General features: G+C 36.1%; 1 protein-coding gene across 1 annotated transcript; it reads right to left on the bottom strand.

Moving 5' to 3' along the window:
* Positions 1-29309: 29309 nt before the first annotated feature.
* On the bottom strand, positions 29310-30515 carry LOC139874249 (uncharacterized). Its single transcript, XM_071861704.1, has 2 exons — positions 30164-30515; positions 29310-30089 (listed from the first exon to the last, which is right to left on the bottom strand). The coding sequence occupies exon 2, from the start codon at positions 29712-29714 to the stop codon at positions 29370-29372; it is 345 nt and encodes a 114-aa protein (XP_071717805.1). The 5' UTR covers positions 29715-30089; positions 30164-30515; the 3' UTR covers positions 29310-29369.
* Positions 30516-72089: the final 41574 nt, after the last annotated feature.

The raw sequence follows: 72089 nt of genomic DNA on the forward strand, positions 1-72089 counted from the left end.
TCCCCCACTTGAACCGGATTGCGACCTCGCGATCCAAGCCGCATGACAAGCAGGAAGATATACCAAAACAAACTCTTCGGGCTCCCAAGTAAACTCGGAACCTTTACTACGACGCCATTGAACTTTAAAAGTCCTAACCACTTTATTTCTCAATCTTTTGACCTTCTCGTCGAGTATAGCAATCGGCTCCTCAAAATACTCTAACTTATTATTTAGGTCAATCTCGTCTAATGGTACCCATGATGAATCATCCGCAAGACACTTACAGAGATGGGAAGCATGGAATGTATTTGGATCCCCGCAAGTTCTTCGGGTAATTCCAAACGATACGCAACTTCGCCAACCCGAGCTAAAACTTTAAATGGGCCAATAAACCGAGGAGCTAACTTTCCCCGTTTTTGAAACCGAATAATACCTTTCCATGGTGAAACCTTAAGCATCACCATGTCACCTTCTTAGAATTCGATCATTCGCCTATGTTTGTCGGCATACGACTTTTGTCTATCTTGCGCCTTTTTCAAATGAGCCCGAATCATCTCAATCTTGCTATTCGTCTCCAAAACCAAATCAGTACTCCCAATTTCCTTTTGACCCACTTCACCCCCAACAAATTGGCGTTCGACATCTTCGCCCATAAAGCATCTCATACGGTGGCATCCCGATACTAGTATGATAACTATTATTGTACGAGAATTCCACCAAAGGCAAGTGCTCGTCCCAACTACCACCGAAATCAATAATACACGCCTGTAACATATCCTCTAATGTTTGATTCGTACGTTCGGTTTGGCCGTCCGTTTGAGGATGATAGTGCTCAATTTTAATTGTGTACCCATATCATCATGAAACTTTTCCCAAAACCGAGATGTAAAACGGATATCTCGATCCAAAATAATAGATATAGGAACCCCATGTCGAGTGACTACTTCCTTGATAAACAATTTAGCCAAGGTCCCCGACGATATCACTTCCCGAATGGGAAGAAACAAAGCACTTTTTGTCAATCGGTCAATTATCACCCAAATTGAATCAAATTGGGTTCTCGCTGTCTTTGGTAACTTTGTGATAAAATCCATGGTAATGTGCTCCCATTTCCACATCGGTATTTCTAACGGTTGTAACTTACCATACGGCTTTTGGTGTTCGGCTTTAACTTGCAAACACGTGACGCATTGCTCAACATACTTAACAACATCACGTTTCATGCCCGGCCACCAATACTCCTTCCTTAAATCAAGATACATTTTTGTTGCGCCCGGATGAATAGAATACTTTGACTTATGTGCTTCATCAAGTAGCACTTGTCAATAATCCCCCATCTTAGGCACCCACACTCTTCTTTGAAAAGACAACAACCCACACGAGCCCATAGTAATGAACTCTGATTGTCCCACTATTCGTTCCGCATGCTTGTTGTGAACGTAAGCCTCTATTTGAATCACACCAAGTTTTTCAAGAAAATCGTTAGTAATAATCATACGTAACAATCCCAATCGTAACGCCGGGTGATGAATCTTTCGACTTAACGCATCCACGACCACATTCGCCTTGCCCGGATGATAAAGTATTTCACAATCATAGTCTTTTACCACATCCATCCACCTACGTTGACGATAATTCAAATCTCTTTGGTTAAAAAGATGTTTCAAACTCTTATGATCCGAATAAATCGTACTCTTGACACCATACAAGTAATGGCGCCAAATTTTCAATGCATGCACAATCGCCGCCAACTCAAGATCATGAGTTGGATATCTCATCTCGTGTTTCGTTAATTGTCGAGAGGCGTAAGCGATGACTTTACCTCTTTGCATTAGAACACACCCGAGCCCATTTAGCGAACCATCACAATAAACCGTCATGTCTTCCGCACCTTCCGGCAACACCAACACCGGAGCTTGACACAACTTTTCTTTTAACAATTGAAAAGTAATTTCTTGCTCGTTCTCCCAAATAAATCTCGCGTTCTTCCTTGTCAATTTCGTCAACGAAGAAGCAATCTTAGAAAAGTCTTGGATAAACCGACGATAATAACCGTCCAATCCGAGAAAACTTCAGATTTCCGTAGGCGTAGTCGGTCGTCTCCAACTCTTCACCGTCTCTATCTTCCCCGGATCTACTTGAATACCGTCTTTGTTCACAATGTGACCAAGGAATTGAACTTCCCTTAGCCAAAATTCACATTTGGAGAATTTAGCATACAACTTCTCCTTACGCAACGTCTTTAACACACACCGCAAATGATGTTCATGTTCCTTCATACTCTTCGAATAGACAAGTATGTCGTCAATGAACACAATTACCGACTTGTCCAACATAGGTTGGCACACTCGGTTCATAAGATCCATGAATGCCGCTGGTGCATTCGTAAGACCGAAAGGCATAACTACAAACTCAAAATTCCCATAACGCGTACGAAAAGCCGTTTTCTCGATATCTTCCTCACGGACCCGCATTTGGTGATAGCCGGACCGTAGGTCGATTTTGGAGAAATACGTTGCACCTTGGAGTTGGTCAAACAAATCGTAAATTCGAGGCAATGGATAACGATTCTTGATCGTCACTTTATTCAACTCCCGGTAATCGATGCACATCCGCATACTAACATTCTTCTTTTTCACAAATAAAACCGGAGCGCCCCATGGCGAAGCACTCGGTCGGATAAAACCCTTTTCAAGCAACTCTTGGGTTTGATTCAACAACTCTTGCATTTCCGTTGGCGCTAAACGATAAGGAGTTTTAGCAATGGGAGTAGCTCCCGAAACCAACTCAATGCGAAATTCAACTTGTCTTTCCGTCAGAACACCCGGTAACTCGTCCGGAAAAATGTCTTCGAATACACTAACCACCGAAATTTCACGAATGGGTGGTGGCTCATCACGAGTATCAACAACATGGGCAAGAAAAGTCATGCCACCATTAACAAGGAAACGACGTGCCCGTGCAAAAGTGCATATTGGTGCAAGTCTTCTACGCTTATCACCGTGAATAATTAACTCTCCCCCACTTGGGGTCTTCACACGAATAAATTTTTCATGGCATGCAATATCGGCTCTATTATGATCGAGCCAATCCATACCAACAACGATATTAAAATCACCCAAAGTGATCGGGATAAGATCAATCTTAAACTTTTCGACACCAAAAACGATATCACAATTCTTACACACATCAACCACTAACACCGTCTTGCCATCCACTATTTCGACTTCTACCGGATGACTTAACTTAGCTAACGGTCTATTAAGTCTAGGCACAAATTTTGGAGACACAAATGACAAATTTTCACCGCTATCAAATAGAATCCTTGCCGGATTAGAATTAACCATGAAAGTACCTGAGACAACTTCGTTAGATTGCTTGGATTCCTCATTAGTCATCAAATAATTGCGACCCCTAGCCGTACCCGCCCCCTTCTCTAGCTGCTTAACATTATCATTGCGCAACTCGGGACATTCGTGCCTTTTGTGCCCTTCTTTACCACAATTGTAACATGTAACTTAGTTCGGCGCATTTGGACAATCACGAGCCATGTGTCCTTTTTGCCCACAAGTATAGCAAGTGACCACATGACCATCGGAACCACCCTTCTTCACGCTATTAACACTTTCGGAACCCTTCTTGTTCTTCTTGTTTGAAAAGTTCGATTGACTCGAATTCTCGAACTTCCTCTTACCAAAAGTAAAACCACCCTTTCTTATCACAAGCGCCTCAAAACCCTTAGCCATATTGAACAATTCATCAAAACTTTTTACCACGTTCACACTAATCTTTTCTTGATAACTATCATTCAAGATTCGATAGAAATCTTCTTTCAACATTTTATCATTCCCGACATACTCCGGGCAAAATTGGGTCTTAGACAAAAACACGGATTTGAGAGTGTTCAAATCTATCGACCCTTGCCTCAAAGAACGTAACTCGTCTTTAAGCCTAGTAAGATCGGTCGAAGTTCGGTATTCGTCGAAAAACTCCTTCTTGAATTCATCCCAAGTGAATTCCATGCATTGTTCTTAGCCATAAAGTTGGATCTTTGCGTCCAACCACAACTTAGCATCGCCCCTCAACATACCACACCCCACCTTGTCTTCTTATCGGGAGGACATTCACAAGTACGGAAGGCCCCCTCCATATCGGAGATCCAACGGGCACTCTTAAGAGGGTCTCGTTCACCTTCAAAGGTGGGAGGTTGAGAATCCTTGAAGTTCTTATAGAGAAAGTCCCATCTTCCCACATTATCTTCATGAAGAATGGCCTTAACTTGCTCCTTTACTACATTGACTAGTTTCTTCGTCAATCGTGTTTAGGAACATCTTCTTAACATCTTCAAGAAACTCCGCCTTTTGACGTTTAAAGATAGCCTCAACTTTGGCCGTGAACTCAACGTCCTCACTCATACTTCCGTCATTGGTTTCGTGTCCATTTCTCATCTTCATTCTATAAAACGGAAAAGATTAAACAACGAAACGAAAGGACTTAACACATATGTATATACATATACACCACACTACCCCATTTCGCTTAACATTCATCGTACATCGCTTGTTTGACACGATTTGAAACCCGTAACAATGGTAGCTAATCATTGTTACGTGAGCACGTCGCATTAACTTGCTAGTACAACGTCTATCTCGCTTGATGATTGCCAATACAACACAAAAACAATTCGCGCAAGGTTAGTTCACATAAACCTAAGCACTAACAATTTCCGATTCGACCCAAAGTCCTACAAGTCCCGCATAAAGCGTACACACAATAAAGTCTAAGTCTAGGCACCTATCTCAAGTCGCCTAAATCCCTTAGACCATGCTCTGATACCACTTGTAACAACCCAACTTCGCTTAACCAAAAACACACTACAAAAAAAAAAAAAATTCTGGTGCAGCACATCTGGACAGCGTCCAGATTATTGGACGGCATCCAGCAAAGAAAGCTTGGACGGCGTCCAGCAGATCTGGACGGCGTCCAAATGGCCTGCCAGATTCTGCTCACGGGTCCAACTCACATGAGCGGAAAACCCGTTTCCCGACACTTTTAAACGAAAACCTTTTTACAACATAACAATATAAGTAAAACTAATAGATTTCCAACATCAAAACAAGTTTTACATCATCGGGCCCACAATCGTCCATTTTACGAGTTTCGTTTAAAAATACAAGTTTTGACCATTAGAGTTTAAGTTCCAAGCGACACCTAGAGAACGGTGTTTGGGGTTAAACTACCCAATCTCTGTCAAACTTCAAAAAGCTAAAACACCCAAAAGCATCCCCTATCAGTACAAGCGGGAGAACACTAATCCAACCGAATACCTTTGCATTTGTCCACGCCGGAGCCTAAAGAGGTAAACAACGAGAGGGTAAGCTTAAGCTTAGTGAGTGCAATTGTTATACATATGCATATATAATCTATCTACTTGCATTCACTTACATAATACCGGATTCAAGCTAGCAATTCGACAACTATGCAACCATCATGCACAAACCAATATCCGCAATACATAATGAGCTAGCGACAACAATAGCATATAGTTCACAATTAAATATGCTAATACCCAAATCACACAATCATGGTTAACCAATCGTAAGAGGAATGGTACTCAAATTTCCCACCGGAGTTCATAACAACCGTTAGTGTACAACACATATATCACTAACCCTTGGACAACACATATCCGTTTATAAAATCGTTAGTGTACAACAGATATATCACTAAATTGGACAACACATATCCATTTATACAATCGTTAGTGTACAACACATATATCACTAAATTTGGACAATACATATCCATCTATAAAACCGTTAGTGTACAACGCATATATCACTAACTTGGACAACACATATCCACTCATACAAATAAACACATCATATGCGTACATGTATACTTATTCCACTCACCTCAAAGTCTTTTGTGAAAGATAACCGAACTTGTGAACCTTCAATGTAAAGTACCTATTACATTTAGCACATAATCAATCACAACTCAAGTTGGTCAACCAACTCATTCAACATTCTAGAGTCTTTTTTTTTTTTTTACCCAAGGTGCAATTTCGACCCATTTGCACACTTAACCCTAATTATGGGTCAACTTCACCAAAAACCCTAACTCTAGCCATTTATGGTCTTAATACACATTAAATCACAATGTTATCTCATTTTCACACTAACAAGACAACTTAGGTCATCAAAAGACCCATTTTACACAATAGAGGTTTCCACACCCATTCGGGTCACCACATACCCAAATAACATCCATTTACATAACATCTAGGTGTGCTAGTGGTTAACTAACCAATTTAAAACTCATTAACACATTTAACATTTCAAAACCCTAGGTTAGTCATCCTTGAGCCCTCATGACTCAAACTTACCCAAAAATCCCCAAATTACTAACAAATGGGTTTTATGTTCATCACTAGCCCAAACCCTAACCCTTAAACACATTAAACTAAGGAAATCAAGTTTAGGACTTACCACCACAATCAAAACGTAGCTAGTGAGGAGATGAACAACTTTAATGCTCGAGCTCTAACCCGAAACAAGCTTCTTCCTCTTCTATTTGAGCTTTCTCACACTTGAATCACACCCTCTCTCTAGAATTGAAGTGGATGAAGTTTGGTGGTTGTAAATGAAGTAAATGAAGCTCCAAAAACTGATCTAGGGCTTTAAATTCGGCCCCCAAGTGAAATTACCAAATTACCCACTTTAAATATCTAAAAACAAGGCAGCTGGCCTGCCAGCTATTCTGGACGGCATCCAGATTTCTGGACAGCGTCCAGCCCTTTACAACGGGATGGCATCCCATTTATTTGGACGGCGTCCAACATAACTTGGAAAAACTGGATCTTACAAGTCGCACAATCAACGTGTGAAGCTGAATATATTGCAGCTGCAAGTTGTACATCTCAAGTTGTCTTAATTCAACAACAGCTTCGGGATTACAGCTTGCAAATTTATAATACTCCTATATATGCTGGTTCATCTTCGGTTACTGGTTGGCCAGCAGGAACAACAAAAGTAGGCTCAGCATTGAGGCAGCTAGAAGGTTTAACTGATTTTAGATTTCTCTTGTTATTCTCAGTTATATCCTTCTTGATTTGTCTTTCCTTGGGAGTCATATAGTAAATGCTTGAGGGATAAGTAGTTTCATCAATTGAAACACTGATTTCCTTAGCTTTAACTTCACTCTCCAATATTTCTTTCATGGATGGTGGTGGGGTCTCTGTAGGTCTGATAAACTTATTCGTTAAGACCTTTTTACCCTTGACTATCTTAGCAAATGTATTTAGCAAGATAGCTTCAGGATCAGTTTCAACAATGGGATCCATAAAAGCAACTTCTGCAAGAGCAGCAGCAGCAGCATAGTCACCAGCAAATAAAGCTTCAACATATATTTAGCTGTGCGTTGAACAGATGTACACCATGTAGCAACAACCTTTTTGAGATCGTTTAGCTGGTTCTTGACATCTGCTGCCTCAACGTGAAGAGACTTTAAAGCAAAATTTTGTTTTTCAAGTTTTAAAATTTCATCTTTCAAGATTTTAATTTCATTGTTTTTGCCTTTAAGTTTATCATTTAAAGATTTGTTATCAGTTTTCAAAACATCTTCACGTTTACTGCCTCTACACAAATCAACTCTTAAGTAGTCAAACATTTCAGCCTTTTCATCATCAGTATAAGTTCGAAAATTATCAACCTTATACAACATTTCAGATTTCTATTGAGGTGAATCCCTTTTCAGATCAGCTTCCCTTATATCAGCCATAAACGTACTACCATTATCATCCTCATCAGACTTATCGACCTCCTTGGCCATTAAACACATCTTTTTACCAGAAGCATAACCAGCACCATCATCATCAGTATCACTATCAGAAGATGAAGAAGAGCTGGTTTCATCCCAATCATGATGCTCAACAACTAGAACCTTTTCTGGCTTCTTTCCCTTTTTATCAGCCTTTGCACTTTCCTTCATCTGAGCCTTCATAGCTTTGTATTTGTTCTTGTACTTATTAGCTTTTGAAAAGGAGTTAGCATGTGATGTTGAAGGTTTCCTGGACATGCATTCAGCAGCAAAATGTCCAACCTTCTTACAATTGTAACACTCAGATTTAGGACCCTTGACTGATTTGCTGCTATGCCTAGCACTTGGTTTCTTACTCCCTTGGTATGACTTGCCGGTTCTATTACGATTGAACCTTTTGAACTGCCTAGCTAGCAAAAACATACTTTCAGCAAACCCTTCCACATCATCTTCATCATCACTGCTTTCCTCAGACCCAGTACCACTATCCACCTCATCTCCAGCTGACTCTTCTTCTGCCATCAACTTTTGAACCAGTAGAGCTTTCTGAGCTTTCTTTTTAGCAGCAGCAATAAGAGCAGTATCATCTGATTTAGAAGATTTTGAAGTGGTGGGGGCAGACTTAAAATTTTCTTTCAGGTTAAGTTCAAACTTTGCTTCTGCCTTCTCATGGTTCCAAAGTATACTATAGAGAGAAAACATGTTAAAATTCTTTAAAGTCTGGGTGGTTCTTAATGGGTCAGTAACAGGTTTCCATTTAGCAGGCAGTGAGTCAATGAATTTACTTACTTGTTCAAAATTAGTATATGTGATTTTTAAAGTAATCAGGTCAGTAATTAAGGAGTTAAACCTAATGAAGATTTGCTTAAGGGTTTCACTCTTGTAGGCAAAGAATATTTCATACTCTCTTTTTAAAGCAATCATCTTGTTCTGCCTTACCTCACCCATACCCTCATAGGTGACATCTAGATAGTCTATCATAAGCTTAGCATTCAGCTTTCCCTTAATCAGTTTAAACAATGGGTTAGGCAATGTTATAGCTAACATGGTTCTGATCTTAGGGTCAAGTCCAACACAACGTTTGTCCTCAGCATCCCATTCAGATGTGGGGAGAACAACCTCTCTGCCAGGAACAGCAGGAGCATTAGCAGTAGCTGGAACACTTGCAATACTCTCAGTTGAGACATATGGACCATCTGTGGCAATGCCAGGCATGAGTGGGTCAATAGACTCAAGATGAAGCATGAACCTTTCCTTCCAAGTTTCATACTCCTCTTCATCAAATTTAGGTGGTCTATTGGTTGAGCCATTTTCAAGGTAAGCTGTATTTGAGTATGTAGCCATGTGAGAATTTAGATCTAAGATATTAAATTATCAAGACTGAAGCTCTGATACCAGTTGTTGGTCCCTTGATAAACAACATGAGTATTATATAGAGGGGGGGGGGTTGAATACAATTCTTTTTAATTAACTTAATAGTTAAACACGATTAGTATTCAAGTAAGTAAATTAAGTAGAGTCACAGGTAATTTTCAACAGTTTATTCTTTATTGATTAAATCACAAAGAATTACAACTATCCTTGGCAGAATGATAGTTGGTTGATACAGATTTACCTAGATTATAGCTATGAGGATAAACTTAAAGCTATTACATGTTTTGGACTCTAAATAATAAAACCCACACCACTAGTTGTTACAATAGTGGATACATCAATTTATAGTAGTCCTATTATCCATGTAATTGTTTCATTGTCCACTGGTACATAGGATGTCTGTACTTGTGGGGACAATTGTGTCAGAGAGCGTGCTCCATTCTTTTCTCTTTGGTAGCTATTTATAGGAACACCCCAATTCAGTTTGGCACCACTATTAGTTTAAATAAATAGAATGTTGTGTTCCCTATGCGTTGACAAAGGATAACCCATGTCTGCATATGCATTAAACTTCTGCATTCCTACGTGGTCTTGTAAGGTTACTTGTCAGCCGCCGACGCGTCTCCTTTTCTGTTCAACTTTGTCTTTGACTTCTATTGAATAGTATAATTGATGTAGACCACTCAGGAAACCACTATGCTTGTAATGGAGCATAGATGTCTTGTGTTGTATGCTGCTTCCAGGTATACTGGTTCTTCTTATGCCGAGTCACTTGATATTCTTGAATTGCTGAGTACACATCATGTGCTAATTCGAAGAATACTCTCTACCTTGTGCTTGTAGACTAGGCAGCATACTAAACACTTGACATAGCAATATTTGCTGTCTATACATAAACAAACTTGTGCTGGCTGCACATTACATTTTAGTGTAAATAAATTCTGTTTTGTCATAATTAAATCCTTAATTACATTGGGGACTCAACAATCTCCCCCTATTTTGATGACAAAACCTATGACATATAGAGAAAACATTAAAGCCAGCACTAAGGGACCTAATGGAAAATAGGCAGTAAATTTGTCCCCTTTTAGGTTTGTTTTGGGATCTTTTGCCGAGTTATCTATATCTTATAAATTGATATGATTTTGAAGATAAACTCATTTCATTTTCATTACAGCAGAATATATACAAATATTTACAAGACAGTATAATGAAAAATGAAATAACAAAAGATATAATTAAATCACTAGAAGGCTATCTGTCTTTATCTTTATCTTTCTCTTGTTCATCACCAAATAGCTCTTCTTCTTTCACTTTCACTGATGCCCAGACTTCAGGAAACAAGTAAAGCAACTCAGCAGGGTCGAATACTAGAATGTGAGAAGGTAGAATGATGAGATCTCTCCTTTGTGGACCTGTACCAACAGACTTCTTCCTTTTAGGCTTTTGAGAAAGAATCTCTTCTACATTTACTGCTGGTGCATTCCCATATCTGACAGCTTTATTGAAAAGTTCTTGAAGATCACGTTTCAGTGTGTCTTTAAGAGCACTTTTACCTTTATCAATGAAGTACTACAGAATCTCCATCCATTCACTATACCCAAAAGATATGAGTTCAGTGTAGTCTACCCTCTCATAAACATTGTTTTCCCTGCTGACAGAGAAAGCCCTTTTTGTGCCTTTGTGTACCTTGATGATCTTGCTAGGATTTGATCTTCTGGTTAGCACATTACCATATTTGCTCCTATAGTAATGATCAGATAACTCAATTGTTCGTTCAGTTTCTATAGGGGCAGTAGCAGGTGCTTTCTCAGCAGCTTCTAGTTCATCGAATGCCTTATCCTGTTCCTTAACAATGGCTTTAGCTAACTTGAGGGACTCAGCCTCTTGCTTTCTATCAGCAGCCAACTTAGCTTCTTCTTCCCGAAGCCTCAGCCTCTCAGCATATTCAACATCAGTATCCTCCCTTCTTTGCCTTTCAATTTGAAGACCCAAAAGATAGTCATTGACAGTAATATTCAGGGACTTTGCTGTTGCAATCAATTGCCTGCCCTCATAAGTTTTAAGGGCATCACAATATTGCTTTAGATCCATATCCAGTTGCAGAGCCTCATAAAAGAGAGCTTTCTCTTCATCAGTATGTAGCCTTTCACCACTGTTGTATAGATACACGCCAACCTCAATGCCATAGGTCAAGGCATTAATATAGAATTGCTGATCAAGTGGATGATACAGAAATCTAATTTGGCGTATCCTTTCAGGAATAGCTGCTTGTCTTTGTTCAAGCAGTTCAGGTACAGTGATCTCCAGCCTGTAAGCCTCTCTTTCGTCTGGATTCATCTTTCTTAAATCTGGCTCACCTTGTGCAACTGGATTATCTTCCCAAGTAGTTTGTTTGCCATTACGTTTTGGGGAAGATTCAGCATAATTGAAGAGTGATTCTGCTGTGCCAGAAGGACCCACTCTTTCAAAGTCAGGCTCCTCCCTTATCCTATCAAAATAATCAAAGGTCCGGGCAGGGATTGGTGATTGAATGAAAGTTGAACTCCCTCTGCCCCAGACTGTAAAATCAGCAGGATCAACAAAATCAGCATCTTGGTTAGCACCAGCTCATCCACCTTTGCTGGATCTTCAACACTTATTACACCCAGCAGCACACTACTGGCTGGGTCTTCAATCCTAGCACTCCTTGCTGTATCTTCAGTACCAGCTGACTGATTAGTATCAGCTGGCACAACTGCCACTGTATCTTCACCAGCTGCCTCAAATAAGGGCTCTTTCCTTAGGTGCTGATTATCCCTAGGGGCAGATTTTACCCTTTGTTTATCGATAAGATTGGGTTCAGCTGGTGGTTCTTGTATTGATACTTGTTCTTTAGGAGGCAGATAGGGAGTAATAGCAAGATACTCTCCCTGAACATCATCATCATCATCATCAAGGTTGATTATTTCTGCTGGCTGTTGATGTGTAGCTGGCTAAGTAGAAGATGCTGGTCGAGAGGATTGGCTATTTTCTAACATTACATCTAGCCATTTCATGAACACATCAGCTCTAACTCCTCCTGACTCAGTAGTTTGCAAATAATCTTTCATCTCTTCAGGAGTCATTCTTTTAATCCTGTCTGCTCGCTCAGCATACAGCTTTGCCCTTTTCTTGTCATATTTCACCATGAACTTAGCATTTCTTTTTCGAGCATCTCTTTTGTATTTGTTAATGCTGAGCAGTTCATCATGAATATCTATCTTTTCAGGGACTAGGCTTCTCCTATTCTCAATTCTATGTTGTTTACGAGTAGCATAGGCCTCCCATTTAGCATTAAAGGCATCATTCAAACCCTGCTGTCTCTTCTGATGTCTCTCTAATTTTCTTTTCATTTTTCTTTCGATAGTTTGAGAGACAACAAAAGATTCAGCAACAGCTAGTTCAGAAACATCACTAGGCTTACTGTAAGACCCGAATATTTATTTTGTATACTTGTTTATAAAAGACATACGCGAACGGGCTTCGTTTAATATTTATATGGAATTAATATGCAAAGGAATTTGGTTCAGCTGTGTTGCGCGCCGCGCAGGATTGGGGCGCGCCGCGCCGATTGCTGCTGACAGAACCCTCTTTATTTTTAATTGCTTTAATGAGGGGTAAAAGGGTAAAATCACATGGGGCCGGATTTGTGAGGCTTATGAGCTAGTTTGGATCAGTTTTGGATCCCATTCACATCCATTCATCATCTTCATCCATTCTTAGAGAGAGAGAGAGAGGTCTAGAGAGAGATTTGAGGTTTTGGTGAAGAAGAAGCTCGAATCGTTCAAAGTCTCGGGTTTTAAAGTTGTTCCTTTCGTTCCTAGCTACGTTGTGGTGGTATTGGTAAGCTCAAACTCCGAATTTCATCTATTTAATTTGATATTCAAGTTAGGGTTTGAGTTAGTTTGATGAAAAACCCTTTTAGGTGATGAAATGGGTTTAGTGAAGCTAGTAATTGGGTTTATTGTTAATTGTTGGTGGATTTTGGGTTGGTGAACTAATTGGCCATGTTTAGGACTTGAAATTGAGTTTAATCACTTAAGTTAGTGATTATGGAAGTATTGAAACCCATTTAAGGTTATTTTGTTGACTAACTTTGACTTTGGGTCAAATTAGGGTTTGGTGGTGATTATGACCCAATTGGCGATTTAATGCGGTTTATAAACTTGAAATGGATTAAGTTGAAGTATAAAACCAAGTTAAATGTGTTTTGGTGTCAAAACTTGTAAATGGTGAGATATTGACTTAATGGGTCAAAATTAGGGTTTAAGTGTCAAAATGGGTATGACACGTGTTTGACACTTGAGTTCGGGTTTAATTGGCGTATTAGGACCATTCTCACTTGTGTTAGTGATTATTGGTTAGTTTTGGGCACGGTTTGTGCTTGGAAGTGCATTTGGGTCAAATTTGCACTAAGTGTCGAATTGGGTTGATTTGTGAATCCACTCTATGTGTATTGTTGTAATGGTGATAATGGAATAGGTATTTTACATTGGCGAGTTGCGGTTTACTTGGAAGCATTCTTCAAGACTTCAAGGTGAGTGATATTATCCTATGTACGTATGTATGTGTAGGATGGGTGCGGGTCGGGTGGAGTGATTCTCGGCTATAGAGCTCACTTCACATGTAGGTGGACTTGATGGACTTTTGTATAAGCCCAATTGGCACGGTTGTACGTTTGGTTGACCATCTTTGGCGAAGTACACGTTCGTGTGTACATTATCACACGTGATTGTGATTTGGATGTTGTAGCCCCGATGTGGTGGATTTTATAATCCCGTGACCGTGGGTTTGAGTTGGAGATGTGAATCGCGTGTGGTTTCGAATTCACGATGACGCGTGTGGTTTCGGTCATCTTATCAAATGAATCTCGTGTAGTTCGGATTCATGGTGACTCGTGTAGTTCGGTCATCTCATTGAGGTAGTAATCTCGTGTGGTTTCGGATTACTAAGGCTCGTGTAGTTCGGCCAACCTCGATGTTGTGAAGATAGTAATCTCGTGTGGTTTCGGATTACTAAGGCTCATGTAGTTCGGCCAATCTTCATTGTGGTATTTGGTTCTCGGTATTGGGTTAAGGTGTTAACCTTGTTCGTTTATATTGTTATATATTAATGTATTGTTGTGTTGTAGCTAACCCTCCGGGTGTAGCTATTTGGCGTTGTTCACATCGTTGTTGGTGAACTTATATTGTTGTTGTATCTTTAGCTCGTTGCTTAGAGATCGTATGGTATGCTTAGTGTAGTGCCTTATATGGATGCTTCGGTATGCGGTATTTGATATTTGTGTGGCGTGTCCATTTTATACATATATATGTATGTAGTATATTATCATTCACTAAACGTTAGCTTACCCTCTCGTTGTTGACTCTTTTTATAGATTGCATGCGGATGGTGGCTCGGGTAAGCGTGAGGATTAGAGGACTTGCATAGTTTGCGTAGAAGGCTTGCTTTTGGATTTATTAGGATTGGGTAGCGTATCCCCAATCGCCATGCTCGGCTTTGTTTTGTATTAAAAGTCTTATGGTCGAAAATTGTATTTTGGTACTTAAGGGGTAATTTGGGTCAATGTGGGCCCCGCTTCATAAACATAATTTTATTAATAGAACGTGCTAGTTTTTATATATAGAACATGGGGTTAAAAGCGTTACGCCTAAATATGTCAGGAACTAGTCAAACATTTTCGCATTTAAAGACTTTCCGAACAGTCAGGTTTGGCGCGCCGCGCAGCGTATATGGCGCGCCGCGCCAGGTGGCAGTTCAGCAATTTTTTTTTTATTTTGTATTTTCACGTGGTTTGTTCGAGGGTTGGTTTGGGTTGTTACAAGTGGTATCAGAGCATGGTCTAAGGGATTTAGGTGACTTGAGATAGGTGCCTAGACTTAGACTTGTGTGTGCTTAAATTGTTGCGGGACTTGTAGGATTACGGGTTGGAATGAGTTTGGTTAGTGCCTTGGCTATAGGTTGACTAACGTTTATATTAGTAATGCGGATATTATTAATATGTTGTTGTGTTGTGATAATAATTCTCGCGTGTGTTTGTACCGCGTAGAATTTTGGTTGTGTTTGTGTATATCATCGAGCTAGACGGTCGTTGTACTAACGAGTCGATGCGGCATGTGTGCGTAATAAGAACTTGCAAACCTTATTACGGGTGAAAATCGTGTCTAACAAGTGATGTACGATGAATGTTTAGCAAGATGGGACTGTGTCGTGCGTACGGTTTTACACGTTCGTGGACTAATCTTTTTGCATTCTTTAGAATGACGACACGAAACGAGACCGAGGCGAATGACGTGGAGTTTAACGCTAGGGTTGCGGCCGCCGTTGCGGAGCAAATGGGTGCGTTAGAAGAAAGAATGGAAAGGAGGTATTCCGAACTTCAAAGTAGTGGTGAAATGGAGCGTTATCTTAAGAGCTTCATGAGGACTAAACCCCCGATGTATGACGGAAAGCCGGATCCTTTGGTAAGCACAACTTGGATTTCGGACATCGAAGGGTGTTTCCGTACTATTGATTGCCCTCCCGAGAGAAAGACGAGACTCGCTACGAGTTTGTTGCGGGGTAGGGCAAGGGATTGGTTGGATGGTAAGATTGATCTTGTCGGTGGCGAGACGTTTATGGCTTTATCGTGGGACGACTTTAAGGAGGAATTCTTCGAGGAGTTCCGGACTTCGGCCGATTTGTGGGAATTGCGTAATGAGTTGCGAAATTTGCAACAAGGATCTATGGATTTGAGTACTCTCAAGACGACCTTTATGGCGAAGGCTCGTTTTTGTCCGGAGTATTTGGGGAAGGATCGTTTGTTGATGGGAGATTTCTATCGGACCTTGAATGATGACTTGAAAAGTAAAATTAGTCGGGGTCAAGCAAAATCGTTTTCGGAATTATTCGACTTGGCTAGAGGTTTCGAGTCGTATTCACGATCAAAAAAGGGTGAACCTTCAAGTGAGCGAAGGGTCGTTTCTTATGGTGCTCCGAGTAAGAGGGCTAAGGGCCCGAGTGTGAGCACGGGTGGTACGCGAACGGGTATGTCGGATTCTAGTGCGGCTAGATGTTACAATTGTGGCGTGAGGGGTCACAAGTCTTGGGAATGTTCGGTACCAAAGGGTGATGGTATGGTGTGCTTCAATTGCCAAAAAGAAGGACATCGTAAGTCGGAATGTCCCAAGTTAGCGGGGACGGGTGCGGCCAGGAGACGTTAAGGTACGTTTAATTTTGATAAATATGTCTTTTGATTATTTATTAAATGTTGTTTGAGTTTGAGTTGCATGCCTTTGTTGTGCATGTTATGCTATGGGTGACGTTCCTAATGGAAGTACCCTATGTTGATGTTTGATTGACGGGCGAAGGGCGTAAGACTTGGTGCAACCAAGCATTCCTTAGTATTTGGGAAACGTTTCTACCAAGCCACGGAAATGGTTTTGGTGTTTGGTTGTTAAGCGCGTGTTCGCTTTGATGTTGAAGTGACGAATCATGAGGTTCGTCGGTTGGTTGGAACCCTTGAGATCGAGTGTTTTAAATCTCGATGTGTGTTGGTAATGGAGTCTTTATGACGCGACATTGGGTGCCTCTTTTATACCTACTAGCGTGGTGTTCGACTCCGATTGTGTTGCGGTACACTTTTTGTACAAAGTGTTTAAGGGTTGGTTAAAATCCTTCGTGTGCTCAAGGTTGGAGCAAGATGTGGTAATGGGTCGTGTGAGCCCAATTGTTGGTAAAGTCTACCTGTGGTAGCATTGTGCGGTTGTACGAGTTGTGGATATGGAACGTGGTTCTAAGTGGGGGAGTTACACTCCCGCACGAGGAAGTTTTAGTGTGAGATTTCGGATGATGCTATTGGTAGATCCGGAAAATGTTGTCGAGACCTGGTTGGGTCGATTTGCGGTAGAGTACAATCTCGGATAAATTGTACTTATGGTTTGGATTTGAATCATCACCGAGGTGGTAACGTGGTAAATCTCGTTGAGAGATAATGGACGTGTTTGGCAAGCAAGGTGAAATCCTCCGGTTAAGGGAGGTGTATGTCGGGTTCTCTTGTGGAGAATTATTATTTGGTACCTATGTTTGGTATAGGTGTTTCTTGCTCGATTATGGTATGGTTGTTTGATGAAGCATGATCTTTAGGGTCCGCTGACTTCATCATGGGAATACGTGATTGGTGGAGCATGACTTTCGGGGTCCGCTGACTTCATCATGAGCGTGGTGTTATATCGGTGAAGCATGATCTTCGGGTCCGCTGACTTCATCCGGTGTTGTGATCGGTGAAGCATGATATTCGGGTCCGCTGACTTCATCCGGTGTTGTGATTGGTGAAGCATGATCTTCGGGTCCGCTGACTTCATTCGGTGTTGTGATTGGTGGAGCATGACCTTCGGGGTCCGCTGACTTCATCAAGGGAGTAGTGTTATGTCGGTATGGTGTAACACTATCGGGAAATGCAAGTACCGGTGGGAAATGCGAGTACCATTCCTGTGTTGAGATTGTGGATCGCGTGTGTTTTCGGATTCACGATGACGCGTGTAGTTCGGTCATCTTATTGGAATGAATCTCGTGTAGTTCGGATTCATGGTGACTCGTGTAGTTCGGTCATCTTATTGAGGTAGTAATCTCGTGTGGTTTCGGATTACTAAGGCTCGTGTAGTTCGGCCAACCTCGATGTTGTGGAAGTGAATCTCGTGTAGTTCGGATTCACAAATGACTCGTGTGGTTTCGGTCATTGTATTGAGGAGTGAGTCTCGTGTAGTTCGGATTCACAATTGACTCGTGTAGTTCGGTCATTCCTCCGGGATAGTGACTCTCGTGTAGTTCGGATTCACTATGGTGCGTGTAGTTCGGCCATTCCCGATTGTTGTTGTGGTGAAGGTAGTGAGTCGCGTGTAGTTCGGATTCACTAGGGCGCGTGTGTTTTCGGCCAGCCTTCGTGTCGTGTGATCTATTGGTTGTTTGATACACCAATGGTAGGGTCGTAAGGACCATGTTGCGGGAACTGTCGGTCGTTTTATACGTCGATGGTGGAGTCGTGAGGACCATGTTGTGGGATTAGTGAGGCGATAGCCGTGTTTCGCTCACATGTTTGTTACGGGTGTGACGATGGTTGATTTTGTACACCTTGGGTTTTGCGTTTCCATAGTCGTTTTGGGCGCTATCGGTTCTAGCCGTTGGATTATGATGTTACGGTAGTTGCGTATTGGTCGTATTGCGCACTACAAGGGATGTCTATTGAGTGGTGTTATCCGTAAGGATTCGTTTGGATCGGTCTTCATCGGTTCGGGTTGTTGACCTTAGGTTGGGACTTGGGTGATTTTAGCGTTGTACTCGGTAATAGTACACTAAGGGATTTATATCTCGGTACGAGATTGGTTGAGTTTTCCCGATGTTAGGGAAGGAGCATGGTTTTAGTGCTCGGATTGTGGATTTGAGAAAATCGCGGATGACGATTTTAGTGTTAAAGGTGCTTCAATGAGAATAGTTGCCTAGGAAAGTCGGGTTGGAACTTATGTTTAGGACCGTAAGTGGGGTCCGTTTGGTTAAGTGACGAGGATCACGAGGACGTGATCGAGTTTAAGTGGGGGAGAGTTATAAGACCCGAATATTTATTTTGTATACTTGTTTATAAAAGACATACGAGAACGGGCTTCGTTTAATATTTATATGGAATTAATATGCAAAGGAATCTGGTTCAGCTGTGTTGCGCGCCGTGCAGGGTTGGGGCGCGCCGCGCCGATTGCTGCTGACAGAACCCTCTTTATTTTTAATTGCTTTAATGAGGGGTAAAAGGGTAAAATCACATGGGGCCGGATTTGTGAGGCTTATGAGCTAGTTTGGATCAGTTTTGGATCCCATTCACATCCATTCATCATCTTCATCCATTCTTAGAGAGAGAGAGAGAGGTCTAGAGAGAGATTTGAGGTTTTGGTGAAGAAGAAGCTCGAATCGTTCAAAGTCTCGGGTTTTAAAGTTGTTCCTTTCGTTCCTAGCTACGTTGTGGTGGTATTGGTAAGCTCAAACTCCGAATTTCATCTATTTAATTTGATATTCAAGTTAGGGTTTGAGTTAGTTTGATGAAAAACCCTTTTAGGTGATGAAATGGGTTTAGTGAAGCTAGTAATTGGGTTTATTGTTAATTGTTGGTGGATTTTGGGTTGGTGAACTAATTGGCCATGTTTAGGACTTGAAATTGAGTTTAATCACTTAAGTTAGTGATTATGGAAGTATTGAAACCCATTTAAGGTTATTTTGTTGACTAACTTTGACTTTGGGTCAAATTAGGGTTTGGTGGTGATTATGACCCAATTGGCGATTTAATGCGGTTTATAAACTTGAAATGGATTAAGTTGAAGTATAAAACCAAGTTAAATGTGTTTTGGTGTCAAAACTTGTAAATGGTGAGATTTTGACTTAATGGGTCAAAATTAGGGTTTAAGTGTCAAAATGGGTATGACACGTGTTTGACACTTGAGTTCGGGTTTAATTGGCGTATTAGGACCATTCTCACTTGTGTTAGTGATTATTGGTTAGTTTTGGGCACGGTTTGTGCTTGGAAGTGCATTTGGGTCAAATTTGCACTAAGTGTCGAATTGGGTTGATTTGTGAATCCACTTTAAGTGTATTGTTGTAATGGTGATAATGGAATAGGTATTTTCCATTGGCGAGTTGCGGTTTACTTGGAAGCATTCTTCAAGACTTCAAGGTGAGTGATATTATCCTATGTACGTATGTATGTGTAGGATGGGTGCGGGTCGGGTGGAGTGATTCTCGGCTATAGAGCTCACTTCACATGTAGGTGGACTTGATGGACTTTTGTATAAGCCCAATTGGCACGGTTGTACGTTTGGTTGACCATCTTTGGCGAAGTACACGTTCGTGTGTACATTATCACACGTGATTGTGATTTGGATGTTGTAGCCCCGATGTGGTGGATTTTATAATCCCGTGACCGTGGGTTTGAGTTGGAGATGTGAATCGCGTGTGGTTTCGGATTCACGATGACGCGTGTGGTTTCGGTCATCTTATCAAATGAATCTCGTGTAGTTTGGATTCATGGTGACTCGTGTAGTTCGGTCATCTCATTGAGGTAGTAATCTCGTGTGGTTTCGGATTACTAAGGCTCGTGTAGTTCGGCCAACCTCGATGTTGTGAAGATAGTAATCTCGTGTGGTTTTGGATTACTAAGGCTCGTGTAGTTCGGCCAATCTTCATTGTGGTATTTGGTTCTCGGTATTGGGTTAAGGTGTTAACCTTGTTCGTTTATATTGTTATATATTAATGTATTGTTGTGTTGTAGCTAACCCTCCGGGTGTAGCTATTTGGCGTTGTTCACATCGTCGTTGGTGAACTTATATTGTTGTTGTATCTTTAGCTCGTTGCTTAGAGATCGTATGGTATGCTCAGTGTAGTGCCTTATATGGATGCTTGGGTATGCGGTATTTGATATTTGTGTGGCGTGTCCATTTTATACATATATATGTATGTAGTATATTATCATTCACTAAGCGTTAGCTTACCCTCTCGTTGTTGACTCTTTTTATAGATTGCATGCGGATGGTGGCTCGGGTAAGCGTGAGGATTAGAGGACTTGCATAGTTTGCGTAGAAGGCTTGCTTTTGGATTTATTAGGATTGGGTAGCGTATCCCCAATCGCCATGCTCGGCTTTGTTTTGTATTAAAAGTCTTATGGTCGAAAATTGTATTTTGGTACTTAAGGGGTAATTTGGGTCAATGTGGGCCCCGCTTCGTAAACATAATTTTATTAATAGAACGTGCTAGTTTTTATATATAGAACATGGGGTTAAAAGCGTTACGCCTAAATATGTCGGGAACTAGTCAAACATTTTCGCATTTAAAGACTTTCCGGACAGTCAGGTTTGGCGCGCCGCGCAGCCTATATGGCGCGCCGCGCCAGGTGGCAGTTCAGCAATTTTTTTTTATTTTGTATTTTCACGTGGTTTGTTCGAGGGTTGGTTTGGGTTGTTACACTTACTGCCATAACCAATATCATCCACAGATGTGGCAGACACACTAGGTTGAGATTCACCAGCTGTCTGGACACCTGCTTCAGTATGAGTGTTGCTGAGCTTAGTGCCAGTACCTTGACCAGTACCATCACCACCATCATCACCATCTCTCATTTGCTGCTTTGGAGCCTTCTCATGCTCATGGTCCCCCTCAGATTGTTTTCTCTTTTTAGATTTCTTTTTAGATTTCTTCTCCCCCTTTTTGTCATCAGCAGGGGCAGAAGGATGGTCTGGGGAAACTTGGGCATCAAGATCACTATCTGACTCAGGAACAGAATAAGCAAAGTTGTTCCAGTCAACATCAGCAGGAGATAGATGGGCACCAGGATCCACGCCATATTATCTGAGACATAGGTTTGAAGATCTGACTTCATTCCTTGCAACACCCATGGCCATCTGATCAACAGTTGCCCTAACATCAGCCTGTAGGGCAGCCATTCGTTGCATAGTCTCCACCATTTGAACATAGGCAGAGGTAGGAACCATTGTAGCCATTTGTTGTTCCTGCGAATCCAACCTCTCTTCTAATACCCTATTCTCCTCATTAAGAAAAAGAATCCTTCTATTAGCAGCATCATGATCAGCTTGTAGACGGGCAATATGATCAGCATATTCATTGTGAGAGATGATTCGCCTTTTGAGGTCCTCCTCTTCTTCATGGTGTTTGATAATGGCATCCACCGCAAGATCTGCAAAAGCACATACTTGTTTGAGCTGGGCTTCAATAGTGGAGGTTCTAACTTCCCCAGCTTTGCGTATGGCTTCAGTCATTCGATCAAAAAGAGTAGTGCGGATGGTTCTTTGGATGTCTGGTGTAATTCTGGCTATTGTACGATAAACAGCCAGAGTGGAAATGGCAGCCACCCCAGTAGGATCAAAACTACTGGTTGAGGGGCGATCACTAGCAGTGACAACAGGAGTACCTCCGTGGGGTGGCGGAGGTGGAAGGTCAGAATCTGACTCATTACCATGATCACCATCATTTTTACCTTCACCCGAAGGTTTAGAACCACTTGTATCCTTGTCAGCATCATTATCAGCATCATCAGTAAGATCCACTGGTGTGTCTTTGGAACCAGTCACATTATCATGAGTGACTGGCTCGCCCTTACCAGCACCTTTATCAGCATCACCATCAGATGAAGAAGATGATGAGGAAGAAGCTGATGAATCAAAAGGTATGGGGGAATCAGGGACATTTTGCATCACACACTTCTTAGTGACAGGATCTATGATGAACTTGAGAGGCCTCCAAGTACCAGGCCATGGTGAAGCAGCTGGAGCCATGCCAAACATATGATAATAAGGTTGTTCATTGATTTGCTCCAGTGTGGCCAGCCTCTCATACATTTCTTCACGTGCTGGTCGATCTAGCTGAGATAGCAGTTCAGTCAGCTCCTCTTCAGGCAATTTGCTGGCTGAGACAAGTGCACTTTGAGGATCAATGGTCAGCTGATCCACCAGCAATGCAATCTTAGGGGTGATAGAAGCTCCCCTGTAGATGAAGTTAGGCACAACTTCATCTGGATCTGGTACCTTGCAAACATATGGTTTCTTCTCAGCAGAAACAGAAGCCTGAGTAGAATCAGTAGTAGTAGTAGTAGTAGTAGTAGCAGAGGTACCAGCATCCACATCAACACCCTGTTCACCAGAGTCTGAACCAGGGATGACAATAATATTAGCTGCATTAGGTGGAATAGTTTGAAATTCCACATCAGAAGAATCAGCAGTATCAGCAGCTTTGTCAGTTGTGAGCACGATGTCACCCTTGGGTTCAGTGACAGAATCATCAAGTAGAACCTCCTTAACAATATTATCGATAACCTGTTCAAGCATAGGAGGATCAACTATCATCTCATCTTCCACTTCTTGGACAGTAGTGGATGCAGCAATACTGGGAATTGGAGGAGAAATAGCAGCAGCATTAACATCAGAAACCATCTCCTCATCACCAATAGGAATAGTTGAACCAGCATCAACTAGATCCCCAGTATTACCAGCAGCAGCAGAAACAACAGTACTAGTATCAACACCACCAGTTTGAGAATCAGTAGCACCAACACCAGTAGCGAAAGCAGAGAGCTCATCAGTAGAAACAATAACATCTTTTTCTTGCTCCCCCTCTGCCTGTTCATCTACCCTACTAAGAACTGAAACAAAAGAACATTTTATGTTAACAACTGTAGAACCAAATAAGTTTGACTCAACAATTGCATCTGGTGTTGGTCTCTGGGAACAGACTGGTGATTTAGTCAGCCCTTTGATTGAGACAGAGTAAGGTGTCTGTAAGTGCAGCTGTGACTCTGCTGACTCATTGGCAACACATGTTGACCCAGATAGTGTAAGAGTTCTGACTGGTAATGATGTAGGAGTGTGACTCTTATCATAATCCAAGTAACATTTAGGCTGTACAGTAGCCTGAGCTGGTTCAACACGATGAGGAGCCAGCTCAAGTCTGCTTTGGGGGTCAGTTATGTACTCTGCTGGTTGTACTGTCAGCAGAGGATATTTCATGAAGTATAATTTAGAAAAATGTGGAAGTGCCTGGTTAGAAGAGTATGGGTTGCTACTCTTCTTAACACTAGTTTTAAAACCAGACAGCGTGGGAGCCAAGGTTATGCCTTTAACTCCACTTTCATTTTTCAAGTCAGCAGTTAAAATATTTTGAATTAAGTTAGAAATTTCTGCTGTTTAGTCTAGAAACGCACTAGGTTCCATAGCTACATCCTTTGCAGGAGTAGCAGTTGAGACTGGTGTAACTCCCCTGTGGTTTGCTTGGAGCTAGATTTGGCACGTTTGGATTTGCCTGTTACCAAGAAATAGATGAGCAACGGATTCCAATACTAGAATTGGGTAGTCAGTATATAAGACTAGGGCTGTTCTTTATTATCAGAGAGCACTAGATTCTAATACAACTAATGCTTTACCAGTATGTGAGACGGTGGTTGTTCTAGTTGAGGTAGCTGGCTGCTTCCTACGAGTAGCTAGCTTTCGCTGAGATCCCTCCCCCTCATCTGGTGCAGAACTAGAGGTAGTCGTTTGGTGAACTCCACCCCGAGCAGCAAGATACTCGAGCATGCCTGATGGTAAACCAGTATATGGAGCAGCAGGAGCATCTTTTGTCATTCCCCCTTGTTTCATAGGCAGGTCAAACGATTCATCAATAATCTGCTGGTAGGCATCACCCAGCTCATTTTCAAACACCAGGCTCAAGAACCTTGGAAAGGGGATTAAGTGTGTTCTTTTGGGTGCAAGCACCTTTCCCTTAGCCTCAAGTAAATTTCACCGACATAATCAATATTACGGTTGAACAGTAACCCGTGACCAATCTTAAGCTCAAAATCTGAGCACTGGTCAAAACTACCTGACTTCTGGCTGATGCATTGAGTCAGCAATCCAAAGAAGTAGTACCATAGAGGTGGCATATGCTTCCTTAAGGGCGTATGAGCCACTGGTTGATTAAATCCAATAGTTTCAAGTACCTCCCTTCAAAATTCATCACTCATTGATGAATCAACAAATGGTCCACCTGGCAGTTGAAGGGCACGTCGAATGGCATCAATGATGATTGAGCAGTTTAGGGTTTCAGTAACCATGCCACGAATACATGGAGTATTCTGTTGAGTGGTGGCCATGGTGGCAGTATACCAGAATCTGGCTAAGCAGGCTGGATATAGACGAGAGTATCATAGTCCATGTTGGCTTTGGGTTGTGGAATGGAAAGGGCATGAGCATCATTGCCTTTCGATAAGCGAATAAGAGTGTGATCTGGTGCATTAGCAGCCCTGACCAGATTTGGGTGAAGATTAAACAGTGGTGCCTGAACAATCGGTTCCTCCGGTGCCGGTTGTGGTTGTTGTTCTAGTTGTTTTGGTTCCTCTGGTTGTTGTTGCTGTTGTTGTTCCTCTGGTTGTTGTTGCTGTTGTTGGTTCTCAAATGGTGGTGATTGTTGTTGCTCTGCCATTGATGATTTGAAAATATGAAGATTTGAAGATATGAAGGATTGAAGATTTTGGAGAGAAAGAATGTGTTTTTTTGAAGAATGAATAACCGAAGGTTATTATGGAAAATAAATCACTCTTTTATCCGTTCTGATTGGTGAAAAAGTGCAGGAGAGAGAAGATTGGCAACTGTCATCTGCAGGCGCGTGGGCAGATGTGACAGACTGGCATGTTTTCGAGGGGACACAGACTATTGACATAAAGTATAATCGTCTTGAACACTCATACCTCCCATTAAGCATTAAATGCAGCAGGTTTCAATTCAAAATTGAGTTAAAAACCACAAAATAAAGTTTGTATTAACTACAAAAATACTTTGTCACATTTAATATTTCATGAATTTAATTTAAATCATTGGAAGTAAATGAGTTTCAGTTTTAAGGTATCATTTAAGTTTAGTGAGCTATTTATTATTTTGTTTTAGACATTGAATAACCATTATATATAAAAGACCTTGTTATGCTGATTGTTTGACATGTAGGCAGTAAGTAAATGGTTCCGACTTACTGGTTTGCCCTACATGTTGTAGAGCCAGCACGCCAACAAAATTATCTTTTATTTAGAGTTCAAGCATACCCAGCTCAGAGATGAGATAGTTAAAACGTTTCTCATCTAAGAGCTTTGTGAAGAGATCTGCTAACTGCTGGTCTGTTGAAATAAAATGTAGCTCTACATCTCCTTTTTAGACATGATCCCTTATGAAATGATATCGAACATCAATGTGCTTAGTTCTTGAATGCATCACAGGATTGTTGATGATGGCAATTGCACTGGTGTTGTCACAGTAAATTGGAGTTTTTGTAACATGAACACCACGGTCCTTCAGCTGGCTTTGCATCCATAGTACTTGAGCAGTACAACTACCAGCAGAGACATATTCTGCCTCAGCAGTAGATGTGGACACAATATTTTGCTTTTTGCTCATCCAACTGACTAGCCTACAACCCAGTAACTGGCAACCACCAGTAGTACTTTTCTTGTCTATTTTACATCCTGTAAAATCAGCATCTGAATACCCAAGTAGTTCAAAATCCTGGTCTTTGGGATACCAAAGACCACGTTTAGCAGTACCTTTTAGGTACCTAAATATTCTTTTTACTTCTAGCAAGTGTGACTCTTTAGGATCAACTTGATATCTGGCACAGAGACATGTGGCAAACATAATATCTGGTGTGTTGGCTGTGAGATAAAGTAGGGATCCAATCATACCTCTATATTCAGTGATATTGACTGGTTCACTATTGGGATCAGCATCTATTTTAATGGATGTTGCCATTGAGGTCCCTATATCTTTTAAACAGGTCAGACCAAATTTCTTTACCATATCTTTGATATATTTATCTTGACTTATAAAAATCTCATCATCAAGTTATTTGATCTGCAATCCTAGAAAGTATTGCAGATCTTTTTGTAAACTCATTTCATATGTCTTTGACATAAATTTTGAAAATTCTTGACAATGTGTTTCATTTTTAGAACCATAAATAATATCATCCACATATATCTGTACCAACAAGAGATCACCACCTATCTCTTTTGAGAACAGAGTGGTATCAATTGTTCTAACTTTAAAACCTAAACCAGTGAGATACACATGAAGTGTCTCATACCATGCTCTTGGAGCCTGTTTGAGGCCATAAAGAGCTTTGTCTAACTTGTAAACATGGTCTGGATATTTACTGCTTACAAAACCAGGAGGCTGTTTGACAAAAACTTCTTCTTGCAGCTTCCCATTTAGAAATGCAGATTTAACATCCATCTAGAATACCCTAAAGTTCATCTTAGCAGCATATGCCAAGAATAATCTGATAGCTTCCATCCTAGCCACTGGTGCATATGTTTCCCCATTATTCAATCCTTCTTCCTGTCTAAAACCTTGAGTAACCAATCTGGCTTTGTTTCTGATCACAATCCCATCTTCATCCATCTTGTTCTTAAACACCCACTTGGTACCAATGATTTTCTTTGTCTTATCCTCTGGTTCAGGTACCAATTTTCATACTTTATTCCTATCAAACTGAGTGAGTTCATCTTGCATTGCTCCTACCCAGCTAGGATCTTTAAGTGCTTCTTCAGGACATGTGGGTTCAATGGTAGACACAAAATTTACATGCATACAGAAATTGCTGGTTGCATGCCTTCTAGTTTTAACACCACTAGCCAAATTACCAATGACTTGCTTAATTGGATGCTCCTTTGTCCATCTAGTGTTATGAACATGTGAGCTTGTTGTGGAACACACAACATCTTGATCATTAGTTGGTTCAGCAGTATGAGCAGCAATAGGAGACAGCTGTTCAATATTAGTGGAACCAGTACCAACTTGTGATCTTTCAGAACCAGCAGACCTATGCTCAAGTTGTAGAACTTCAGTAGAGCCGGTAAGTCCACATGGTTTGGACACAGATGGAACAGAGTGTTCCATCTCATCATCAGAGAACCCAGCAACATGGATTGGTGAGAGATTTGTTGCTGGTTCTTCTTCATCATCTAGAGCTGGCTGAGTAGGCTCTTCAAACAGTAACTCCTCTTCTTCATGACCAGAAGATGAAGTAGCGGCAGTTTCATCAAATGTAACATTAATGGATTCTTCAAAACAACCCCTTCTTTTATTGTAGACCCTATATGCCTTTGACATGTTGGAATATCCAAAAAATATACCTTCATCAGCCTTAGCATCAAACTTGCTCAGCTGATCCCTATTGTTTAGAATGTTACAGGGAGTGCCAAATATATGAAGAAAAGATATTGAGAGTCTTCTGCCTTTAAGAACTTCATAAGCAGTTTGATGTCTTTTCACAATTAAAAATCTATTCTGGGTAAAACAGGCAGTATTCATAGCTTCTGCCCAATATGAATTTTTCAACCCAGACTCAGCCAACATAGATCTTGCTGCTTTAATGAGAGTTCTGTTTCTTCTTTCTGCAACACCAATCTGTTGAGGTGTTCTCACAGTAGAAAAGTTATATGAAATACCTTTGTCAGCACAAAATTCTTCTAATGTAGCAGCATTGGGGTTCATAACATTGGTACAATGATGGGACAAGTGAGTTTTGCTGCCACATTTGTAGCATTTTCTCAGTTTTGGTCTCGGTAGCTGGTTGGCAGTAGATGTACTGGGTGACTGGTTCTGCTGGTGGCTTTGAGTAACAGCCAGTAGCAGCTGGTCGAGCTTCACAGTCAGTATCTCAGCAATAGATGTTTCAGTGTTTGACTCTACTGCTTTATCTTTTCCCTTATGGGTAGCTTTTGGCTTGGAACCAGTACCATTCATGTGGTTTGCTGCCTTGCCTTTGGGTTTTGACTTACCAGTGTAGGAAGTTACTGGTTTGTCTGATGTTGCTGGTTTACCAGCTGAAGTCACTTTAGACTTACCAGCATCAGGATTTGCTGGTTCGTCTTCAGTTACTGGTTGGCCAGCAGGAACAACAACAGTAGGCTCAGCATTGAGGCAGCTAGAAGGTTTAACTGATTTTAGATTTCTCTTGTTATTCTCAGTTATCTCCTTATTGATTTGTCTTTCCTTGGGAGTCATATAGTAAATGCTTGAGGGATCAGTAGTTTCATCAATTAAAACACTGATTTCCTTAGCTTTAACTTCACTCTCCAAGATTTCTTTCATGGACGGTGGTGGGGTCTTTGTAGGTCTGACAAACTTATTCGTTAAGACCTTTTTACCCTTGACTATCTTAGCAAAAGTATTTGGAAAAATAGATTCAGGATCAGTTTCAAGAATAGGGTCCATAAAAGCAACTTCTGCAAGAGGAGCAGCAGCAGCATAGTTACCAGCAAATAAAGCTTCAACTTGGGTAGGCACCTGCTCATTTACATATTTAGCTGTGCGTTGAATAGATGTACACCATGAAACAACAACCTTTTTTAGATCGTTTAGTTGGTTCTTGACATCTGCTGCCTCAACGTGAAGAGACTTTAAAGCAAAATTTTGTTTTTCAAGTTTTGAAATTTCATCTTTCAAGATTTTAATTTCATTATTTTTGCCTTTAAGTTTATCATTTAAAGATTTGTTATCAGTTTTCAAAACATCTTCACGTTTACTGCCTCTACACAAATCAACTCTTAAGTAGTCAAACATTTCAGCCTTTTCATCATCAGTATAAGTTCGAAAATTATCAACCTTATACAACATTTCAGATTTCTATTGAGGTGAATCCCTTTTCAGATCAGCTTCCCTCATATCAGCCATAAACGTACTACCATTATCTTCCTCATCAGACTCCTCGACCTCCTTGGCCATTAAACACATCTTTTTACCAGAAGCATAACCAGCACCATCATCATCAGTATCACTATCAGAAGATGAAGAAGAGCTGGTTTCATCCCAATCATGATGCTCAGCAACTAGAACCTTTTCTGGCTTCTTTCCCTTCTTATCAGCCTTTGCACTTTCCTTCATCCGAGCCTTCATAGCTTTGTATTTGTTCTTGTACTTATCAACTTTTGAGAAGGAGTTAGCATGTGATGTTGAAGGTTTCCTGGACATGCATTCAGCAGCAAAATGTCCAAACCTTCCCACAATTGTAACACTCAGATTTAGGACCCTTAACTGATTTGCTGCTATGCCTAGCACTTGGTTTCTTACTCCTTTGGTATGACTTGCTGGTTCTATTACGATTGAACCTTTTGAACTGCCTAGCCACCTGTCTTTAAAGCACCCACAGCGGACCCTCTTTTCTTTGTCGCTCCACCTGGAGGCAGATTACAGACTTAATCTGTTTTACAACCTACGTATATTACCTATTTCAACGACCGAAGAAACAAATGTGTCTTTCTTGGGACCCTTTTTCCTTGCATTATCTTGTTGTTTTCTTCTAAATTCTTCACCTTTAGCATCCAGTTTGTCTTGTACCTCACACAACTAAAAATAACTCAAAACTTGAGAAAACCCCAAAACAACAACAGCTACTTTACCAAAAAAAAAACTGAACATACATCGAGTTGCTTATCAAGAGCATCAACATCTCACAACCATAAACAGTTAAAAGGAGTCATTGTAAGATCATCAACCTCAGCCTTCTTTTTATCCCTTTCTTCCCATAATTGTTTTATCTATTCACAAGTCAACAAGTAATCATATTCCGTTCCAGTTTCCAAATTTTCTTCTACAAGTTTCTTTTTTCCACGCCATCCTCTTCGGTTTTATCATTTTCAACCTGATCAAATGGCTCCTGCAACAGATCTGCTTTCTTTTGGTTGCTTACAACGTATGTTCTGTCCACAACCTCACCGATAAACCTCACTTTGTTTTCTGGTTGTAATAACACGTTTGCAAGCTCACGAAGTAGACCTGTCTGAAACACGTAATCACAATTCGATAGGTTATCAGATTTATTCATGAAACATGGTTTATCTCTACTAGAAAATGTTTAATATACTGAAACTATTCATATAATTTTTAAAGTTTTGATGGTCTACACAGTTTAGTTTCTTGCAAGGTTACAAATCTTGCAACTTGGGAAGTACTCGGGATGTTGACCAAGTTTGACTTTGACATACTTTGACCGAGTTTTGACTGGTTTCGTGTAATCCTGAGTTTTGAAAGAGTTATGACCAATTTTCCGAGTAATCCTGAGTTCTGATCGAGTTTGACCATGTTTGATAACTCGGAAAGTACTTCTGAGTTCTGCAACCATGGTTTCTTGAAATGTGTTCTTGAAGGTTGTTTGAGTGGAAATTATTTTAAAAGCTTATTAGCTTTTTTCTTTGAAAATAAGCTAAAGTTATAGTGTCTCAATAAGCTATATTATTCATTGAATAAGTGTAGGGTTGGCCTTGGATTCACGAACCTATATTATTCATATATATGTTAACACATATAATTGAAGTCGAATAACTTTATATATTATTATTAATATAACTCTTAGTTTTAGTAATTCATGTGTTACATTATTAACTAGAATATATTTACTTTATATATTTTAAATAAATAATTTAAAAAAATGTAGTTTTATTAAATATAACTAACTTTTATAGTAATAATATTAATATTAATATTGATAATAGAAAAATAATATAGTTGTAATAATAATAGTAGTAAAAGTAATAATAATGATAGTAGTAATACTAAAAAAAATAATAAAGATATTAATAATAATGTTAATACTAATAATAATAATGATAAAATAATAATAATGATCCTAAAAATATTAATTTTAATAATAATGATAATAATGATAACAATAATAATAAAAAAATAAGACTACCTTAATAGAATAAGCTCCTTAAAAAAAATAATGTCATGGCCCAGGTTTGAACTCGAGGCCTCTCGTTAAACACAAAACCTCTAAACCACTCCTCCATCTGTGATCTTTCTTACTTGAGTTATAAACTAATTCCTATAAACCATTGACATAGTCGAACTCTTTGGCCCAACAGCAAATGCTAGACCTCGGCCCAATTAATCAGTCCACCATCTATTAGACCTATATAATTCGGCCCAGCATACTAATTTAAGGATTGCTGCCCAACAGGAAAACATCAGCCCAACATGTTTAAATACTTTCATGGCCCGAAATAACTGGCCCAATATCCCTTCAGCCCACGATGTATTAGGTTTTAAATGTCCAGATTAAATCATGAAGTCGCAGATCATAAAAAAAAATATATAGAAGGGTTTCGGTTTAACACAAAAAGGAACAGAGGTGAGCTATCGCAACAGAAGTAATTTTCATCATCATACGTCTAATATTTTCAGGCTACTGTTCATCTTCTTCTCCATTTAACAACATCGTCATCTTCAAGATCGATCACTATCATCCTCACTTTAATAACATCATCACCATCGTGAGTCTCATCATCATTATCGTAACATAACAACAATCAACAATATCAAATTATAAAATCATCATCGATCTCGCTATCACTTTTCTTCATCAAATCGTTTCTTTATCGTTCACTCATCTTCTCATCAACCTCCCTTCGTTCGTTATTGGTTTGAAGACAGAAAGTGTCGCAGCATAGTAGCATCGAATAAAAAAAATTAATAAATGGGTTTAGGGTGGTTGTCAAATTTAAACAGAGATAGTATCTGAGCAAAAGCAAGAAAGTTTATAGGGTTTGTAGTGGTGTTGATGTTCACGGTTTTAAACAGAAATAGCTGAGGTGGTTCCAAAAAAAAAAAAGTCGAGCAAGGTGATTTGACGGGTTTCGGTTTTTAAGAGTAGAGAGAGATAGATGAGACAGAGAGTAATGGCGAAGGTGGTTGTAGACGGTTGTACATGGTGACCAGAGATGGTGGTCATAGGGTAGTGGAAACTGGTGGTGGTCGATTGAACATGGTTGATCCGGTTGTAACCAGAAAGAAAGAGAGAAGGCGAGATATAGAGAGAGATGGTGTTTGCAATGGTGAAGTTGGCGGTGGTAGTTTTAGATGACGGTGGTGGTGATGGGGAACGGTGAAAGGTTCATGATGATTCGATGGTTGTTCACAGAAATAAGAAAAGAAGAGTAAAATACATGTATGGGATATTGGGGGGTTTGGTTGGTTTGAGTACACAGAACAAGAAGAAAAGTTTACGTATCTTATTTCATGTTGTTTTTAATGGTGACGATAGATGGTGGATTTTGATTGAAGAAGATGATGGAGAAGATGTCTCAATATATGTTCTGTATATGTATAATATATCTTTGTATATATATTAGATTAGATAGTTGATAAATGATGGAATTTGAAAAGAGCCCACAAACACAGTACAAGATGATTAAACAATCCATCTTTAACTTAAACGTATGATTGAAACTTTTAACAAACAGTAATCTTAAATAATACATTCAATTATCACGGGTTATACTGCCGACAGTTTTCACGGGGTATGTCCATTGCTAAATAGTTAACGTATAAAAGTGTTCCTAAAAATCCCAAATTTTTAGATTAAATATATTTAATTATTTCACTCATTAACTGTTTGAAACCTGATCAAAAAGATTCGATAATTGTTTATTTTCTGTTCCGATTTATAGGTATGGAGTACTAATAGTTAAACTTAAAGATGTAAAAATATCTTTAACAAATCTAAAATCTTCGTAATCAATTTACATTTCAACTTTTATCTTAATCAATCATGAACATGTATTATATCTATATTAAAACTAATGAAACGTCAATCGAGTATCACTGACGTTTACTAATTAGGTTCGAAATCAAATATATTTTTTTAATATATTCACATTCTATATATAAACAGTTTTTTTTAAAAAAACAAGTTTAATTACTAAAACAAATATATTATATATTTTTATGCAAATAGATTTAATATAACTTTATATATTTACATGTAATATTTATATACATAATTATATATATCTATATATTTATAAATATAGTTTCCATTACATCGCATATTATTTTACATATTTAATTCTAATAGTTTAATCATATATTATTTCAATAATTTCTATATGCATCTATTTATGTAGTTGTTCGTGAATCGTCGGGAATAGTCGAAGAGTAATTGATTACATGAACACAATTCAAAGTTTTTGAAAACATCAACATTACAGACTTTGCTTATCGTGTCAAAACTATATAAAGATTAAGTTTAAATTTGGTCGGAAATTTCCGGGTCATCACAGTACCTACCCGTTAAAGAAATTTCGTCCCGAAATTTGAGTGAGGTGGTCATGGCTAACTATAAAAATGTTTTCATGACGAATATGAGTTGATAAATAGAGTTTTATCATCATTGAGTAATATGGATAAAACAATTTGATTATTCGGAGAGCACGAGTGAAGCTATTCACAAAAGAATGAAATGAGAAACAAAGATTTTTTTATTTTTTTTAACGTTTGACGTAGTCAGGTTTGAATTCCGGAATTCAAGGGATTTAAAAGAAAATCTTGAAGATTTATAAGATCTGATTCTTCGGAATTTATGGAAACTAAGATCTCTTTAATTAAATACGGTGATCTGCCCCGATTACTATGTCTGATATTTCCTTTATAAATTCACCTTTTCCGTTCCATTTGTTTTCACCACTTCTATACTCAATTCCCAAATTCAAAAGATTTTATGAAAATGCTTAACCCTGTTCTGATCCTTGTTCTTATTCTAACTATCGCAATGATCGTTCTTCTTTTCCAACTCCCACCTGGAGAATCTGTTTATTTCTATTATGCTCTAGGGATTATTGTATTTATAATCCTCCCGTGTCTTTATATTGCTATACGCACTGATATCCACAGTTTGTAATTTTGGTGTTGTTGTTGGGTTTTATATTCTCCCTTATATTTTGGATCTCTTTGCCTTTTTATTATCCTCTCGACCTCTAGTAAAGCGAGCAACGGTCCAGAATTCAAAGATATGAACTTCGAAATGAACATAGTTAATGTTCTAAGAAAGAAATGGTAATAGCACGATCTTGATTCATCAAATTACCAGAATATCCAGAAAAGATAGAACTATCAAGAAAATATGTTCTTGATATGTTTATATATCAGATAAAATGTAAGGGTCGTGTAACATGGCACATGATGACGTTATAATCTGTGAATCATCATATCCCATTTAGAAACTCATCATGACTTACTGTAATATAATCACGTTGATCAAGTGTCATTATATTATACTAACTCATGCATCAGTTCCCAACATTACATCAATAACATTCATATTTTAAGCTCAAAATTTTACAGAATATAGAAACTAACAGTTTCTATATGATGTAACACTGATATCATGATGAGATTAATGATTTCAGATAAGAATAGTTATGTAAATATCTTCAGAAATATGGATGATATTTATAATGAAAGATACGATGATATCTTGGAATTTCTAATATCGAAGGATGGTGAAAAAAAATCTGTCCGCAAGAGTTTGGAGTCAGAAGCAAGGTATTCGCTAAAAATTTCAGCAGACATTGAATCATTTAGATTCTTTGAAGTCAAACTTATTCTTTGTGATTTGTCCACGGCTTCCTTCATAGTTTCGCATAATCCGCTTTTCGGTACTAAATTTTCTATTGAATGTTTCCAATATAATGATACACAGGAAGCACGAAGAGGTATATAATTTCGGACGAGAATATTTATGAAAATATCCTCAGAAATATCGAAGATATTGATGATGATATTTTAGAATTTCTAAGTTCGATGGTTGATGGAGAAAGATTTTCCGCAAGATTTTAACATGACTTCGGAGCAAGATATTCTCTAAAGATTTCAATGGATCCAGAATTATCTGGATTCTTTGAATATAGGGTATGGTCCTTGTATTTGTCCTTGGTCTCCTTCATGGTTAACTCTATCCGTTTTCCAGTTCCAACGTTTCTGAGCTTTTCCAACATATTATTCTTTATCATCAAACTTTTGACGACTAAGGTCGTTTACGGTTGCGTACAGTTTCTGCTGCTTCATTCAGCTTTTTCAACGTTCAGAGTATCGATTCGTAAATTGGGTGCCTTTTCAAAATTTCAGATTTGAAGATCGTAATTCTAGAAGATATTTGTTATATGTATACATATAACTATTGATGTAGAAATGCTACGAGATTCGAAATACTGATTGCTGATTCCCGGTAATTGGTATGGCAATTATTGTTACAGTGTATAGATGAATACAAGATGGGATTTCAATGAATGTAATGATTTTTCGGAAAGTCCAAATTCATTGAAGTTGCTGGTAATTTTACTGCTAATGTGGTGAAATATAAACAGTTCTCTGGTAATGATGACGACAGGAAAACTTATATATCGAGGTTATAATAAGGCTAATTCGAATAGAAGTTGAAGTTGATTTGTTGAAGCTGTGATAAAATTGGCTAATTTGAAAAGAGTTGCAATGTTATTTTCGGTAATAACAATGCCAAAAGAGCTAATACAGACACATTTTAAACTTTTACTTAGGGTCCGGGAGTCTTCAGGTGCATAACTATATGCGTCAATCTTTCCTTCCGTAGATGAAATGCGATTGATTCATCCTATCGATTGAGGTGTTTTCAAGAATTATGAAAGGTTTAAACGCAGATTGTAATCGTCAAGATACAAATGAGGTTAAGATGGAATCAAGTGGCAAACTTGAGGATTTGTTTAGTTTCATATATTATAATCAATATTTTAATTCATTTTAATTGTCCAATGTTGGTAGTCCTTGATTGATAGTCCACAGTTAGCAATTCAAAAATATATATATAATTTAATATATAATATTCGAATTAATTAATACGTATCGTGACCCGTATTCGTCTCAGACTCGATCACAACTCAAACTATATATATTATTGTATAATCAACCTCAACCCTGTAGAGAGAACTCGATCATTACTGCATATAGAGTGTCTATGGTGATTCCAAATAATATATATAGATGCGTCGATATGATATGTCAAAACCTTGTATACGTGTCCCGATATTTAAAGTGCGTAAAATAAATAACAGAAATTAAATGACGATAAATAAAGTGCGTAAAGTAAATAACAGAAATTAAATGACAATAAATAAAATTGCGAGAATGTAAATTGCGATATATAAAATGTAATCAGTTAGTTAAGAACAATTAGTTAGGAACAGTTAGCGTGGATTCTTAACACAATTTCTCATAGTTAATTAGTATGTTTCTAATAAATTTTATTTTGTCATATGTTTTCTTCATTATGCCACTTGTTGGATTCTGATAGGTCAAAATCCGAATATGAAATTGAATAAAAATGGTTATTCTGCGGTGAACGGATACGTATATCGGTGGTTGTAAGTAAGATAGTAAATGACCGTTGAATCGGATTCGAAGAATGTACAGTGTAACTTATTAATGTGAAATCTAAATATTCCTCGGGTATTACCTACCCGTTAAAATATTTTCATCATTAGCAGTTTGTACGAAAGAACTTTTAATTACAATCCTTATGAAAATATATACATATATATTTTCTTCAGATGTAATCATGGATTTAATGAGTTAACATAATATTAATCTCATCTGATTTTCGGTTGAAACTAGAATGAATAATTTCCAAAACTTTAGAGATTACATAATCGCCATGTCGAACGAAGATAAATGATGTAGAACGATACGTAGAACGATGATTACACTCGAGGTACAGATTGTGATGTTGAGACGTGTGTTGTTGTTGTTGGTGGTACTAGTGCTGTTGGTGCTGAGGCTGGTGATGTTATTGGTGTTGGTGATACTGCTGGTGCTTGCAAATTATATACCGTGTTCTCTAAAGTTAACACTCGATCTCGGAGTTCTTTGACTTCTTTTACTAACCCTGGTTGGTTATCAGTGTGAGGTAGAGGTCGGATATCTTCTCTAGTTCCGTTAATGGTAGCCTCAAGACAAAAAATTCTTGCAAAAAGGGTATAAACGGTGTTGCGAACAGGTTCGACGGTGAGCGGGTCGAGTACTCCAAGGTTAGGTGGTAGATTCGATTCATGATATGGAGTACCTTCTTCCCTTCTCCATAGGGTGAGTATGTCACGAACCCACCCCCATTTTATCCAGTAATCACGGTAGTTGATTGGTTGTTGTGCTCCCGTCACGCTGTCTTCGGAGTCAGAGGAACTTGGTCGATTCGTAGAGACCATCTTACGCGATCACAGAAAAGATTTTTGGTATGAAGAGTTTAGTGACAACAATTGATAATTGGATGTATTCTCAATGCATAATATGCATAGATATATATAGTACCAGGTTCCCTTAAATTACAGAGAAATTTACGAGAGATAACAGGAAAGGTCTACAGTAACATATACGCTAAGATATGAATTTCCAGATATGCTAAGATATGAATTTTGTCTTTACACTATTCATGCAGTCAATGCAGTAAAACGTCTCTAGACTAAGAATAATGAGCAGGTAATTCTCTAAGGATGATAAGCAGATGATTTCCGACAAAGATGATAAGCAAAACTTTTGACATGCAGACACGGTCGAAGTCCAGACTCACTAATGCATCCTATCGACTTATCAGTTAGACACACTAATGCAGACATGGTTCGCTAAGACCACTGCTCTGATACCAACTGTAGAGACCCGTCTTAATCCATCCGGACGAAGTCCATATTGATTATAAATGATTCACAACAGTTGATTACATCGCGAGGTACTTGACCTCTATATGCTACATTTTACAAACATTGCATTCGTTTTTAAAAGACAAACTTTCATTACATCAAAATTTGATGGCATGCATACCATTTCATAATATATCCAACTATAATTGACCTAGTAATAGTCTTGATGAACTCAACAACTCGAATGCAACGTCTTTTGAAATATATCATGAATGACTCCAAGTAATATCTCTAATATGAGCAAATGCACAGCGGAAGATTTCTTTCATACCTGAGAATAAACATGCTTTAAAGTTTCAATCAAAAGGTTGGTGAGTTCATTAGTTTATCATAAATAATCATTTCAGATAGTATAATAGACCACAAGATTTTCATTTTTCAGTTCTCATAAATATACGTCCATGCATAGAGACAAAAATATCATTCATATGGATTGAACACCTGGTAACCGACATTAACTAGATACATATAAGAATATCCCCATCATTCCGGGATCCTCCTTCGGACATGATATAAATTTCGAAGTACTAAAGCATCCGGTACTTTGGATGGAGCTTGTTGGGCCCAATAGATCTATCTTTAGGATTCGCGTCAATTAGGGTATCTGCTCCCTAATTCTTAGATTACCAGACTTAATAAAAAGGGGCATATTCAATTTTGATAATTCAACCATAGAATGTAGTTTCGATTACTTGTGTCTATTTCGTAAAACATTTATAAAAGCGCATGCATTCTCAGTCCCAAAAATATATATTGCAAAAGCATTTAAAAAGTGAGTAATGAAACTCACCATACTGTATTTTGTAGTAAAAATACATATGACGACATTGAATAAGTGTAGGGTTGGCCTCTGATTCACGAACCTATATTATTCATATATATGTTAACACATATAATTGAAGTCGAATAACTTTATATATTATTATTAATATAACTCTTAGTTTTAGTAATTCATGTGTTCCATTATTAACTAGAATATATTTACTTTATATATTTTAAATAAATAATTTAAAAAAAATGTAGTTTTATTAAATATAACTAACTTTTATAGTAATAATATTAATATTAATATTGATAATAGAAAAATAATATAGTTGTAATAATAATAGTAGTAAAAGTAATAATAATGATAGTAGTAATACTAAAAAAATAATAAAGATATTAATAATAATGTTAATACTAAGAATAATAATGATAAAATAATAATAATGATCCTAAAAATATTAATTTTAATAATAATGATAATAATGATAACAATAATAATAAAAAAAAAATAAGACTACCTTAATAGAATAATGTCATGGCCCAGGTTTGAACTCGAGACCTCTCGTTAAACACAAAACCTCTAAACCAATCCTCCATCTGTGATCTTTCTTACTTGAGTTATAAACTAATTCCTATAAACCATTGACATAGTCGAACTCTTTGTCCCAACAGCGAATGCTAGACCTTGGCCCAATTAATCAGTCCACCATCTATTAGACCTATATAATTCGGCCCAGCATACTAATTTAAGGATCGCTGCCCAACAGGAAAACATCAGCCCAACATGTTTAAATACTTTCATGGCCCGAAATAACTGGCCCAATATCCCTTCAGCCCACGATGTATTAGGTTTTAAATGTCCAGATTAAATCACGAAGTCGCAGATCATAAAAAAAAATATATAGAAGGGTTTCGGTTTAACACAAAAAGGAACGGAGGTGAGCTATAGCAACAGAAGTAATTTTCATCATCATACATCTAATATTTTCAGGCTACTGTTCATCTTCTTCTCCATCTAACAACATCGTCATCTTCAAGATCGATCACTATCATCCTCACTTTAATAACATCATCACCATCGTGAGTCTCATCATCATTATCGTAACATAACAGCAATCAACAATATCAAATTATAAAATCATCATCGATCTCGCTATCACTTTTCTTCATCAAATCGTTTCTTTATCGATCACTCATCTTCTCATCAACCTCCCTTCGTTCGTTATTGGTTTGAAGACAGAAAGTGTCGTAGCACAGTAGCATCGAATAAAAAAAATTAATAAATGGGTTTAGGATGGTTGTCAAATTTAAACAGAGATAGTATCTGAGCAAAAGCAAGAAAGTTTATAGGGTTTGTAGTGGTGTTGATGTTTACGGTTTTAAACAGAAATAGCTGAGGTGGTTACAAAAAAAAAATAAGTCGAGCAAGGTGATTTGATGGGTTTCGGTTTTTAAGAGTAGAGAGAGATAGATGAGACAGAGAGTAATGGCGAAGGTGGTTGTAGACGGTTGTACATTGTGACCCGAGATGGTGGTCATAGGATAGTAGAAACTGGTGGTGGTCGATTGAACATGGTTGATCCGGTTGTAACCAGAAAGAAAGAGAGAAGGAGAGATATAGAGAGAGATGGTGTTTGCAATGGTGAAGTTGGCGGTGGTAGTTTTAGATGACGGTGGTGGTGATGGGGAACGGTGAAAGGTTCATGATGATCCGATGGTTGTTCACAGAAATAAGAAAAGAAGAGTAAAATACATGTATGGGATATTGGGGGGTTTGGTTGGTTTGAGTACACAGAACAAGAAGAAAAGTTTGCGTATCTTATTTCATGGTGTTTTTAATGGTGATGATAGATGGTGGATTTTGATTGAAGAAGATGATGGAGAAGATGTCTCAATATATGTTCTGTATATGTATATTATATCTTTGTATATATATTAGATTAGATAGTTGATAAATGATGGAATTTGAAAAGAGCCTACAAACACAGTACAAGATGATTAAACAATCCATCTTTAATTTAAACGTATGATTGAAACTTTTAACAAACAGTAATCTCAAATAATACATTCAATTATCACGGGTTATACTGCCGACAGTTTTCACGGGGTGTGTCCATTGCTAAACAGTTAACGTATAAAAGTGTTCCTAAAAATCCCAAATTTTTAGATTAAATATATTTAATTATTTCACTCATTAACTGTTTGAAACCTGATCAAAAAGATTCGATAATTGTTTATTTTCTGTTCCAATTTATAGGTACGGAGTACTAATAGTTAAACTTAAAGATGTAAAAATATCTTTAACAAATCTAAAATCTTCGTAATCAATTTACATTCCAACTTTTATCTTAATCAATCATGAACATGTATTATATCTATATTAAAACTAATGAAACGTCAACCGAGTATCACTGACGTTTACTAATTAGGTTCGAAATCAAATATTTTTTTTAATATATTCACATTCTATATATAAATAGTTTTTAAAAAAACAAGTTTAATTACTAAAACAAATATATTATATATTTTTAAGCAAATAGATTTAATATAACTTTATATATTTACAAGTAATATTTATATACATAATTATATATATCTATATATTTATAAATATAGTTTCCATTACATCGCATATTATTTTACATATTTAATTCTAATAGTTTAATCATATATTATTTCAATAATATCTATATGCATCTATTTATGTAGTTGTTCGTGAATCGTCGGGAATAGTCGAAGAGTAATTGATTACATGAACACAATTCAAAGTTTTTGAAAACATCAACATTACAGACTTTGCTTATCGTGTCAAAACTATATAAAGATTAAGTTTAAATTTGGTCAGAAATTCCCGGGTCATCACAGAAGCAAGCCTGAATAACACAGGGGACACTGATGTGTACATGATTCACTCATGGGTCGCCGGACAACGACGCAAATTAGGAGTGTTAGATGAATGGAAGCACGAACCAATCGTCTTCCCGTCGTTGTCTAATATTAACCCGTCTTCAGATCCTGTCATCATTCGGGCACACATCTCCAATTGTCAAATTGGACGAATTTACACCGACACAGGTGCAGGAGCAGAGGTCATGTTTGAACAATGTTTTTTACAGTTACCAGAGAGCATTCGCCGGCAAAAGAAAGCCGCGACATCCCCGTTAGCAGGGTTCAACAGTGCTGCAACCTGGCCAGTAGGCTCCATCACGCTGGAAGTTGTACTAGGAAAATTACTTTTTCAAAGCACTGCGGACATAGAGTTCTCTATCGTCAAAACAGACTCCCGGTACAACATCATCCTTGGGCGTAACGCCATGCAAAAATTTGGGGCAATCACGTCCACAGTACACGACATGCTAAAATTTCCAACCCCAGCCGGCATAGCAACCATCCGGACACAGGAGATGGAGCTGGTTGAGTGCTTGTAAATATTTAAAGGGGCAGATCACATCACAGTGCATGATGACGGCTATGTATCACCGAACCCTAAATACCCAGAGCAAAGGATCCAAATCGGGACGACTTTGAGCGGTGACGCAAAGGATACACTTTGCAAACTCCTAGCGGCAAACATCGATGTCTTCGCCTGGGAGCCATCCGATATGACAGGAGTCCCTCGTGAGATAGCACAGCACCGGCTAAACGTAAACTCGAACATCACACCGGTTGTTCAGAAGAAAAGAGCAATGGCGCTAGAACGGAGCGAATTCTTGGATAACGAGGTACAGCGATTGGTCGATGCCGGTATGATGAAAAAAGTAAAATACCAAACATGGGTGTCGAACCCCGTGATGGTAAAAAAGGCAGACGGATCTTGGCGCATGTTCGTCTACTACAAGGACATCAACAAAGCATGCCCAAAAGACAATTACCCTCTGTCGAAAATCGACCCTAAGGTGAATTCCCTCTCGGGTTTCCAGTTTCTAAGCTTCCTGGATGCATACAGGGGTTACCAACAAATCCCAATGGCAGAAGTTGACGAAGAAAAAACTGCATTCTTCACAAGCAAAGGCATTTTCTGTTATACAAAAATGCCATTTGGGTTAAAGAATGTCGGAGCAACATACCAACAGGTAATTGACAAAGCATTCCAGGACCAAATCGGACGAAATATCGAAGCATACGTGGACGACATCGTCATCAAGAGCAAAACAGAGGAACAAATGATTTTGGACATCATTGAAATGTTTGATTCACTACGCAAAATCAATATGAAGTTAAATCCATCAAAATGCTCTTTCGGAATGGAAGAAGGCCGTTTCTTAGGCTTCATGATAACTCCGAGAGGAATCAAGGCAAACCCGAAGAAAATCCAAGCAATCGAAGACATGCAGTCACCCAGGAGTAAAAAAGACGTGCAAAGCTTAAATGGGAAGCTAGCGGCACTCACAAGGTTTCTGTCACGAGCCGCCGACAGAGCTCTCCCCTTTTTCCAGACGTTAAAGGGCTGCCTGAGCAAAAAATATTTCATTTGTACGGATGAGGTCGAGAAGGCCTTCCATGATATAAAGGCATTCTTAAAGGAGCTGCCGACATTAACGGCACCTATACCGGGTGAAACCCTCACGGTATACCTTGCCGCCTCCTCTGAAGCAATCAGTTCGGTTCTAATTGCCGTCAGAGGTAATATCCAAATGCCGGTGTACTTCATTAGCAAAGTATTACAAAATGGCGAAGTAAACTACCCGACCATGGAAAAACTAATTTACGCCTTGGTGCACACAGTCAGACGGTTACGACGATATTTTTAAGCACATCCGATATAAGTCTTCACGGACCAACCGATCAAACCCGTCCTGACTAGACCAGAAATTTCTAGAAGAATGGCGAAATGGGCAATAGAACTTGACGAGCACGAAATCACCTTCCTTCCGAGACATTCAGTAAAGGGCCAAGTCATAGCCGAATTCTTGGTAGAGCTCCCGTCTGACATAATCAAACAAGGAGAAACCACTGTTACAAGAAGGGAAACGGACGAATTCTGGGAACTATATACGGATGGAGCGTCAAGTGAGGGGGGGCCGGCATAGGCCTACTCCTCGTTTCCCTAAACGGAGAAGAAATAACCTACGCTATCCGGTTGAAGTTCGCCGCCTCAAACAACGAGGCCGAGTACGAAGCACTAATAGCTGGATTACCCTTGACAAAAAGTATTGATGTACGACAACTTACAGCTTATATCGACTCACAACTGGTAGCAAGACAGTTAAACGGCACCTTTGAAGCGAGAGATATATCGATGCAAAAATACCTAGAGCTTACGAAAGCACTAACCAACACCTTCGCAGTATTTGAAATAAAGCAAATACCTCGTAACTGTAATAAAAAAGCAGATGCTTTGAGCAAGCTTGCCTATCTGCTCTACAACCACTTCACCAAAAAGGTTATGGTTGAAGTACTGGAAAGAAAGTTAATTGAAGAGGATACTCTCATGGTAACAATCACAACGGAGGAAGAGTGTTGGATGACACCTTTCATAAAATACCTTGCTGATGGTACCCTCCCGGAGGACATACTACAAGCCCGCATGATACAAATGCGGGCACCAATGTACAACTTTAAAAATGGCATCCTGTATAGGAAATCATTCACAGAGCCTTACTTAAGATGCGTTGGCCCAGCGCAGGCCAAAGAGATCATACAAGAAATGTACGAAGGAGCCTGCTCCACACATTCCGGCTACCGAATGAAGTTGGCAGAATCAAGAGAATGGGTTATTTCTAGCCACACATGTACCGGGACACATATGACCTGATCGTAAACTGTCAGGCATATCAAATACATGCTCACGTCAACAGATCCCCTCACCGTAACATGATTCCTATACACGCCGCTTGGCCATTCTACAAATGGGGGATCGACATTGTCGGCCCATTCCCAAGAGGTGTCGAAAATGTCAAATTCCTAGTAGTCGCAATCGACTACTTTACAAAATGGGTCGAGGCAAAACCGTTAAGCACGATCACGGGAAGAAAAATCTTAACCTTTGTATGGGAGGATATTGTCTGTCGCTTCGGTTTACCACGAGAGATAGTTGCTTCTTTTATCGTTGGAGATAAAAAAAAGTGAAATGATGAAAATACCCCTGGTTACTATTGATGAATAGTGCTACAGGGTGTTGTCTATTAGATATATAGATAATTTTGAAGAAAAAAAAGTAATTAACATTTTCAAGAAGTAGCTAACCTCATTTAATTAAGTTAATACTCTTATAAAATGCAAGTAAATAATCAGTCTTAACGATCGAGCCAATTTTAAAGTTTTTGACACCAAACACAATATCACAATTTTCACACACATCAAACCCTAGTAACGTTTTGCCATCCGTTGTATCGACTTCTACCGGATTGCTCAACTTAACTAGAGGTCTATCAAGTTTATTCACAAACTTTGGGGAAACAAAAGACAAATTAGCACCACAATCAGAAAGCACTTTCGCGAGTTTAGAGTTAACCATAAAAGTACCTGAGATGACTTCATTGGACTTCCTGGTCTCCTCACTAGTCATCTAATAATTTCGCCCATTTGCCGTACTTGCCGCCTTTTCGAGCCTCTTGACTTGGTCCCCATACAAATTGGGACATTCTGACTTTCGGTGCCCTTCCTTTCGACAATTTAAAACATGTGAGCTTGCTAGGATATGGGCATTCACGAGAGATGTGACCACTTTGCCCGCAACTATAACACGTAGGCACGTAACTTTCGGAACTCCCCTTCTTCACACTACTGACACTCTCGGTCGCACCTTTGCTTTTCTTGTTAGAATGGCTTGAAGCTTCGAACTTCCTTTTGATAAAAGTGAAATTATTCTTTTTCGGGACAAGTGACTCAAAACCCCTCGCCACCTCAAACAACATATCAAAAGAATCCACCAATCCCCTACTAATCTTCTCTTGTAAGTTGTCATTCAAAGTTCGATAAAAGTCTTCCATCAACATACGATCATTACCGATGTACTTCGGGCAAAATTGGGTCTTTGACAAGAAAGTGGACCTGAGAGTGTTCAAATCCATTGACCCTTGCCTCAAAGTACGCAACTCTTCTCTTAGCCTAGAAAGATCGGCTTGAGTTCGGTACTCTCTAAAGAATTCCGCCTTGAACTCTTCCCAAGTTAAACTCATAAATTGCTCCTCACCAACCCACCTTAGCTTTGCATCGCCCTTCAGCATACTACTACCGTACCTCGTCTTCTTATCAAGAGGACATTTACTAGTACGGAAAGCCTCCTCAATATCGAAGATTCATAAAGTATTCTTGAGCGGATCACTTTCACCATCAAACGTGGGAGGTTGAGAAATCTTGAAGTTCTTGTAAAGGAAGTCTCTCCTTCCAACATCACCTGCATCACCTTCTACATACCCGCCTTGAGGTTTAGGGAACCTCTTTTCAAACTTATCTTGAACAATAGCATCCACTTGCTCCCTTATGAGATCGGTTATTTGCTCATCAACCAAATCTTGAAAGACTTTCTTGACCTTCTCGAGAAAAGTCGTGGAATGACTTTCCAAGATGGCCTCTACCTTGGTCGTGAAGTCATTTTCATCACTTTGACTTCCATTATCGTGCCTGTTTCTTGTCTTCATTCTATAAAATGAAATGGGTTAAGCAATGAAGCACACGCAAACCACACACACCACACCATCCTATCTTGCTCAATACTCGTCGTACCTCACTTGTTTGACATGATTTGAACCCGTAACAATGGTAGCTAGTCATTGTTATGCGGGCACGTTGTCGTGACCCGTCCAAATCCACCTGGACGAATACATCAACATCCGATCCCATTGCGAGGTACTGACCTCTATATGATATGTTTTACAAACATTGCATTCGTTTTTTAAAAGATATACTTTCATTACAATGAAAGTTGATAAAAATGCATACCATTTCATAATATCCAAACTATAAACGACTAATTTGTCATTTACTTAATAATAATCTTTTTGAACTCAACGACTCGAATGCAATGTCTTTTGAAATATGCCATGAACGACTCCAAGTAATATCTTTAAAATGAGCAAATGCACAGAGGAAGATTTCTTTCATACCTGAGAATAAACATGCTTAAAAGTGTCAACCAAAAGGTTGGTGAGTTCATAGGTTTATCATAAACAATGATTTCAATAATTTTAATAGACCACAAGATTTCAAATATATAAAACCATACACTCGCAAGTGTATAAAATCATCCATACGAATTAAACACCTGGTAATCGACCTTAACAAAATGCATATAGAATATCCCCCGGCATACCGGCACTCGCAATCAGTATGCTAACAACATACAAACAGGCCATCCCTTTTAAAAATGACGGTTGTATACACCTTACAAACAGGTCATTCCTTTTATAGATGGCGGTTGTATACTAAAATTCGAAGTATTAAAGCAGTTCAAATTCTCTGACTGGGGCGTGTTAAAGCCTATAGATCTATCTTTAGGATTCGTGTCAATTAGTGGCGTTCACTAATTCTTAGATTACCAAGCTAAATAAACAGGGGTGATATCCGGTGTAATCATAATTCTGTCGTAGAATGTTTTTAAGTACTTGTGTCTATTTCGTCAAACATTTATAAAAGCAGTGCATGTATTCTCAGTCCCAAAAATATATATTGCAAAAGCATTTAAAAAGGGAGCAAATGAAACTCACGATACTGTATTTCGTAGTAATTATGCACATGACGGCACTGAAAAAGTTGTAACGACCCAACCCGTTATCCAACCGAATATGCAACAATTTTTTTTTTTAAACAAAAGGGGTGCCCGGCGCGCAACCCCATATGTGCGCGGCGCGCACATAGCCTGGCAGCTTGCTGTCCAAAAATTTCAATTTCCGAATAAAGAACTTCCACTTCCAGACACTTTTAGACGAAATGGTTTTCATAACATTTAATATTAGTTAAAACTAACACGTTCCAATAATAAAATGAGTTTTACGACACCAGGCCCACATCGACCGTTTTACGACTTTCATACAAAATACGAGTTTTCAACCACATGATTTTTAACACAAAATAAAGGCCGAGCATGGCGATTGGGGATACGCTACCCAATCCTAATCAATCCAAAAGCAAGATCTTCTAAAGCAACTACGCGAGTTCACTAGTTCCCATGCTTACTCGAGCCACCGCTTCCAAGCAAATCTATAAAAATGTAAACAACGAGAGGGTAAGCTAACGCTTAGTGAGTGAGAATATACTACATACATATATATGCATAAAATGGACACGCCACACAAATAATCAAATATCACATATCGGAGCATCCAAGTATAAGGCAAGCTAATCTAAGCATACCGTACAATCGCTATACACAAGCTAAGAAGTCAACAAAGTAAGTTCACCAACGACAATATGAACAACTCCAACAAGCTACACCCGGAGGGTTAGCCACATCACAACGATACAATGATATATATATAAAAATAAAGCGTAAAACGCCCAAGGTTAACCCCTTAACCCAATACCAAAAGAAGATTGGCCGAACTACACGATCCATAGTAAATCTTCATTCACACGAGACTACTATCTTCAATACCACAACAACATCGAGGTTGGCCGAACTACACGAGCCTTAGTGAATCCGCAACCACACAAGATCACTACCTCAATAAGATGACCGAACTACACGCGTCATCGTGAATCCGTATCCACACGTGATCCACTTCTCCAATCATAACTCAATACCAACCCTTCACCATTGGGGTTGTATAATCCACATCACAAGCACATGTGATAACGTACACACAAAGTGTGCATCTTGTCAAAGATGGTCAACCAAAACGCACAACCGTGCCAATTGGACTTATTACACAAGTTCATCAAATCCACCTATATGTGAAGTGAGCTCTATAACCGAGAACTACTTCACCCGACCCGCACCCATCCTACACATACATATGCACATATGATATTAACATTCACCTTGTCGTCTTTGATGAATGCAACCGAAATCCCCAACTCGCCAATGGAAAGTACCTATTCTATTATCAATACAACAACACACTTAGAGTGGATTTACAAACCAACTCAAATCGACACTTAGTGCAAATTTTGACCCATTGCACTTCCAAGCACCAAACCGCGCCCAAACTAACCAATAATCACTAACACAAGTGAAAATGGTCCTAATATGCCAATTAAACCCAAATACAAGTATTAAACACTTATCATTCTCAAAATCACCCATAAACTCAAATTTTGACTCAATTTAAAATTAGTCTTTCAAATACACAAAAATGGGTTTCAACGCTTCCATAATCACCAAACCTAGTGATTAAACCCAATTCCAAGTCCTAAATCATGGCCAAGTCGGTTTCTGTGACGACCCAGAAAATTTTGACTAATTTTTAAACCAAACTCTCGATACGATTTAATATTTTGACACGATAAGCAAAGTATGAATTGTTGAGTCTCAAAATTTTTAAACTGTTTACATGGATTCATTTAACCTTTGACTAGTTCCGACGATTCACGAATAATTGTTTGTAAATAAATGTGTGTATATATATAAATGTAAATATATGTAATAATTTGAAATTAAAAATATAATTTAAACATTAGAATTAAATATGTAAAATAAGAAACAAAATAATTAAATGTAACTTAAAATAAATCTATATATAAATATATATGATTTCTATATATGATTATGATTACATGTATATTGTAATGTATAAGAATTCAATCATATATAGTATATGAATATTAAACATTACATAATTAATAAATTGTAATATTAATATATCAAAAGTAATCCTAAGTTAAAATATTGCTATTATTACTTTTATCATTATTAAAATAAATATTAATACTAATATTAAAATCAGTATTATTAGTATTATTAATTATAAAATATAAATATGAAATTTAATACATGTAATTTGTTATACTATTATTAATATTATTGTTATTAGTAACATTATAATCTTAGTTATTATTATGATTATTAAAAGTAATATGATTAACTTGATTACTAAAATTAACATTTAAAGTTATTATTATCATTATTCTTATTATTTTTATTATGATAATAATATCATTAATATAATTATTATTTATATTATTATTATTATTATTATTATTATTATTATTATTATTATTATTATTATTATTATTATTATTATTATTATTATTATTATTATTATTATTATTAGTTTCATTATTAGTAATATTAATGTTAAATATTAAAGTTGTATTATTAATAACATTTTATTTCTTTAATATGTATAGTATAGATATAACCTGATATACAAATATATTATACAGATATATATATATATATATATATATATATATATATATATATATATATATATAGATTACATGTATACGAATATATTATTATATAAATACTGTATATACCTACATAAATACGGATAAAATACGTATTCAGTTGCAAATCACCATCATTCTGTGCAATTTTTCTTCATAATTGATACTCAGGTCGATATCATGGATTACAGAATCAAATCTCAATTCCAAATAGAGTTAGATTTCTGTTTCACTTTTTATTTTCTTCTTCTTGATTTTTGTCTAATCGAATATTTAACTGTCGCCCAATTGGATTATAAAATTAATCGAATGGTCAGTGATATCAGTGAACTCACTCAATTCCTTCATTATCATTATCAATTAACAATTTAACAAACTCAATCTGTCGAATTAAATAAATACATCGCAGATACAGGAGCCTTTTCCTCTGTTCTTGACCAAATTATTCAATAGCACGATTTCAAAACACATTTCAAAATATATTAAAACAGTTTTGTTAGAATTCTTCTAAACAAACTTTCTGTAAAAATCTCAATCTCCAGTTCCTTTTCTTGAATTCTAATTTGTGAGTCAAAGTTTCAAATAAAAAAGTCAACCATTTTTTTCTTCGCTAAATTCATAATCGTGTTGAAGTTTTTGGTTAAATTGACAATTACAAAAGATTTTAGAAGTGATTTAAAACATATTTCGTATTATAATCTTTGGCTAAAACGATCTAAAAATCGAAATCAATTATTGATATTTTTTTTAAACCGCGAAGCAGCAGCTTTTCTTTTATTTTTTTTATTTTTCTTTTTCCAGATACAAACACCCATAATCTGATTAATTATGTTTCGTTTACAAGTCATAAACCCATTTCAAAGTCTTGATTGATTGTGGTTTCTTGCCCTGGTCGACTATTAATCCTGTGAAGAAGAAGATAGTGGTTAAAACAGAAAACCGGTTAAATAAATATGGGATTCGTATAATATCAGGAAAATACAATTGGTTCAATGGTTAAGGAGTGATTTGGGTGAGCTAGTGGTCCCTGGTTCGAGTCTCTACCTGGGCTGTTATTTTCTTTTTTTGAAACACTTTGAGGTAGTCTATCTTCCTTTATTATTATTATTATTATTATTATTATTATTATTATTATTATTATTATTATTATTATTATTATTATTATTATTATTATTATTATTATTATTATTATTATTATTATTATTATTATTATTGTTGTTGTTATTATTATTATTATTATTATTATTATTATTATTATTATTATTATTATTATTATTATTATTATTATTATTATTATTATTATTATTATTATTATTATTATTATTGTCATTATTATTATTATGATTATTATTATGATTGTTATTGTAAGTATTATAATTATTATTAGTATAGTAATTATTATTATTAGTATTAACTAGTTATTGAACCCTCGCTTCGCGCCGGAGGTTCGATTTTTAATGTATTTTATTGCGTTTAGTAAAATTATTTTGTGGCTAACGATGATGTCGTTGAAGCGCAACTCGAGTCGAACTAAAAGGTATAACCTGTGAGAGATTTAAATGTTATTTTAAATTAACAATATATGTGCATCTCCGCATTTCGCTATCGAATTGTCGACTTTTAAAAATTTAACGTAAAATCAACGTGTATGAAAAGTACCCCAAATATTTAGCATTTTTTAAAAAGCGTCCATTTTGCATATAGCTAGTGACATTGTGTTCCTAAATTTTTTTCGAGTTTAACGATGGTATCGGAAAATTTTAACTCGTTGCGAGCGAGAAGATATGACCCGTTGAATATTTGGGTGGAGTTTATTTAAGATTTTTTATGAAAATGGTTATTTGACACTTTACCCCCTATTTGGGGGGTCGATTTGAATTTTTCAAAAAAGTATGGAGGCCTTTGTTGGTAAAATGAAATTTAGTTAAAATAAAAAATATATATATATATATATGAAAAGTTGAAAATGCCCCTGGAACTATTCATAACTTTTGTCTATTAGTTAATATGTAAATATCACAATCATAATTATAAAGTGTTACAACCATTATTATTATTATTATTTTTAATCGTATAAGTATTATTATTATTATTATTATTATTATTATTATTATTATTATTATTATTATTATTATTATTATTATTATTATTATTATTATTATTATTATTACTATTATTATTATTATTAAGATTAAGATTATTGTTATTATTAATATATTATCATTAATATTATTATTATTGTCCTTAGAAATATCATTAAAAGTATTATTATTAAATTTTTTAGAATTATCATTATTATTAGAGTAAGTGCTATTATTAACAATATCATTATTATTAAAAATATTACTTTTGCTAAAACTATCTTTTTAGTAAAATTACTATTATTACTATCATTATTACAATTATTAGTAAAATCACGATTTTTAGTAATATTATGATTGTTATCATTATTATTATTAATAACATTATTAGTATCATTAAAAAAAATTATTATATTCATTTTTGTTATTAGTATTATCATTATTTTAGTATTATCATCAAATTAACAAGTAAATGATATTTATATAAAAAGGTATTTAATACACATAACTTAACTATATTAATAGTTTTATTTATTAAATATGTAATAAATATAAATAATGAAACATATAGGTTATTAATATAAAAATGTTATAACTAAAAAATTTATATATATATATATATATATATATATATATATATATATATATATATATATATATATATATATATATATATATATATATATATATATATATATATATATATATATATATATATATATATATATATAATTGTTCGATCACAATTATGTGTGTTAATATATATATATACTTAATATAGGTTCGTGAATCCGAGGCCAACCTTGCACTTGTTCAATGCCATCATATGTATTTTACTACAAAATACAGTATTGTGAGTTTCATTACTCCCTTTTAAATGCTTTTGCATTATATATTTTTGGGACTGAGAATACATGCGCTACTTTTATAAATACTTTACGAAATAGACACAGGTAATCGAAACTACATTCTATGGTTGGATTATCGAATCGAATATCACCCCTTTTAGCTTGGTAACCTAAGAATTAGGGAACAGACACCCTAATTGACGCGAATCCTAAAGGTAGATATACGGGCACTAACTCCCCCCATACTGGAAAATGGTATGCTTTAGTACTTCGAGTTATTAATACAGATGGATTTCTGTTTTGGGGATATTCTATATGCATTTTGTTAATGTTGGTTACCAGGTGTTCAATCCATATGAATGATTTTTAAACACTTGCGAGTGTATGATTATTGAATAAAGGAAATCTTGTGGTCTATTAAAATTATGGAAATGATTGATTACGATAAACTAATGAACTCACCAACCTTTTGGTTGACACTTTAAAGCATATTTATTCTCAGGTATTAAGGAAATCTTTCGCTGTGCATTTGTTCATTTTAAAGATATTACTTGGAATCATTCATGGCATATTTCAAAAGACGTTGCATTCAAGTCGTTGAGTTCAATAAAGATTATTATTAAGTAAATGACAGATTAGGTCATTTATAAGTTGGATATTATGAAATGGTATACATGCATGTCAACTTTCGATGTAATGAAAGGTTGTCTTTTAAAAATGAATGCAATATTTGTAAAATGTATCATATAGAGGTCAAATACCTCGTGATGTAATCATATGTTATTGTATTCATCCTTATGGATTAGGACGGGCCATCACAGTTTCCAACCCAAAACCCACCACCAACAACAATAAACCAGATTAATAGCATCAATGAACTCACTTCAAGAGTTTAAATGGGTTTCTCTATAATTCAAGTTCAAACCCTAACTTTGAATATCAAATCAAACATTGAAATTTGGAGTTAGAACTTACCATAACAACCAAAACGTAGCTAGGAACGAGGTGAACAACTTTAACACTCGAGCTTTTGATCAATTCGAGCTTCTTCTTCTCCAAAACCCCAATTCCCTCTCTAGAACTCTCTCTCTCTCTCCCTAAGAATGGATGAGAGTGTTGAATGGATGTGAAAGTGATCCAAAATTGGATCAAAACCAGCTGATAAGCTCTCAGATCCGTCCTCAAGTGAAAAGACTAAAAAGCCCCTAATTAAACTCTAATTAAAATAAAACAGGAAAACTGTCCCAGGTGGGGTGCGCAGCGCGCACCCTTGACCTTGCGCGGCGCGCACAGAGGTCAGAACAGCCTGCCAGTTTAATAATTCATTCCACGCTTCACCCACTTAAGTACACCATAAATATTCTATGTACAATCAATATTAGGGTCTTACAACTCTCCCCCACTTAGAATGGATCATGTCCTCGTAATCCTCGTCACTTAACCGATCGGACCCACACTCGATGGTCCTCAAACATACGTTCCAAACTAACTTCTACCACTATTATCATAAACTCGAAGATTAATCCATTTACTAATTACACACGTGCACGCATTTCGAGACATGCGATGCACAAATCATCTGAAAGCAACTACAAACACTTAGCATACATGGAAACCATCACGCGTTCTTCCTACTCCTCTTGGCAATTCTTCCCAACGAATCACCTATTATACAAAATCTTTATCCGCGATTTATCAAATTCGCAAATCCGAGCACTAAAACTTGCTCAATCCCTCACATCGGGAAAAACTCAACCAATCTCTTACCGAGATATCAACCCTTAGCGTACCCTTACCAAGTACAATGCTAATAGCAACCAAGTTTCAACCTAAGGTCAACAACCCGAACGATGAAGACCGAACCAAACGAATCCTTACGGATAACACCTACCACTTAACATCCATTGTAGTGTGCAACACGATCAATACGCAACTATCATAAAGTCGTAAGCAAACGACTAAATCCGCTAGTGTCCAAAACGACTATGGCAACGCAAATCCCAAGGTGTACAAAATCGACTATTGTCACACCCGTAACAACATGTGAGTGAAACATGGCTATCACATCACTAATCACGCAACATGGTCCTCACAACCCCACCATTCGTATATAAAAACAACCAATAGTTCTCAACACAAACCACATGAAGGCTGGCCGAAACCACACGTGACTCACCACCTCCACCACAACAACAATCGGGATTGGCCAAACTACCCGTGCCCTAGTGAATCCGAACTACACGAGAGTCACTATCCCAATAGAATGACCGCATCCACATGTGTCATTGTAAATCCGAACTACACGTGACTCAATTCAATAGAATGACCGCATCCACACTTGTCATTGTGAATATGAACTACACGCGACTCACTTCCCAAAACCTCAACACATGAATGGTACTTCCATTTCGATAACGTTATACCATACCGATATAACACTACTCCCATGGTTAAGTTAGCAGATCGAGTCACGGCCATAACTCAGCAATCACATACACTCTTTTGGCCTCAATCAACGAGTAGTCTAACATCGCGCACTGCGACACCATAGTAAATCCTAGCGGAATACACTAACCATCTATCCCAAATAACAAGTATATACACATACTTAGAAAGATTCCACTCACATCAAAAATCCTTGCACACGCATTACACGTACGTGTACACAACGCCGCTACAATCGAGCAAGAAACACCTATATCGCACATAGGCACAAAACAATAATTCTCTAGAAGTGAATCTGACACGCACATCCCTTAACCGAGGGATCTCATCTTGCTCGTCAAATACGTCCATTATCTCTCAAAGAGATTCACTACATTACCACCTTGGTGGTAATTTAAATCCAAAACCATAAGTACAATTTATTCCAAACCGTACTTTTACCACATTCGATCAACGTGCATCGTCCAATATCAACACACTAGAACATCCTTGTGCGAGAGTTCAAACTCCCCCACTTAGAACTCCGTTTCATAACCACATCATCGAGATAAGGTATCCCGCGAATCCACTACTCACTCATTGTTGATTTAGTCAACGTCGAGTCCGTCTCCATCTCACCGAGACTCATTCAACCATCATGCTAAAGATAAACAGGATCCATCCGTCTTGTATTATGATGTGCGAATGGAGGTGCACGAAATAGTATTATTGTTTATTACGAAATACGATGAAATTACATAAGTTTTATTTATTTATTTATGGGATATACCTAAACCTTGCTACAACACTATAGGCAGTGTACCTAATCGTTGAGTAGTGTAGTTTTTAGTAAGTCCGGTTCGTTCCACAGGGAGCTAGTGATAACGTACTATATTTTTAACAACTATATTTATACAAATATATATAATTATATATAGGTAGTAATATTATAAAAGAGGGTTTTACCGTTTAATGACCGGTTTGTCGATTTTAAATATTAAGCGTAAAGATAAATGACAATAATTAAAGTACGTAGAATAAATAACAATATTTAAATGACGATATATAAAATTGCAAATAATAAAATGACAGGAAATAAAAGTACGATGAGAAATACAATAAAAGAATTATGCTTATTTAAACTTCCGTAATCATGATGTTTGACGTTTTGATTTTAATTTATTACCTTGGGTTAATTGTTCTTTGTCCTGGATTATTTGATACCTATTTGGTTTTTGTCCATAATATTCCATCGGTCATAATTATAAAATGCTCGTCAAATTAACCTTATTCCCGAAGTCAAATATTCCAACTAATTAGGGATTCAAACTGTAACAAGGTTTTAATACTTTGTTAATAATTACACCAGGTTATCGACTGCGTGTAATCCAAGGTTTTAATACTTTGTTAAAAATTACACCAATTACCCTTGTATGTAATCCACCCCTGTTTTAATAAGATATGAATATTAATTTACCTACTTGATCAGTTTGAATAATCAACTAACCAACCCGAATAATTAATAAATGATCGTAAAAGATGTCTTATAAATGTCACTAAATAGGACATGCATAATCATTTAATAATTATTTGATTAACTAATTTGAAGATAGGTTCGATAGATTCCAATGAGTTGTCATTCAATTAGACAATACCCCCCATCTATTAATAGTCCATAGTCCAATGTTCACAAGTGTCGGTCTTTTGTCCAAACCCAAATTATGGTACAAAATCCAATAACCCTGTCTTAATATTTAGCCCAACATCACGATTACTTCAGCTCAAATAAGCATAATAATAACTTAGTTACGAGACATTAATTTAAAAAGGAAGAACATAGCTTACAGTGGTGATTAATAGCGTAGCGTTACATGGACAGAACCCCGACTTTAAAACCCGTAAAACATTTCTTACAGTAACCCAATTATTATTAAACTTAAATTAAAATTAAAATTAAAATTATAAATATATATTACATAGAGAGAAAGGAAGAAAAACGAGTGCGTTTGTTCGTCCGAATGCGGTGGCTTTTATAGGCAATTCTGTCCCAGGTAGCTCCACGATCGTGGACTTTTGTCCCTTAGAGCTCCGCGATCGCGGAGTTTCGCACTCCAGCTCACCAATTGATTTAAACGTGGGCGGCTTTGTATAATATAATATATAATATATATATATATATATTATAATATATAATATATATATATAATTAATTATATATTATATTATATTCTTGTGCATAGTTGACTTGTAATTTTAGCTCCGTTGAGTCGTACGTTGATAGTTGGTTCATGTCTAGGTTTCGAATTTTCGAACGCCTTTCCGTATGATTTAATATCTTGTACTTTGTGTTTCGCGACTTGTACTCTTGTCAATATTTAGACGTTTCTCATTAATAAATTGAACCACTTGGATTGTAACTTGTACGTTTGAGCATTTTGGATGTTTGCGTCTTCAAATTTTCGTTTTCGTCTTTCATCTTCGCACTTATTTAATATAAACGATTACAACTTAAAAATAGAACAATTACAACTAAAAACTTTACATATTGGAAGGATATTGCGCCTAAATATATGTTCATTTGGAGCACTATCAAATATCCCCACACTTGAACGTTGCTTGTCCTCAAGCAATACAGAACTTGAAATTAAATCACACTTCACTCGAATCACTTTTTATTCTCACACTTTATACATCAGTGACTTTGATATAGCGGTATAAACAATGATAGTAACGATGTGGTTTACAGTCCCACATGACTATGAAAATTTAGATCCTTTAAGGAAATTTGATCTTTATGAAAACATTTGATCTTTTGAAAATTCAAGCTAGATTTTACCTCAAGCGAGTTTTTCGGAATAACCCTTCACCGGTGTTTGCAAAATATTTTTGTGGGTTTTGTGGGTTTCATATTTTAAAATTTTAGCTCAAAACTTTTGTTTTGTGTCACCCATTTGCTAACCTTGTATTAGGAAAGCACACGTCCAGTATACTTGTTCCGTATATTACCTTTCGGTAAACTACCGTCCGGCTGTAAAGGAAAGCGTTGAACAAGCAACTGTTAAGGCAATGTCTAATGACATGCAGATGTTCATGGTCCACAACGTGTCGGATGCAATTACTATCCTTTGTAGGAGAAATAGTTGTAACAACCCGGATTTTTCCGATCGTTTTATACTTATGAGATTAATATTTACATAAAATAAACCTTACCAACATGATAATCAATTCAAACTGTTGAGACTTATGTTTTTGAAAAGAGTTTCACACAACGTTTGACCGTCCAATTTGACCGATGATATCACGAACTATATAACACACGATAATTATACGATTATGTATATGTACATATCTATACATATTTAACATGATTTAAGGATGGTTTAACATTTCATTGTGAACTAACAACAATGAGATATAAGTATACTTTGAGACCACTAACTTAAGTTATCAAAACGATAACTATATGTAACATTATTTGACATATATACTTACAATATATAATGTGTTGGTGATCTATGTCACCAATATGATTTAAATGTAATGGGATTAATTTTAACCAAAATAATCTTGATAAATATCGAACAAGTTTGGGGAAGTGTGGAGTGCACACTTGTTTGAACTTATCTTGATTATGACGGAGGTTCGGGGGCAGCGCCCCCGATAAGCGGGGTCCAAGGGGTGGCAACCCCTGGCGGGGTCCAAGGGGCAGAGCCCCTGGCTGGTTTGACCCAGAAATTTTTGGGCTAACATTGCTTTATTAAAAATGTCTTAAAATTTTATTTTGGCCCGGTTTGACCCAAAAATTAAAGCCCAGTTTTGAGCCTCTTTTACAGTTATAAACCCGTCCATATTTGAATTCTCGTTCCGATTCCTCAAAATTTCTACAAGTATATCTAGGGTATATGTAACCGTATCATACCCAGCTTCTATACGTATTTACTATTGGTATATACCAACAATAAACTTCAATGATCAGCCACTAGACATGATGTTACATGTGGGAACCATCCATTTAACCTCATGTGTGACTTTTGTGCAAGAAAACAAACTAAATCTCCTATATATCCATCCCATAATCATGCTATTTTGCACACACACACATACAATTTCATTTCCAATTTTCTTTCAAGTTAATTCACTCCCTAATCTCTCTTCATTTACCTACTCAAGAACGTATCAATATAGTCATCCGATTTCAAGGAGATTACTTCCAATCTTTCAATCCCACTCCACCACTCTTTTGATTCCAAGATTTTTCTTACCTTTTCCAGTAGCTTTGTCCAAGTAACTTGAGGTAGTAACCTTATTCATAACCTTATTTCATTCATATTTATATAGCTATCTTATTTTGTGTTATAAAGTTTTAACAACAAGAACATAGTTTGAGTGATTTCAAACTTGTTCGCAAACTAAATAGATCCTTCTAATTTGATTTTTAAAAACACTTCAAGACCTGTAATATATCATATTATGACAAAATCGGATTAATCATATCTTGGCTAATTAACATAATATTTAATATATATTTACTTATGATTTTATTTTATATATTTCAGGACCACCCGTAAACAACACGAGAAGATTAATCATAAGACCTCATGATTGTACGCAACACGTCATTTGACAACACGATACTTTATGTACGCAACACGTCATTTGACAACATGGTACCATGGGTCAAGATTAATTCTGATCAACACGAATACGATGGGGTCTTTATTTATTTTATTTAAGCAACTAATTGTGGACCACTAACATCGGACTGCTAACTACGGACTTAGAAAATATTAAAAGTATTAAAAGTATATATATATATATATATATATATATATATATATATATATATATATATATATATATATATATATATAACGATTACTTGAAAAGAAAATATGTTGATATATTATATATATGGTTAGGTTCGTGATATCTATCGGAGACCAAGTCGAGTTAAATACCTTCAAGACAAAAGTGAGTATATAGTCCCACTTTTAAACTCTAAATATTTCGGGATGAGAATACATGCATTTTATGATTTACGTTATGGACACAAGTGATTAAAAATATATATTCTACGTTGAGTTGTACCACTGGCATACTTCCCTGTAACTTGGTAACTACTATTTACATGAGGTATTGTAAACGCGAATCCTGTTGATAGATCTATCGGGCCTGACAACCCCAACCGGACTGGACGACCAGTATTCAATGGTTGCACAGTACTTCGTTTCGGTGACTACACTTGGTACGGTGTAGTAAGATTTCATAATAAAGGGAATATGCGATGTTGATTAAATGTTAAGTATGGTTATCAAGTGCTCAACAACTTAGAATATTTTTATTAAAACGTTTATATATGAAATCTTGTGGTCTATATTCATAACGCTGCCGGCATTAAACCTATATCTCACCAACTTTATGTTGACGTTTTAAGCATGTTTATTCTCAGGTGATAACTAAAAGCTTCCGCTGCAACATGTTGAATTTAAGCAAGATCTTGAGTATGCATATTTGTGTCAGAAATAAAACTGCATATCGGAGGATTTGTAATGTAAAATATGTTGGAGGTCGTATTGTTATTATCACATGTAAAGTTTGTAAGTCTAAGATTATCGCTAAACGATAATCATTATTAAGTTGTTTAAACCTTGTATTTGTAATAAAAGCTATGGTTTGTATTGTAAAAACGAATGCAGTTTTTGAAAAATGTCGCATATAGAGGTCAATACCTCGCGATGAAATCATATGTTATTGTATTCGTCCTTATGGTTAAGGTCGGGTTATGACAATAGTAAAGATCACCCTTTAATTTTTCGGTCTGGCACAAGGTCCTGTCTTCGACCATGCTATGCAACCACCGTTCTTACGGTTGACACCTGATTTGGTTCAGGTGACCTAATGAATTACAAGTGAATTCCTAGGATTTTACGTTCAATGGTAATGAACGCATTGAAAATAGGTTTTCAGAAAACAAATCGATTTTAATTTGATCAAAATATTTTCTCGTTCAAGTTCGAGTTTAGATATCATTGAATTCCATGAGTTCGTAATTCTCAATCTTTAAAGTCAATCTCAAGGATTGAGTAATATCAGGTTTAAAAGCTGATTTTTAATCTTTAAGGAGATTATCCTTTCTGGGGGTCTGATTCATTAGTCTTATCAAGCTAATTTGCACGGCGCCCTACCCATTTTACGAGACAGATCCACTCTTGGTTAGGATAAGTCTGACCACTTGGTGACCCTGTTTGATGCTGAGGTCCGTGGATTTCCTGCTGATTTTAGAGATGACTTTTCTAGATTTTTCGTCAACCAACAGCTAGTCTGGACGACAACTTCCTGACCTAAATCAAGAAGCGCGTGTCTTTTTCGGAAGGCTTTACTTTCTTTTAATGATGGAATTGATTCATCGTGTAATTATAATAAATCGGGGTAAAACTGATTAGTATCGTCCAAAACAAAAGCACCTGCAATAATATTGTACAAATATGTGATATATGTTTTGAAGAACTTGGTAAATTCTTCCCACACTTAGCTTTTATTTATTCTTTTCTTTGCCTTTTTATTCTCCTCTTTTCCATTTTAAATGAATTTAAGTATTTTAGGTTGTTTCTCAATTTATGTCTTTTCGAGGTAACAATAATTTCGGTATTAACACATAGTTTTTATCGTTCATAAATATATATAAACATCATTTTGAATTCATTTAGTTGAATTTTTTTTTCAAATTTTCACAAAATTTGGCAAATAAACCAAGTGTAAACCCGAGAGAATTTATAACCCTTCCCCACACTTGAGATCATGCAATGCCCCCATTTGCATGAAATCAGACTATAATTATAAATTCATGAGGGTGATTAGTGTAGAAAAGTGATTAAAAATACCCAGTTTGTAATTACAAAGCTCGTCGAATGATAGATGGCGCGCTTCATCATTCATTCCTTTTGTTGTTTTATCACACATGTTTTTCTTCAAAAATGGTTGCTTTTCTGGACTGTTTGCTAATTTTTGAAAATGTGTATTTTATCCTGTTTTGTACATAAGATAGACAACAAACATATATACATATATATATATATATATATATATATATATATATATATATATATATATATATATATATATATATATATATATATATATATATATATATATATATATATATATATATATATATATATATATATATATATATATATTTTATAAAACCTTTATTTATTAAAACAATTTAAATGAATAATTTTTTAAAATTTTGTTTCCTTTTACTTTAGGTAGAGGTAGTTTCGGTACGTTTACCTAGTCCATCCCTCGACAAAATTTAAAAATTGTCGTTTTAAAGCGATTGTTTTAAAAACAAAGATTTTCAGGTTTTTTAATTTTTTTTGGCATACTTTAGATCAATAATATTAAAAATAATGATAATAAAAAATTTTTCGCCCCGCCCTCGGGTAAAGTAATTTCGATTCTATGATCTAGTCTTTAACTCACGACGAATTTTAGAAATCGTTTTTTTTAAAACTTAGTGAAATAAAGTAAATTTTGTTTTTAAATTCACACAAAACTTAAATTTAAAAAGCGTATTAATTTCATATAAAACCTACAAAAAAAAAAAAAAATCAGAATGGAGGGAGAAAACTAGTTCTTTAGTGTTTGCTAGTGGAAAAGACCAATCGGATTCCATTCTCGAAACTACACGAGAACAGAACAACTAACTCTAAACCACATTTTCTTTTTAGAACATCTGAATCTCCCCACACTTAGGTAGTTGTGGTGTCGAAATTGTGATTAACTTCATCGTCAATTTCTCTTGCACCATAATCAACTTGCATATCTGTGACTTTTGCTTTAAGCCATTGGTCGGATTCCTGTGTAATATCCACAAATTCAACTAGTTTCGCTTTTTCTTTAGGCGATAGATTGGATACTAACTGGTTACATAAGTTAAAGTTCCCCTTGGTTCTAGCATCGCGAATCCATTTAATAAGTTTCTTCATTGAACTGTTAATAACGGGGTTATTTAATTTCGTGTCAACAACGGGGTTCTTTGTTATCCGGTCATCATTAGGTGTTACTTCATCTTCCCCACACTTAGGCGTTTTATTATTGCTAAGCACTACTGTTGGAGTTGGCAAAACAATATGGTCCTTACCAATCATTTTTGTTGGTTCAAGGGTTTTGGTTGGTGGAGATTTAGCCTTTCGACTCACAAAGGTGATCGATTTGTCACCATCACTAAGTGTCATTCTACCCTCTCTTATATTAATGAACGCCTCGGTGGACGCTAAGAATGGTGGACCTATAATTAGAGGAATGTTTGAGTTCTCTTCTATGTCAATGACAATAAATTCGACTAGAAAGGTTAAATTACCTACTTGAACGGGTAGGTTGTCAGCAAATCCAACTGGGTGCTTAATGGTTTGATCAAAGAGTTGAACACTCATTTTTGTTGGACTTAACTCACCTACTCCTAATCTCTTATATAATGAAAGAGGCATAACACTCACACTCGCACCTAAATCTGCTAGTGCATCATACATGACACAATCACTAAGTAGACAAGGAACAATAAATTCACCCGGATCACCCAACCTGGGTGTAACTTTTGGTGGAACTGTCTTCTCTGGGTTTATTTTTACGGTTTTTGTTTCTTGCACTTTCTTATTCTTCTTCTTCTTTCCAGAGGTATCACAAACTTTATTACCTATCACTTGCTCATACTCAACTCCTTTTCTTGGAAACGGGATGGGTGGTCTGTAGGGTGCCACCACTGGCTTTACATACTCGGGTGGTGGTGGTGTAACTTCTTCATTGTTACTCACATCGAAAATCTTCCCATCTTCTGATGATGGTTTTTCAGAATTCGTTGATACCATATTAACATTCTCATTCCGAGGATTTACTTCAGTATCACTCGGTAGCTTTCCTTGTTCCCTCTTATTCATCAAGCTAGCAAGAATACCTACGTGTTTTTCTAGATTCAAAATGGAAGCTTGTTGAGTTCTTAATGACTGATCAAACCTCTCATTTGTTTGGGTTTGAGATGTAATAAATTGTGTCTGAGATTCCATTAGCTTTGCCATCATTTCTTCCAGATTTGGCTTTTTCTCTTCGATTTGTTGTGGTGGTTTATACTGAAAGGATACGTCCTAATCCATCTGGACGAATACATTACATTTGGTTACATCGCGAGGTACTTGACCTCTATATGATACATTTTACAAACATTTCATTCGTTTTTAAAAGACAAACTTTCATTACATCGAAAGTTTACGACATGCATACCATTTCATAATATATCCAACTATAATTGACTTAATGATAATCTTGATGAACTCAACGACTCGAATGCAACGTCTTTTGAAATATATCATGAATGACTCCAAGTAATATCCTTAAAATGAGCAAATACACAGCGGAAGATTTCTTTCATACCTGAGAATAAACATGCTTTAAAGTGTCAACCAAAAGGTTGGTGAGTTCATTAGTTTATCATAATCGATCATTTTCATCATTTTAATAGACCACAAGATTTTCATTTCCATTTCTCATAAATATACGTCCCATGCATAGAGACAAAAATCATTCATATGGATTGAACACCTGATAATCGACATTAACAAGATGCATATAGAATATCCCCATCATTCCGGGACACCCATCGGACATGATAAATTTCGAAGTACTAAAGCATTCTAAATTCCAGAATGGGGGCTGTTAGTTCTCGTAGATCTACCTTTAGGATTCGCGTCAATTAGGGGTGCACTAAATCTCAAAATTAGTGATGTTCCCTAATTCTTAGATTACCAGGCTAAAAGGGGCATATTCGGCTTCGATCCATTCAACCATATAATGTAGTTTCAAGTACTTGTGTCTATTTCGTAAAACAGTTATAAAAGCAGCGCATGTATTCTCAGTCACAAAAATATATATTGCAAAAGCATTTAAAAAGAGAGCAAATGAAACTCAACATACGATATTTTGTAGTAAAAATATGCATACGACGGAACTGAACAATACAGGGTTGGCCTCAGATTCACGAACCTATATCATTTATATATATATTAACACATATAATTGTAATCGAACAAATTTATGTATTATTAGTGAATTAATTGTTATTTTAATTATGTGTTTCATTAATAACCTAATTAATTACATTTATTAATATTTATTATAAAAGTATTAATATAGTTATGTTATATGTAGTAAATATATTTTTCTTATATATATAATATTTATATTTATTTAGTACATTAATAATAATAATAATAATAATAATAATAATAATAATAATAATAATAATAATAATAATAATAATAATAATAATAATAATAATAATAATAATAATAATATTACTAATACTATCAATAATGTTAATAATAACAAATATTAATTATAATACCAATAACAACAATAATAAATATAACATCAACAATAATTATAATAATAGTAATAATAATAATTTTTAAAAATTAAAAACTACCTCACAAGTTCTTCTAAAAAGAAAGCGCCCCAAACCGGGCTCGAACCCGCGACCTCTTGTTTAGACCCAACTCTCCTAACCATCGAGCTACGAGTTACTTTATTGTTGTAATTATGACCGAAATATAATTAACCCTTTATTATGTTTTCTTCTTCCTCTTTTTCATTCTTATCTTTGACGTTTCATCATCATGTATCATCAATATCATTCATTTGTTCACAGCTTCCTCTAATCGTCATCATCATATCATTATAATCATCTAACTCGACATAATCATCTAACCCAATACTATTCATCACCCTCTTCATCTTATATTATTTTCGAATCGTTTTACCATTATCACTCGTAACCATCACCGTGACATGATCATAACATCACCATCAATTATCACATATACCTTCACTGTTGCAGGGTAAAGAAAATATGCGTATGGTTAGCTGTACAGTAACTAGAAACTGAACATGACGATGAATAGTCGTTGTTGTATGTTTTATATAATAAATAAAGGTTGTAGCAATTGCGTAAGCTGGAGATGTTGGTGACTGCCTTCGAGCAAAAAAAAATAATAAAAGAAACCGCTAGCAGCAACGGTTGAAATTTATATCGATGATGAAGAAGTTTGTGGCGGTTTGGGTGATGGTTTATGGCTATTTACAGCTGCAACAACACATATGTATAATTTACGCCTCTAAATTTCGTTGAATATATTCGCAGACCCACATAAAATACCATCTCCGCCGATTATGTGCACTTGATTATATCAATGGCATCAACAATTTTATGAAGATCAAAACCACCTCTTGAAGTCTGTGTACAGTACCACCGTTACCTCACAGATTCTTTATCATCATCATATTTGTTAATTGTTAACACAGAAGCAGACGCAAGTAGAAATATCGTGCAGTAACATTGATGGTTCGAGTAGCAATATGGTGAACCGAAAACAAAACTAGAAAAGATGGTGGGTTCATGTTGTAACCGGAAGAAATAGTAGTTTAATTAGAAGTAGAAAAATAATAGTGTTGTTATGGCGTTTGATAGTGGTGTTTAAGTGTTTCAAGTAGTGGTAGCCAGTGGAGGTTCAAGGTGGTCCGTTATGCAGAGAAGTAGAAGTGGAAGTAGGTTTATGGTGTAAGGTGACTCATGGTGGTGGTAGAAGATGGTGGCCGAGGAAGATGGTGGATGATCGGGTGATCATAGTTGGATGGTGTCGAGCAAGCAAACAACAAAAACAAAAAGATAGTGGATGGTTGCTGTGGAAGAAATTGGTGTTTTATCTCCATCTATCTTATGATATCTATATATAGATATATGAATATTATATGTACATCTAATATGTATATATAAAGATGAGTGCGGTTATATGAAAAGTTATAAATAATAATATAATAATAATAATTAACTATCAACATGTGAATTGAGAAAACAACAGTGAGCCATCATTAACTTATATGTCTACACTTTTTAATAGGGGATATATATCTTGCTTTGTTGATAATCTGTGGCAACTAAAAGTCTTCGAAAAATCCCAAATTTTTAAATTAAATATATTTATTTATTTTGATCATTATGATATAAAATTCGGACATTAACTATTAAATAAAAATTACATTAATTATTCACTCCCAATCCCAAGTAAAATATAAAAATTTTTAAAATTAAATAAATAGCTCCTAAATACATTTTTACTAAGTCTATAATTTATAAAACCCATTTTCGAATCACCGTTTATTTTAAAATCACATAAGTTCCTTTTTAACTCGTTTACTATCTATCGAATGACAATTGAGCGTTACCATCGTTTATTAAATAAATTCGAAATCACAAAATATATATTCTATATACTTTATTTATATGTATATATACTCATTAAATAATAATTATTATATATTATTTTTATTTTTCAACATTGATTATAACAATTACAATATATAATATTTTTTTTATAATATACATATATATTTATGTATATATATTTAATTATATGCATATCTATATATTATATATTAAATTAATAATATTAAATATACTGATATTATTTTATATATTTATTTCTAACAATTAAATCATATATTATTTCAAATAATATTTCAAATAAAATTATATATATCTATTTACAAATTAGTTTTTCGTGAATCGTTCGGGAGTAGTCAAAGGTCAAATGATATTATGAAGATAGTTTACAACTTTGTTACTCAACATTACTGACTTTGCTCATCGTGTCGAAATCAAATACGAATTAATTTTTTAAATTTGGTTGGAAATTTCCGGGTCGTCACATATACAAGCTAGGTCTTTGTTGATTGAAAGTGTTGTTTTGAGTTGGTTGGTTATTTGAACCTTGTTGGTTATACGAGTTACTGTTGGGTCCATTTGGATTGTAAAGAATGTTTTGATTTCGATTGTAGTTTGGCCTTGGCGGTTGATAATTATTTTGATAATTATTTCCCGGCCTTTGGTTCATGTAGGAAACATTCTCATGTTGTTCCATGGTTTGCTCAATGTTACAATCTTTCGTTAAGTGTGGTCCACCGCATTGCTCACAACTGATTCGTATTGCGTGAATATCTTTATTCATCTTTTCCATTCGTCTCTCGAAAGCATCTATTTTTGCAGAAACGGAATCAAAGTCATGGCTAGAATCGGCTCTAGCCGCTTTAGATGAACGAAAAATATTTTTTTCCTGGTGCCACTCGTGTGAGTGGGAGGTTGTGTTATCAATAATCTTGTGAGCTTCGGTTGTGGTTTTCTTCATAATGGAACCACCAGCTGCTGTGTTGATGTCTTTTCGTGTAGCAACGTCAACACCTTGGTAGAATATTTGTACTATTTGATAAGTGTCTAAACAACGCTGAGGACATCCTCTCAACAATTTTCCGAATCTTGTCCACACCTCATATAATGTTTTATTTGGCTTTTGCGCGAACGTAACAATTTCTCCTTGAAGTCTCACGGCTTTAGATGCCGGAAATACTCTTTTAAGAAATTTCTCAACTAAGACATCCCATGTATCAATCGCCCCTTCAGGTAACGATTCTAACCAATCTTTAGCTTCACCCTTTAAAGTCCAGGGAAATAACATGAGATAGATCTGATCATCCTCAACTTCTCTGATTTTAAATAGAGTACATATCCTATTAAAGGTTCGAAGATGTTCGTTTGGATCTTCTTTTGGCGTACCACTAAATTGGCATTGATTAGTTACCATGTGTAGGATTTGTCCCTTGATTTCATAATCTGGCGCATTAATGTCTGGTTGAGTAATTGTGTGACCTTGGCCAGTACGTGTAGCTCTCATTCAGTCTTCCATACTTAGAGGTTCCTGATTTTCCATGATTGAGTTTGTTGAATCTGAATCACCAGGGGATTCTGATTTAATAGTTTCTTCCTCGACAATCTCTGGATGAGTGATTTGTGGTTCAGGAGGAATAATTAGTGGTTCGGGATCTCTGAATTGTCTTTGAATATCCTCCGGGTTCTCAATTGTGAGGTCGGGTTCAAAAAATGAATTATCGGAAATTTGAATTGGAGTACTTGGTTGACTAGATGATGATTCTAAAGAAAAATCAACGGCGACAATATTGGCTAGATGTCTTGATCGGGTTACAGGTGGTGAACGTATGAACGGTGGTGAACGTTTTGCTCAGTGCATTCACTGAATATCCTATTAGTTATAAAGATAAAAATTATTAAAGTTATCAAATTAATAGACTTTTCTGATTTTGCCCACGTTTCGAATACTCAATAGATGCAGCAGGTAGCCAGGACCCTTTAAATCGGAAGCCCACAACTCGCCACTAACAAATCCAACTATTACTACGAATCAGAAAATTTTGGATGTCTATCAATTTAACCGCTTAAAATAATTTTTCGTCGAAATTTAAAGAAGATAAAAATCTATGTCCTAAAAACTAGAGCGTAGAAATGAGGAAGAAAAAGCGCGTCGAAAAATAAGAGGTCGAAAAACAAAAGTCAAAAAATAAAAAGTCTAAAAATAATAAAAAGAAAGAAAAACGTCGAAACTTAAAAGTCTAAAAACTAAATCTAAAAAGTTGCGCCTAAAGGTATTAAAACTTAAAAGGAATTCTATATCCAAAACGGCAATAACTTAAAATGCACTAAAATATATAAACGGCGTCACAAAATTCTAAAGCGCCTAAATCTTAATCTAAAGAAAAAGCACTTAAGGAATTTTACAGCAAAACTTAAAAATCTAGAAATATAAAATACTATGGGAAAAACTAAATTTAAAACTAATTACGAACGAAAAATATACAAATTACGATTAAACGATAAAAATACAAATTATAACTAAAATGATAAAAATAAAAATTTTATAAAAATATTATTTTTATATTATATTTTATAAAAGTACTAAAATTATATAATTGATAAAACAAATTAAAACTTAAAATACAAAATTAATTAAAACTAAAACTAATTATTATTAAATTAAAACCCTAATTAGGTTAAATAATAATAATAATTATTAATAAACTACTCCGTATTAAATGTTGTATTAGGTTTCAGCCTGTCAGACAACTCCGCGACTGCGGTGCTTACTACCCAAGTGGCTTTGCGACTGTGGTTTAATGCAGGTTCAAAATAAATTGCAGGTTCAAACTGGGCAGCTTCAGTTTTTTTTTTTTTTTTTTTTTAAAGAAAAGTTAGATAATTTAATAAAAATAAATTTATATTTTAAAAATCTAAATAAAAATACATTTTAAAGACAATCTTATATATATATATATATATATATATATATATATATATATATATATATATATATATATATATATATATATTTATTTTTTTATTTTTAAAACTTATTACAAAAACAATATATTTTTACAAAATAAGAAATTATATATTTTTACAAAAATATAGTAATAATAAATATAGCGTTTTTCACCGAGTCCCCGGTAGCGGCGCCAAAAACTTGATGTGCGAGCGGAGGTGTACGAAATACTATTATTGTTTATTACGAAATACGACGAAATTACACAAGTTTTATTTATTTATTTATGGGATATACCTAAACGTTGCTACAACACTATAGGCAGTGTACCTAATCGCAGAGTAGTGTAGTTTTTAATAAGTCTGGTTCGTTCCACAGGGAGCTAGTGATAACGTACTATATTTTTAACAACTATATTTATACAAATATATATAATTATATATAGGCAGTAATATTATAAAAGGGGGTTTACCGTTTAATGACCGGTTTGTCGATTTTAAATATTAAGCGTAAAGATAAATGACAATAATTAAATTGCGTAGAATAAATAACAATATTTAAATGACGATATATAAAATTGAGAATAATAAAATGATAGGAAATAAAAGTGGGATGAGAAATACAATAAAAGAATTATGCTTATTTAAACTTCCGTAATCATGATGTTTGACGTTTTGATTTTAATTTATTATCCTGGGTTAATTGTCCTTTGTCCTGGATTATTTGTTACCTATTTGGTTTTTGTCCATAATTGTCCATCGGTCATAATTATAAAATGCTCGTCAAATTAACCTTATTCCCGAAGTCAACTATTCCAACTATTTAGGGATTCAAACTGTAACAAGGTTTTAATACTTTGTTAATAATTACACCAGGTTATCGACTGCGTGTAATCCAAGGTTTTAATACTTTGTTAACAATTACACCAATTACCCTTGTATGTAATCCACCCTTGTTTTAATAAGATATGAACATTAATTTACCCAGTTGATCAGTTTGAATAATCAATTACCCAACCCGAATAATTAATTAAATGAACGTAAAAGATGTCGTATAAACGTCACTAAATTGGACATGCATAATCATTTAATAATTATTTGATTAACTAATTTGAAGATAGGTTCGACAGATTCCAATGAGTTATCATTCGATTAGACAATACCCCCCATCTATTAATAGTCCATAGTCCAATGTCCACAAGTGTCGGTCTTTTGTCCAAACCCAAATTATGGTACAAAATCCA

The sequence above is a fragment of the Rutidosis leptorrhynchoides genome, chromosome 11, assembly GCF_046630445.1.
Source record: "Rutidosis leptorrhynchoides isolate AG116_Rl617_1_P2 chromosome 11, CSIRO_AGI_Rlap_v1, whole genome shotgun sequence".
NCBI lineage: Eukaryota > Viridiplantae > Streptophyta > Magnoliopsida > Asterales > Asteraceae > Rutidosis > Rutidosis leptorrhynchoides.

Coding starts and splice junctions, on each gene's coding strand:
- LOC139874249 (XM_071861704.1), bottom strand. CDS start 29,714: ATGTCCAGGAAACCTTCAACATCACATGCTAACTCCTTCTCAAAAGTT.